Source organism: Filicampus tigris, chromosome 8 (assembly GCF_054856515.1).
Source record: "Filicampus tigris isolate MCC_2025a chromosome 8, RoL_Ftig_1.0, whole genome shotgun sequence".
In the NCBI taxonomy this organism is placed as follows: domain Eukaryota; kingdom Metazoa; phylum Chordata; class Actinopteri; order Syngnathiformes; family Syngnathidae; genus Filicampus; species Filicampus tigris.
Genome location: NC_141224.1, coordinates 21407711 through 21479799, shown reverse-complemented (window position 1 = coordinate 21479799; position 72089 = coordinate 21407711). Strand labels below are relative to the sequence as shown.

The 72089-nt window shown below is 40.9% G+C and overlaps 3 protein-coding genes across 5 annotated transcripts; 1 reads left to right on the top strand and 2 right to left on the bottom strand.

Moving 5' to 3' along the window:
* Nucleotides 1–10254: 10254 nt before the first annotated feature.
* tent5aa (terminal nucleotidyltransferase 5Aa) lies at nucleotides 10255–12635 on the bottom strand. The gene is made up of 2 exons (XM_086038326.1): nucleotides 11499–12635; nucleotides 10255–11129 (listed from the first exon to the last, which is right to left on the bottom strand). The coding sequence occupies exons 1-2, from the start codon at nucleotides 11922–11924 to the stop codon at nucleotides 10350–10352; spliced, it is 1206 nt and encodes a 401-aa protein (XP_085894452.1). The 5' UTR covers nucleotides 11925–12635; the 3' UTR covers nucleotides 10255–10349.
* An 11681-nt stretch (nucleotides 12636–24316) lies between these two features.
* On the bottom strand, nucleotides 24317–60409 carry ibtk (inhibitor of Bruton agammaglobulinemia tyrosine kinase). 3 transcript variants are annotated; one of them, XM_086038138.1, is made up of 29 exons: nucleotides 60230–60409; nucleotides 58688–59599; nucleotides 58451–58547; nucleotides 58154–58278; nucleotides 56924–57034; nucleotides 56102–56272; nucleotides 55852–55969; nucleotides 55390–55570; nucleotides 54982–55105; nucleotides 54225–54402; nucleotides 53860–54013; nucleotides 52572–52956; nucleotides 52191–52441; nucleotides 52014–52100; nucleotides 51816–51898; nucleotides 50160–50197; nucleotides 49940–50036; nucleotides 49743–49844; nucleotides 40201–40318; nucleotides 39558–39618; nucleotides 37611–37738; nucleotides 34329–34441; nucleotides 34105–34250; nucleotides 33907–34013; nucleotides 32389–32487; nucleotides 32115–32273; nucleotides 31304–31498; nucleotides 26949–27081; nucleotides 24317–25220 (listed from the first exon to the last, which is right to left on the bottom strand). In XM_086038138.1, the coding sequence occupies exons 2-29, from the start codon at nucleotides 59009–59011 to the stop codon at nucleotides 25095–25097; spliced, it is 4011 nt and encodes a 1336-aa protein (XP_085894264.1). In that variant the 5' UTR covers nucleotides 59012–59599; nucleotides 60230–60409; the 3' UTR covers nucleotides 24317–25094. The 3 variants fall into 3 exon arrangements, 2 of the variants coding, with proteins under 2 accessions (XP_085894264.1, XP_085894265.1); XM_086038139.1 differs by having other exon boundaries at nucleotides 34105–34247; XR_015087840.1 differs by lacking the exons at nucleotides 24317–25220; nucleotides 26949–27081; nucleotides 31304–31498 and adding an exon at nucleotides 33201–33251 and having other exon boundaries at nucleotides 32228–32273.
* A 1067-nt stretch (nucleotides 60410–61476) lies between these two features.
* On the top strand, nucleotides 61477–63570 carry tpbg (trophoblast glycoprotein). Its single transcript, XM_086038270.1, has one exon. The coding sequence runs from the start codon at nucleotides 61881–61883 to the stop codon at nucleotides 63009–63011; it is 1131 nt and encodes a 376-aa protein (XP_085894396.1). The 5' UTR covers nucleotides 61477–61880; the 3' UTR covers nucleotides 63012–63570.
* Nucleotides 63571–72089: the final 8519 nt, after the last annotated feature.

Here is a 72089-nt window from a genome sequence, read left to right as displayed (position 1 = left end):
ATAATAATTTTGGGGTGAAGAACAAGTCAAATTGATTGACAAGTACGTTAAATGGATTAATAATACATAAAAGTAATAAATTGACGAATAATAGATAAAGAATACACACACAGCCTTATATTCATATTCAAGTTCAAACATATATGCACAATTTTTACTGTACAGGCAGTCGATATACTACACTTTTACTATAAATATAGTACAACAAATGTAAAAAAAAGTTTAGATTATTTTTCTCTTTTATGAAGAGTAAGTGGACAAATATGTGAAAATGTTCTGCTGAACTGATTAAAGGTGAGCTCATTTTGAGCCTCCACTATGTCTTGATCAGTGTTTTGCTCTGCAGTAGTCAAAGACATTTCTGCCAAGGCAGAAAGCTCATTGCCCTTGGCAACACAGAGTGGAAATTCGAGAATTCTGATTGGATGACAATACAACCTTCTAAATTATACATTAGTAAATATATTATATTATAAATATGAATTAATTGCAAATATCACTACTTTATCTTGTGGATCGATACTTAAGATTGAGGACTCTGGATCGGAATATCAATAATTTGTTATCGATACGCCCATCCCTAGTTGAAGGCAGTCGGGTCGGCCGTCCCTGACGATGAGGTATCCCTTATTTATTTTTCTGGGAGTTTGCAACCCTATGTACGACTTACATAAAATAAAGCCTCTAAACCCATTGACCCTAATCTCTGAGATAAGATCACCTTCCATCCTCACCCTTCCCGCTCCTTCGCCACACTCCCGCCTCTGGTGCGTATTCACTTTCTAGTCTGCCTACTTCTTTCACCTTTCACCTCATCCTGCCCCCTCAAATAGTTCGGCTCTTTTAAGCACCTTATTTTTTTATCAAAAAATGATAAAATCAGAGAGGGTGTTCTTTTTCAGGAATCCAAAACTCAATGAGACAAGAGTAAGAAAGAGCTGACCTCATCCACTTTTGCCGCACTGACACCTGCTGTCAGCCTCTTTCTTGTTTCTGTGCCCCCTTTTGTGTCGACGTACACGTCAACCTTTAGTTCAACTCATATTACCCTCCACAAGCACAAAACCTTCCTAGTTGAGCTCACTCATATTTTTATCTACTGCTTAACATGATTTAACCAACAAATGTAAACGCTAACTAAAACATGAGCATCAAATTGAAGCTATCATAATTGTATTTCCTCAAAACTTTTCGCATTGCTTGGCTTAATCTAAGGAATTATTTCAATATTTCAATAGGATTGATTGACTGTTACAGACTAACTATGTGTTTAATTATAACAGCCATTGAATTTGACACGAGATCCACTCAAACTGTATTTTAAGTCCAAGCGCAAAGTGTAGTCTAACTGTGCGCATGGGTGGAGTTTTCTTTCTTTTGGCATTTTCGTACACTTTTCACAGGTAGAATTGGGCATAGGGAGCATTTGCGCTGTTGTGGGATGGAAGAAGCCAACTCCCAGCCATCAGAAGCGGCTCCCCTTATTCCCATTAAAATCAGGGCGGTGGAAGTGCACATTGCGGAAGGAAAAATTGACTCGCTGGGGTCCGTGTCCAAAGTGCATTGTACCGGTAAACTCCAACATCTCCCTTTGCAGATGATGTAATTGGCCACGCATATGATGTGGGCAAATGGAGACCACCTCGCACGCCCCACTCCTCCACACCACACATAGTTGTGCCGCACGGTCAGTGAGGTACTATTAAAACATTTTTAAAATGATAATGAAAATAATTTGCACAATGATTTGATTTGTAGAATAATTCTGCGCTCCACCTGGGGACTCCATCGTTCTGCTGGGGGACTTCAATGCTCACGTGGGCAATGACAGTGAGACCTGGAGAGGTGTGATAGTGAGGAACGTCCCACCCCGATCTGAACCCGAGCGGTGTTCGGTTACTGGACTTCTGTGCTCATCACAGATTGTCCATAACGAACACCATGTTCAAACATAAGAGTGTCCATATGTGCACTTGGCACCAGGATACCCAAGGCCGCAGTTCGATGATCAACTTTGTAGTCGTATCATCGGATTTACGGCCGCATGTTTTGGACACTCGGGTGAAGAGAGGGGCGGAGCTGTCAACTGATCAACATCTGGTGGTGAGTTGGCTCCGATGGTGGGGGAAGATGCCAGTTCGACCTGGCAGACCCCAACGTATTGTGAGGGTTTGCTGGGAACGTCTGGCAGAATCCCCTGTCAGAAGGAATTTCAAGTCCCACCTCCGGCAAAACTTTTCCCACCTCCGGCAAAACTTTTCCCACCTCCGGCAAAACCTTTCCCACGTCCCAGAGAGGCAGGGGACATCCAGTCCGAGTGGACCTTGTTTCGTGCCTCCATTGTTGAGGCGGCCAATCGGAGCTGTGGCTGCAAGGTGCCTGTCGTGGCGGCAAAATTGCATTACACTACCTGCGCTATCATTTATACCTGCATTTTACAAGTCTACAATCGCCTTTCGTCACTAAATTGCGAGTTGCGCCAGCGGTGTGCAGCTGCGTCAGCTCGAACGACCGACACATAGTGCGTCTGCCAAATTCACAAACACACTAAACTACGCTTGCCTCGACAGGAATATGACGACACTCACATTTTTATGCCGAGCGCACTCTAATTTCTGTAACCAAACGGCCAGATGTGCCAGGGGCACGGCGGTTTGTTCCACCGGAACACCTAGACAAGACTAAGAGACAAGACTTGCTCTGGCACCAAAATGAAGATGCGCCCATTTTTGCGCCAAGCGCATGGGCGCCTGCCTATGATAATAGGGCCCCAGCTCTTTTTTTGACATCTGCTTGCAATCGAGTGCTCGCTGGTGGTGGGTAGAAAGCCAAAACAGCAACTTTATTTCAAAACCAAGAGTTGAAAGTTGTCAGAGAACGTCACAGAACATATTTCATATTGCACACATTTTTGAATGACAGCCTTATCAGAATCGAATCATGTTGCAATTTCCAAAACATGAAGGATTATAATCACAATTTAAACTCTACACTGTGAATTACATACTGAAACAGGGCAAACATTGCGTACACCTGCACGATCTAATGAATCAGCATTTAATTAAATATCATCTCCCATAGGACTGGCATTTCTAAGTTTGGATTTGATTAACCTATTATACTCCAACCTAATCTTGATCATTATGAATATGCATGGTTCCGCACAACAAATCCCCAAAAGTCTGCCACTGCAGCCCCCCCTCTAGCTCTGCCAGTGATCTCACAGTCCCGTAATGTTAACAGTTTTCTGCCAGGTGTTTCAAATGTGGCCACTGAAATGCTGTTTGACTAGCGGGAACATGGCTATCCTTTTTCAAAGGAGAAAAATCTTAGCCCTTATCCCAATCTTACTCCAAATGAGTCTAGCATGAATGTGTCGGTCTGATGCGCTAATGTGTTGTTGTTTTTTTTTCATTTCTGTTATCAAGCATAATAGTCTGATGAAGGGTCTGATGGTCTGTGAGCTGTCACTGACATTCATTCTAACTTAATATCTCTATAATAGCTGTTAATAGATTGTAAATGTCATCCTACTGGAATGTGTTTACATGTTTGCTATCATACTGTCTGCGCTTTCTTATCACTCTCCCTCAGCAAGAAAATCCCAATTACTGAGACTAGACACTACACTTAAAAATCCCCATCGGCGAGCGGAACTTTGCCGGTCCAAACCCAGCTGTCAGTATGGTGAAGCCGTGCTCCAAATTCTAGTGTCTCCATAAAAACTTTGATCTGGAAAATATTTTTCACTCCAGTTGGGAGGAAAAACAACGAGAAAACCCAAGAAGAAGGTCACTCTCCAACCCCTACAGTGGAAAAGACATCAGAGAATAGCCCAGCTCTCAGACAATCAGGAAGGACAAACTGGAGGATAAATGAAAAAAAAATCTAAGCTATGCAGCTATCCTGTTTACTCAAAGGTAAAAGAGATAATTATACAGGGATTCACTCTGTGGTCTGTTTTAGCTCTCATCCTCCTCCTGCCAGCTCTTAGATGCACGTCAGTGTGGTCTTTCACAACTCAGACAACTGGAAAGTTAAAATCACAGATCCTTCAAATTAGAAGGGATTTATTGTTTGATGCTCCATCTCAAATTAAGGAGTTTGGATTCAGGCCCTTTGGGGCTGCTGTTTCTACATAAAGCCGACTTTAGATTTAACCACAAATGAGAAGGAGTCCTAATGTCAGAATGTTATGATGTGCTTGAAAGCATAATTGGAAGACAAAAAAATTCAATGCTAATAAAAACTGCTCCTTGCTCGTCTGTGGTGAAGTTTTTATGTACTGTTTAATATGACATACTTTTCTAATTACAGTTGCAATCCATTTAAGATTTCAAGGGAAATCCCCATTTTGGCGTTCACAGTCGTTACCATCATAGACAGGTAGGTAGGTGTACGGAATATCATAGCCTATAATAAAGGGAAAAAGAGAGACCATCTTGAAAATGTGAGAGCTATCGTATGTCACGCAGTGTGACACATGATGTTGCTGGACTAACACCAAGGATGCTTTTTCTCAGAAAATGTTATATCCAAGACATAATCACATGCATTTTAAGGTTGTTAGCAAAGACCTGGCGTCTTTAGCAAGCGAAACCAAAATAAGTGCTGGACCTTTTCTTTGCAATTTGAAAGTTGCATTTTCTTAGTAGTAGTAGTATAACATTATTTTTTTTTTATTTTGATTTTTTTTTTTTTTTGCTTTTTGCATCGCTAATGGACAAATTAAGACTCAAACATCAACACATAGAGCAGCCTTCACCAACGTTAAAGTGGTGTTAAAGGTGATCCAAGCAGGTGTAATGTTTCGACTTCCTGCCACCAAATTGTCACTCCACGAGATGCATCTACAAGACGCGCCTTTTACTGTGCCAGCTTGCCCATCTTGGCGGGCACTGGTCTGCTAAATTGGAAAACAAGCCACACGATCTTTGTACTGATACAAACATCAGGATCCGACAACTTTTGTGTTTACGAAATTAGAGCAGCTTTGAATGCTTTGAAGGACATACACTGGACCCAAGGGCGTGGCGTCCATCGGGAATTTCGTGAATTTCCCGAACAGCCGGTGGATCATTCCTCTCTTACTCTTGCTGAAGCTTGTTTCCAGAGCTTGGCGTCCAGTCTATCTGACGTACCGGTCTGTTTATCCGTCACTGACGGACGCCCGTTTTGCTGATGGTTGACGAACGACAGGATTTTTTTTTTAAATAGATGGATTAAGCATAAACGGAAATCCCTTTATTTAGTCTGTCATCCATCTGCAGTCCATCATTAGTCTATTTTACGCGGCGAGTCTTCGATGGCCATGGCGAGCGCTGGGAGGAAAATATTGAGTTGTTGTTTGGGGGACAGATTTGAGTGAGGGACCATTTTGTCAAAGCAAGCAGGCAGGCTTCCAAAGCGCAGTGGGTCACTGTTTCTGTTAAAATATCGTCCAGCGAGGGGTCAGTGCGAGTGAATGTTTAGTCAGACTCGCCGATGGACGCCCGTTTAAAAATAGCGGCGGACCGGCCTATAAACGGGTACCATTTTTTTCACCCGGAAAAAAAGGCGAATGACGGACGACGGAAGGGTATACCCACACTGCAGACGGATGGCGAATAACGGACGCTCCATTTTTAGTAAAATGCCCTGCTCTGCTTGTTTGTACACATTCCCCTTCATCTAGGACAAATTGTTATGTGACGTGTGAATGTCAGTTTGTTTCAATTGGACAACTATTAGCCACTTAGACTCTGGTCCATATGGGCTTTCGACCTGATTGTCAATGCACTGCTGATGATCTATGACGGGGGATGCTATTAAAAGAGGCAATTTGATGAGCAGGCAGGCATAGTCATTGCAAAAGAGCATGGAAGTCTTTTTTCTGTGGATGTAAATCCACTCACATTCAGCTTCAGATCTGTCTGGCAGTAGACGGCTACTTCTGGAAGAGTTTCTGCTTGGGCCTGCTGGGCCCAACAGGCCCTCGCAACAGGGAACCAATCGAAAAAGCTGCTGAATGGCAGAGTCAGTGAAAAGAGACACTTTTACTCCTTGTTTTTGGTGAACAAAGCTTGGATGCTTTTAGAGTTGGTTTCTTCCTGAATTCCATGCACACCACAGCTATCTTTCAGCCATATGAAAACATAAATATATGCTTGGCTCCACTGGCAAGTGGCCTATCTCTCCCCTCACATGTGACCTAGTAAAAACCTTTCAAAGGTTAGTAGGCAAGTACAGATTTATTGCAGTGGGACAAAAATACATCGTTATAGCCTTATTAGAATTGTTTTAGTCTTAAAACGTCTTCACACAAATTGTACTAGTTTTATTTTGTCCCACCCTAAAACAAACTCAATTTTCCAAATGAGAAAGAGAATCGAGCGCACAGATACACGCAGCTTGAACCTCAGACCTGCGTGGGATCATTTTGGAAGGAAATGTGTGTTGTTGTTGTTTTATTCATGCGCATGTTATTTTAAAGAATTTAGGGAATTATGCGCCATACTTTCAGATTCACTTGAATTGTAGTGTGCTTCTATAAATGCTAAATAAATAAAAAATGCAAGTAGAATCTTTAGTAGCTTTCTATCCTTTCCTTTCCTTACACCACCAATTTGGGATGGAATACTGAGGATATATTTAATGTACCGGTAATAGTATTAAAGAAGCAAGTAATGGATTGTTAGAATATTGCATATTTGTGATTTTCTTTTTTTTTAAGGGGTGGGTAGGCTGTCAACTAGGGAACAACTAATAAAAATCAAGATTTCATTACAAATTCAAAACTCTCAGATGACACTATGAGAAGAAATTGAGAAGTTATGGTAGTGCTTTTAATGGGGGAGGAGGGGTGTATTATTCTACCTTTACATTTTCAAAGGATCTATAGCCCTGACCTTATCAAACACTTTTGAGAGTAAAGGAGCCAAACTAAATCAGCTATACATTTAGAGCATTGTCTTACAGAACCTATTGTAAATCCACTTGAACTCCAAATTTGGGCTTTCTACAATATTTTATTTGTTTTTATGTTTCTTCTGTATTCAGTCTATTCTGTCATCATCAACTCTTTCTGTAATGTTATTTTACAACCTAACCGAAACTGAACACAAATGAAAAATATGCAGAAATGTTATAAAGCCAATTGTACCATTTGTTGAGTATTGTGACATTCTGATTCAAGTACAAAGTATTCAAAAAATGTACAACCTGGCAGTGGAAAACGTCCACCATCAATTCAACATATAACGAAATGCCGGGAATAAAGAGATTTATCAAATGATACAAATAATTGTCAGATGATATTTCAGATACATCTGCATTACTGTATAAATGTATATGGGACTCTAATGGAGATGCAAAAGAATAGTGCCTCTATTGTACAGGCCTGTCCAGCTCTTTAAGATTGATGGTACAATATCCCATAGATTTGTTTGGTGAATTCCTAAAGAAATTCCACATCTATGCAATAGGGTCAACCAGTGAGTGCAGTAGCACAAGATGGAGCGTGGTGGCTGCTAAAAGGAACCTTTTGAGACACTTCAGAAAAAAAATTCATCTCCATGACGACTTGCTTTCAAACACCGCTCAGTGCAATTGTAATTTTTAAAACACAAATCTGCTTCAAAATATGATCGATTACAGCAATCTTCATTTTTATGTTATTACGGAAAATGAGGTTGACACATTTGACTTTGTTCAGTGAAAACCACGTGATTTTCTAAGTTAATGGGTTTAAAGGGGCAAAGTCTGGACATGAGGCATCAGTTTGATTTTCATATATTTTATTGATGAAAACATCGTTGAACTTGGACCCATTGGACACACAACATAACATAGCAAAAAGCTATTGAGACCATATAAATCCAATCACAGATTTAAAAGCGCCGCAACTCTGATACATTTATATATAAAATACACGTACAAGACAAGGATCTTTAGCTTTGTTTTCCATGTGTGTTCTGTTTTCCATGTGTGTTCCATGTGTGACATTTACAAAACAGACCACAGAGTGAATCCCTGTATAAGACTGCATCATGATGAACATGTCTGAGCCAACGCATACAGGACATTGCAATAATCCACAATCTCTAACTCATAGGCACAATCACGACTGGACAGGCAAACTGGAGCTAGCAAGTTAGTCAGCTGGCAACACATCACTGAGTAAAAAAGGCAATACAATGCCTGGACAATCCAAAGTTTTAGCATCAAAAGACAATCACTGACAAGAAAAAAGAAATGCTAAATTGTGTTCGACAGGATGACAAATATCTTGATTCATGGCAGTTTGGCTTGACTCCCGATTCACTTCTTATCCATAACAGCAGGAAAGGCTGCACTATAAGTGAATTGGCAACGCTGGAGCATGTATTCATATATGTACAAAGTTGTTTTATAATGCGGCAGAATGAAGCATTCGCAATATTAAATAAGCAGCAACACTACAACTGTATCACTTTTTAACTCAAACGTCGGTTGAATCTGCCGTAATGTCCTCTGTTTCTATGTTTTGTTTAAAAAACAAAAAAAACAAAGGTAAAAGTAGCGCAATACTTTTGGTCTCCCGAATAATAATAATAATGATAAAAAGAATAAGCGACACCGTCATTAAATTGTGATGATGTTGTCATTAAACAGTGAAGCATGGTAGCTGTTGAGATAAACCCCATCACCAGCTGCACCCATCTCTCCAGACTGATTCCCTCCTGCTACATTTCCTTCTCCCTCAAGTTTTCAAGTCTGCCATTATTTTTTTTGGCCATCTAAAACAACACACAATCTATTGCTACACATCCATTCTCTAGACGCAAACCAATGGCTTTAATGAATGCGCATGCTACCACAGCGGCTCACCAAAGTATTGGGCAGCACATTTTTTTGGAGGCCTCAAGAGCGCATCTGCAGAGGCAGACTTAGCTGGAGTGCTTGAGCAGCAGCTGAGGAATTCCCTGTTAGGGTGCTACAGCAAATAGTGTCTCATCATCTGAGGTGTCACGGCAAATATTCTTCAAGCGGGAGCTCTGTCTGACTCTCTGACGGCAGCCTTTGCTCTCTTTCCGTTGCTTTGTAGCACCGCCAAGGAGTCTGTTGTCATTGCTGTTGGTTTATTTTAGCTTAAGAACTACACAAAACACTACCCAAGCTATGTCAGACAGAACGTACTCCATGATACATATAGGGATGCTTATCCACTTTCTATTGATTACAACAATACTGTCATAAATGGAATTAGTGCACACCCTGAACATATAGGATGGCTTATGTGCATATTAGCATATGCTATCAAAGTGGCTATTGACCTCTGACCTGCGTGAACTCTGACTGCACGCGTAGTTTTCCCCAGGTGATAAAAGATCCCTTTTCCTACAAAACATATAGATAACCTTTAGTTAAGGTTTTCTGGTGATAACACTGCTCTTGCCAAGTGCTCTCATTAATGACAATACCAGCATTCAAATGGGATGTGTGATAAATGACCAGGTGGTTCTTAATTCTAATACTGTAAATCTCATCTACGCGCAACATTTTGCTGCTTCTTTCATGCAAAGCACCAGTAATGCTCTTTTCTTGCAATCACCAGTCTATGCACAATCTGTCTCACACATTCGTAAGCTTTCCTGATACTGTAAAAAAGTTAATTCAGACAATAAATGACCTGCTTTTTCTTGGGTTTTTTTCCTGCCTACTGAAAGGCGATAGGCACTTAAACACACATGTTCACATATGCAAAAAGACAGAGCTTTTTGTTAATTCCCCATGACAAAAACAGGGTTTTAATGTAAGAAACAATCACAAATCTTTGGTCTGTAACAACCATATTTATACCCAAATGAAAACAAGATGCTGGTTGAATAACCAAAGTCATTCAAATAGCAGCTTCCCCACCGCAGCTGACATACAGCACAATATAGTGTGCTCTTATAGAGTGCCCTGGAGATGTTTTTTCAAATTTTTGCTCTTCTGAGAACAGGGGTGGGATGGCGGGGAGGAGGGTGCTCACCCGTAAGAGCTGGGCTAGAGTTGCTGTCAACTCAATGGGCGCTGATGCAGATTACGCTGCTCACTTCTTGACTGAGCGACTGGTCTGCCGATTGCATTTGCGGAAGTCCCGCTTTCAATATTTTAGAAAGGCGGGGTTGCTGTTTCAAGAAACGTGACATTCACATTGGCTGAAAGTCAACTGTTTTCTTATCTATCATTCATACTCAATGTATGAACAAAACACAAGCTTTGATGCAAAACATAAAAAAAAAAAAAAAAAAAAAAAAAAAAAAAAAGACTCCCCTTGCTGTGGTGGCAACAGTGCTCCTGTTCAAACAAAGCAACCTTGGCCTCCTTCTCCACTCTGGGCTGGCTCAGTTACAGGGCAGCCAGGTGGAGTAGGCAGGCTGCTGGCAGGCAAACACCGGCTGTACCTGTGCTACGTAGTAGTTACTGAAGTTACCGTCTGCCACATAAGGAGCGGGTTGGTAGTAACAGGTGACGTTGGCCACGTTGGGAATGACGTTCTGCTCGGCCAGAACACGCACCGCCAGCATGGCTATGAGCCCTAAGGTTTGGCGCCTCTCGTGTCCCATGAGGCACACCGTGCTCTCGTTCACCACGCCGTGAAGCGTCATCAGGTAGTCGTACTTGCGGTCCTCCAGGCCCACAAAGTGGTTTTGAAGGTAGGACTCCAGCTTACGCCGCTGCTCGCTGATGTCTGGGAAGTCAATGAAGAAGCGGGAGCACATGTAACGCTGCAGGGACTTCATCTCAGACTCGGACGCGGCCTGGAAGCCCCTCACCAACAGGTGACAGTACTTGAGCAGGCCGCCCCCCCGGATCTCCTCCGGGTTGCGGGTGCAGATGATCTTGTGGCGTAGGTGATCCAGGGCCTCGCCGAAGTCGCCGTACACACTCTCGCCCATAATGGTAGGGTGGAAAGTCGCGGTCATAGCGTTCTTGGAGCACTCGTAGAAGAGCAGCAGGGAGTCCAGCTTGATCTGGAAAGAGTCCACGCTGAACTCAAACTGCCGCCGAAGAGAGTCCACGAACTTCAGCTCCACATTCTTGCCCCGGTTGTTGGAAAGGGAGATGAGGCTCCAGCGGTCTGAGTCGTTACACACCTTCACCATCTTCTGCACGTAGGCTTCCTGCGGGAGGCAAAACGTTACAAAAACATGATAACGAACGATGCCTGGAATATTGAAATAATCCGTTTTCAATTAGTTTTGCCACTGTAGAAATGTTGTCATTAAAATGTCTGTTCTGAACCTGATTACTACCAAAGATTGTGCTGGGATATGAGATCTACTGTAGTTGGCTGAGCTCAGGTTACCTTCCAAATTGGTTTAACTCAATCCTCTTGGGCATCTCTTACTATTGCCAAGCTAATCTAATTGCACATTAAGTGTGAGCACAATGACCGTTAAACCAAATTGACACAAATGCAATTAAATGTCGCCACACCTGAACTAAACAAATGTACAGTAATTCCAAAGGGATTGTTTGTGTCGTCCTACCTTTAACGTTAATGGGGTAATCCTCTCTTTATTCACACAGTCGGGTAAAAAGTCCAGGAGACAGTCCAGAACAATGTCCTTCACTATCTGGAAGTCCCTTTCACCTTTCATATCTGCGCAAAATATGAGATCGAGGTCCTTGAAACCGAGTCCGCTGTCTTCGTGCAGTATGTGGCTGGCTGCAGAGCCGTTTAACCGAACGTCCCGGACGTGGATTTGTTTCTCCTCCATCCTGCTGCGTACCACTTTGACGATCTGTCGTGGCTGCATCTCCAGCGTGGGGAAGTTGCCCCGTCCGTGGATCGGGATGGTCTCCGTCAGAATGGCGTCCAGACGCTGCACTTGCTCCCAGCTCAGCACACTGACGCTGCCGCCTTCTGTGTCAGAAAGACGACTGCCGGCAGAGCTACTGTCGCTCTCAGACATGCTGATGCTGAAAAAGGTCCGAATTATCGAATTGAAAATCAAGTGTCAAAATTGGAGCAAATGCGTAATTACGCTCGGATTCAGTTACGTAGAGTAACTTCAACGTCATGTAAATCGAATCTCAGCATGTCAAATAATAAGAAGAATAAGAATAATAAAAGTAGTTCGACTTGATGGAACGACAAAAAAGAAAACAAAAAGAGCAGATAATTGCGACTTAACGCAACAAGTGAGTTTCGAAATCCCAAAGGCACAGCTGCTGACTTGGTTGCGCTGAGGAGGAAGTGCAGCCAGTCAAGAAGACAAACGCGTGGAAAATGGAAAGCCCTATAACTTTGTGCTTCACAACGGTTCACTCCAGCGCTGCTGTGACTGTGTCCGGGACGTGCACGCATCACAGTCTTTGAAGGTGCTGCATGATCCAGGAGGTGGCTGCTTTTCCGGCTCCATCGCTCAAAGGCACGCCTATGATTTGATGAATTTGCATGAATAAGTGGCTCCTCGATTCACGCTTTGGCACAGTCCTCCTCTGACAATCAACCCCAGCTCGCAAGAAGCTTTTGGGCGTCTTTACACTTTTAAAATTTCTTCTCCCACTTCCAAGAAATATTGCTGTTTAAAAGCAACACGTGCGCGTACCAAGTCCAACTTGCTTTCCTCGAGTCTTAATGCCATATATTATCCCACTGGTGGGGAAGTTAACTGTTACCTGCCCTCTTTTCATGCTGGATCTCTGTGGAAGAGGAAGGATGCCCCACCCCCCACAGCAAGTCTGCAGCACATCACAAACACTGACACACATTACAAAACGGTAACCGTCTTCCCAAAAAAAAAAAAAACATAATTCAAATCTAACAATATACGCCTGAGATCACTTACGTGTTGCCGCAATTGCATTTGGACACATATATGGGTGGGGGAAAATACTATATTTCAAATATAGACATATAGCTGCACATCACATGGGGTTGAACGAAACATATCCACAAATGTTGCCATATCGCCGCCTATAGGTTGTGTTGGGTCTTAACACAAAACTGTATTTGAATACTGTACCCAAAAGTGACTGTGAACAACTGACTACAGACAGATAGACAGATAGATAGATAGATAGATAGATAGATAGATAGATAGATAGATAGATAGATAGATAGATAGATAGATAGATAGTGCCTGTGTAAGGGTCGTGAACCAGCTCTGTCAGGGCAGGGCAACTCTATTTGGCAGCATAAAGCTCTGCGTCACTAAACACCCACTCAGATCTCTAAAGCCTGATTATCCCATTTACTTAACTTCAGTGCCATACAGAAGCTGCTGTGTTACTCTACCCGCTAGGACGACACTCACATCATCCTGCTATGTTCTTTGCTAATACTGAAATAAGGTGTCGGGTTCAATCCTAGGTCTGAACCTTACTATATGGTGTAGGATTCATTGAAGTGGAAGTCAACCCCAAAAATGATTTGCAAAAATATGTCCTATGCGCCTCCACTAGTGTAAACATGGCATTCTGATTAATATTGCGTTTGTGGAATATGAGGTAAGCAACACAATCCACCCGTTTTTAGCCATCTCAGGGGGCGGCCATTTTGTCATTTCTGTCGACTGAAAATTACATCTCAGTTGTTCAGAGCTCAGGTAACGACCAATCACGGCTCACCTATTTTCTGAAGCTGAGCCAAAGATGGCAACTCGAATAAACAAAGTGTTGCATGTCATTTACCGAGGCCGAGTGATTGAGAAAAGAGGGCAAATTACCTGAAAGGTAGGTTACGTGACATAAATTGCTTCACAGGAAGACGGAATGACATTGTAATTTACATTTCAACAAGTTGATTTTAAGATGATTAAAAAACAGAGTACTGGATGTAATTTCTGCCATTGTTGACATGATCATTGGCTAATTAATGGACTTTCTGATGCTCAGATTAGTCTAACAGAATGCTGTTTTGACGCTGGAATGAACTGTGCTGCAGAGCTGATGTTAGCATGCAGGCTAGTCATTCTGTTTTCTAAATTACTCAAAGTCAAGACAAACAAACATTTACCTGTGAGAAAACGTCTTCTCAAAACCTGATGATTGAGGTTTGGATCCCGGTCGATCCCTTTAGAATTGGATCCTTTGCCAACCAGGCGATCGTCTCTGTACAACTATTTAAAGCATCCACATGATTATTTTTTCTCATCTACAAGTACACTGAATTCATTTATTTGGAGGAAATGAAAATAAAATATATAATTTTTTGACATACAGTATGGCTCTGTCTATGGTGGTGCAACCCCAAACTGTGGTCAATTCAGGTCAGCAGTAGTCACTCACTTTTCTGCCATGCAGAAGTATGCTGGCGCCTATTGTTTCCAAACATTACAAAACGGACTATTTGATGTTTTTTTTTCTTTTTGCTTTTTTTGTCTTTTTTTTCAAATTACCTATTATGTTTTCCTCCTTTACATTCATCACGTGCATGAGACAGAAATCACAAAAGTTTGAAATTGCATCCCCCGACTGGAAATGTACATGGAACTATTAATCATCTACAATAGTCAGAGAGCAAGAGTCAATGTCTTTCGCATGTGTGGACAGATGATTGCTAGGAATTGGACTTGTTCCCTTGATTTCATGACAGCAGCCCACTAAACGGTAAAATTTTAGTCATCAAAAACGAATACATCATATGTCATACACATAAAACACATTTTGATGAATACAGTACATCCTATGTTGGAACCCACGGAAATATATGAATGGAATTATGTCACTCACTAAAATGGTTGAAAGTATGAAAAGGATCTACTGGGATGAGTTAACATCTTTCCCTGTCATGGGTGGATTGTGGCCAAAAACACAGATTATTTGATGATTGGCCTTCAATTGTATACCAGTGAATCGTCACGCGCACACATTAGGACACAAACCAATGACCTCTGATGACACGATAAGTAATTTGACAATATGCTTAACATTGGCTTGGAGATTGACTGGTGACCGGAATCATTGTACTCATTCTTGCAGTTTACCTGCCACTGGCTACGTTTACATGGACACATTTATTCGGATTAAAAGCCTGATTGGAATAAAAATGCTTCGGTACACCCCCCAATCGGAATATTCTGATCAAATCAAGCCCATTCCGATCAAGCTTTTATTCCGAACGAGAGCGGTGGTTTATGACGATTGGGCATGAAAACACTTGGGCATGAAAACACTTATTCCAAAATTTCTGAACAAACCGTATTTATTGCACATGTCTGTGACATCTGTATATTTGTTTGTTATTACTGGAAGCTAGTAGAAGCAGAGACATGGCAGGCACAAGACAAGTGTTAACTCAACGTAACAGCACAAACAGGAAAATATGCGAAATAACGCTAACTTTTAAATTTGAAATTAGGCCTCTTCTTCTTCTACTATTTTCGGTATATTTGGTCAATCTGTGAATGACAAAATAATTAGTTCTGATCGAAAGTGTGAACATGCAAGTCCTCAATCAGATCAATATTTTTAGTGTCCATGAAAACAGTGCATCCGATCATAAATTTAATCCAATCATTGATTGGATTAATGTAGTTTTGTCCATGTAAACATAACGGATGTCAAACACAGACTCCAGCAAGTCTATTTATGTTTCCGCCATGTCAAGCATGGCGTACTTGGGCGTACTGAACTCCGACCGCACTGATTTTTATGCAAATGAGTGTTACCGCCACGGATGGCTGGGAAAAAACCTGATCCATCCCACGATGGTGTAAATGCACTCAGTTATACCTGTGCAAAGTCTAGCCAAATACCAAAAGAAATAAAACTCCACCCATGCACGCAGTTAGACTGCGCTTTGTGCTAGACTTGCCTTGGGAATGAAAATAAGGCCCATGCTGTCCTGATGTGACGGAGCTCAACATACACTGCAGCCTGGACTTGGAGTTGTTGTTTTTGAACTGGAAGTCATTCTATTGACCACCCGAGTTCTCCTTCTTCATACTTACCAGTACAAGCTAACACAAATGCTACGCTATACAAATGCTAGCCGACCAAGTAAACTAAAGTGAACAAAAGCACCCAAATTCAGTCATCCTAGGTGACTTTGACAGAGCAAAACCTAACCATGAACTTCCTAAATATAAGCAGAACACTGATTGTCCCACCAGGGAAGGCAACATTCTGGATCACTGCTATACAATGCTGAAAGACTGACAGCGCTCTACGCAGTTTTGTGTTTGCCTGATCACTATTTAATCCATTTAATTCCAACACAAAGGAACACACTGAAATGGTTGATACCTGCGGTGAAAACAGTGAAGAAGTGGATCAATGAAGCAAAGTTGGAACTACAAGGACTGTTTGGACTGTCCTTCAAACGTCAGCTTGCAGCTTGGACAAATATACGGGCACTATAACATCCTGCATTAGTTTTTGTGAGGATGTGTGTACCGAAAAAAACGTTCCGCTCATTCACCAACAACAAGCCGTGGTTCACTGCCAGATTCCAGCAAGTTCGGAAGCTAAGGAGGAAGCTTTTTGAAGCGGGGATAGAGCACTGTGCAAATGGGCCCGAAACCACCTGACAAAGGAAATTAATATCGCAAGAGAAGGTATGCATTTACTGCTAATGACTGTGCGTCAGTGTGGAAATGCCTGCAATCAGTCACAAACTACAGGACCCCCCCCCCCCCCCCAGTTGAGAACAATAACAGATTGGCTGACAATTTGAATATGTACTACTGCAGATTTGAAAAAGATACTTTCATAACCCGACCCCAGCCTCACCACCAACGACCTCAATCACACCGTTGACTCCCTCCTCCACCTGGCCAATTCACAAACTGGAGGTGGATGGCTCTTCAAGCAACAAAAGAAGGCGTCAAGGCCGGATGGAGTGTCTCCCTCCTTCCTGAAAGTATGTGCTGATCAGCTTGCCCTAGTCTTCACACAGCTCTTCAACAGATCTTTGGAGCTTTGAAGTCCCACCCTGCTTCAAACACTCCACCCGTATCCCAATCCCCAAGAAACCTGCAATATGAGGCATGACGTTACAGCTCCTTGTATACTTGTGTCCTCTTAATTTTCAGTCCTTTTAGTGTCCTACTTCTTCTTAGCCAACCTCTTTACTTATATGCTTTCCTGCACTTTCTGGTGCCACCACTTTTACAACCAGAAGAAAGTGCAAGTACTCTCCTGCCTGTTTCTCTGATCACCTTGGCTGAAGTGGTTCAGTCTTCTGGAAGCTCCTTCTGCTCACCGACACTCTGTCTCACCTTTTCTTGAAAAGCTCTCCCCTCTTTCTTTCTTCTTCCTGAGAAAATGTAAAGTCTCATTGTACATTCTTACCTGGCCATACTAACCACAACAGTATGAGTATGACACAGGTGCTCCTTGTCCTGTTGTACGAATAATTGATAATGAGACAATGCTCAGCAGTAAGCCAAATCTAAAATTGACTCGGATCTACTGGTGGTGATTTGACTCAAAGTGAATATCTACTAACTGCATGTCATATTTGATCAAAAACACATACTTTACAGAAATGGCTGTCCAGTGTCCAGGGCCCCACTAAAGGTGACAACCTCATGATAAAAAATGACTGACTGCATGACTAGAAAACAAAGATCCACTCATTTATGTCGCCTCCTGTGCCTTTTCAATCTCTCTTCACAGAGATAACTGGAATTCCAGAAGATAGTTAGTTGGCCTTAGTTTTCCGTGTGCGGCAGACAACAGTTTTAGCTGTGGTTGTGTACCAGACGCATGACTGACAATAATGTAATTTCCTTCCTGCTTTTCAATCAAAATGCTTCAGACATAGTCGTTAAAGAATATCTGCAGAATCGCTCCTGTCAAGGAAATGTTGAGTGGGGCTGTGTGAGGGTCTCGAGAGAGGCGAAGCAGCAGTAATCAGTCCAACAAAGAGGATCCGTTAATTCAGTTGTGTTTGATCCCAGAGGGATAGTGTGTGCTGTGTTTGGTTCCATGTTCTTCTTGCAGATTAAAGCTAAAGGTTACAAAGTAGATTCTGTTTCACAAGGGAGATAGGGAGGACCATCTCGCTTAATCTGCTTTATTAAAGGGCCTTTGTAAACTCCTGTTCCAACCTGCAGGTCCGTTGGCAGCGAAGACGTTACATTCTGGTGAGGCACTTAAGGGACTACTAAATTTTACAGACATGCTGTAAATTTGGTACTTCAGTTTGGAATCTGCTGTCCATGCACACTCACTGAATTCAGCTACCTGGAAATCTTTTTTTTTTTTAAATACATAAATAGTTTTTACTTTGCGCTTTAAAAAAAAAATTAAAGATTTAATGAACAAACAGGTAAACATGATGTTCCTGACCGGTCACCTATCCAAGTATTAACTGGATCCAGCACTCTAAAAACAGTTGGGTTATTTCATTAACCCAATTTTTGGATTGTTTATGTTGGGTCGAAATTCTGGGTTATTTCTTATAAATTAACCCAATTGTTGATTCAAATTAACTATATATTGGGTTGTATACCAGTAATGTTTTATGTTGGGTCAAAAATCAACCTTACAGGCCCATACACAGGTGCCAGATGTGCATTTTAATGAAGTATGACTGCCGACCATGACAGCCACCGACATATCGTTCATATGTCTACACACGCAGCATCGTGGTCAAGTCAACGACACTTTTGACATTTTGATTTCTTCATTTATCACACTGTTTTGGTAAGTACTTCACACGCTGTAATCTTTTGAAATGAGTTGCCTTGTAACTGAGTGTGTGTGTTGGACAGGAGGAGTGCGGGAATCGTTAAAAAAAAAAAAAAAAAAAGGCATTAGTCTGCCGCCATTGTAGGATGTGAAACTCCACAAGAACTGTGGGTTTTCCAAATAATGTTCCATATTATTGTATTATATTATTATTATATTATATATATGGAGATTGAAAACTGTTGAGCGCTACTCTCCTCAAGAGGTCAATATATATCAACACACTTTTCAAGATCGACCCACAACTCATCACAGGCCGTGGGAAAGTGTGAGACAGTTGTCTGGTGATGACCGCATATATACCGCATGGCATATACATATCACTGAGTAGGCTGTGATGAAATTTGGCTGCCTTGCGACCAAGTTACACACATGAGAGCTGATTAGTGGGCCTGGCTAAAATCCACTTCCGCCTGCCTTTGCTTAATCAAGCCCTTTTTTTCAAATGTGTCACCACCCGCCCTCAGCCCCAAAAGTGGGCGTCCCAAAAGTGGGCGTCTGGCTGGGCTGGACAGACTGCCAATCTCTGACCAAATTTACATGTGTCAATGTCAAGAGTGATGTGCCTGAAGGTAAATACACATTTTGCAAAACTTTCACTACTTATTAATACATTTTTGGGAAAGCGGCAGTATCCTTAGCATCCATCCATCCATCCATTATCTGTACCGCTTCTCCTCACAAGGGTCGCAGGGCGTGCTGGAGCCTATCCCAGCTGTCTTTGGGCAGTAGGCGGGGGACACCCTGAACTGGTTGCCAGCCAATCGCAGGGCACACAGAGACAAACATCCGCACTCACAATCACACCTAGGGCCAATCTAGAGTATCCAATCAACTTACCATGCATCTTTTTGGAATGTGGGAGGAAACCGGAGTGCCCGGAGAAAACCCACGCAGGCACGGGAAGAACATGCAAACTCCACACAGGGAGGCCGGAGCCGGGATCGAACCCACGACCTCTGAACTGTGAGGCGGACGTGCTAACCAGTCGACCACCGTGCCGCCGTATCCTTAGCATTATAAATAAGATTAATAAATAAGTAAGTAAATAAATAACAGTGGAATAACCCGATTATTTGCATTGTTTTGACCCAATTTCTTGTGTTCATTTAACCCTAAATTTTGGGTCAAAATGGAATAACCCAATTTGTTGCGTTGATTTAACCCTAAAAATTGGGTCAAAACTGGACAACCAAAAATTGGGTCAAAACTGGATAACCCAATTTTTGGGTTCAAATTGACCCAAGTCTGGATGGGTCCTTTTTTAACACAGCAATTGGGTCAAATTTAACTCAAAAATAGTTATTTTGGACTGTTTTTAGAGCGTACAATATCAGGAAACATACAGTAGATTCATATATACTTTTAACAATACACATTACTATCTTAACAGTTTTTAAAAAATGAATATAAACACAGGACAAAGACAAAAAAATAAGGCAAAGCAGACTAAACAGGGAGCAATCTAAACAAGGAGAGTGCAAATGATCAGGACACACAATGCAACAAAAATATGACAAATGAATAGATGCGAAGACAAACAAAATAAAGACAAAACAATAAGACATACAAAAGAAACCCATAATAATAATAATGAGGCCTTATTCACTGCCCCACACACACACACGCACGCACACACTATATTCCTGGTGCTGCATTCAGCGTACAGCGAGCTGAAAAAAGAGAAAAGAAAAAGAAAACAATACTTAATTCGCAAAATAAATGAATAAAGTCTATTATACCAAATACATCAAATTAACTAGACAGTAAGGTCATGTTGGGCTAAATACAGGGCCTCAAATATTTGCTTCCAAACAAAATCAATATTTTTTGTTTGTTGTTGTATGCTGATATAGTTCTCTCAATATTTAATTTTTATATACAAAATATTTCATTATAAAGATTTCCATTTACTTATTCCTGGAGTATCTGTGTTTTGTCAATATTGTAAAAATAGCTTCTTTTTAACTAATGAAGAAAATATCAGTTGCCACCCCATTGATTATTTCATTTGATAATCAATGGTGTAGGCCTAAATACAAATCTCCGCTTACTGATGTGTGAGAGCCATCTCTCGATATCAGTATTTCTTTCACAGTACCAAAAAGAGTGACTAAGGGAGTCTTCTGCCGCACTTTAAACTTGTGGGAGGGGAACATCAATCACATTTATGATTTTGTCTATAATAAATTAATTGTCATTAATACTGACAGAGTTGAAGATTTTCATTGGTTGCGTCTGTGTATGTAAGCTGTAAACATTCCTTCCATCTTGTTTTGGCATCAAAACTCTTCATGTCTCTATCCCAGCCATCATATATTTTACTTAATAGGTCACTATTACTTTTGGCATTGATAAAGGAATAATAAAGGAGACTTACACATTTCTTTTTCTTCTTGCTCTGTTCCAAAAGGCTCTTTATTGCCAGAACCTCATTCTCAATATCACAATTCTCTTTGATCCATTTTTTCACATTTTTATATTGAAATATATCAGAATCTTTGAATTTAAATACATCTTTGAGTGTGTCAAATGAGGATACTTTATCTGAATTCTATACTATCTGACAATGTCTTGCCATTCATTCAAGTGTTCCTCACAAATGTAGTACCCTGAATTTTAACAGAAGGATTATTCCAAATCTTGGCAGGATCACCCATGGCAAACAGGTGGTAGGTGAGGGACCAGCCCAAGCACGGCTCAAAAGAGCCCAATGACATAAATGGATCCAGTTTTCCCTTGCCCGGCGCGGGTCACCGGGACCCCCCCTGGAGCCAGTCCTAGAGGTGGGGCTCGTTGGCGAGCGCCTGGTGGCCGGGGCTCCATCCATGGTGCCCGGCCGATGTCGGCTCGAAAAGGGCATGTTCCACCAGCGGGCCCCAAGGACGACGCGGGACACCCTGAAGAGACCATTTCTCCCGGTTAGCCTGGGAACGCCTTGGGATCCCTCCGGAAGAGCTTGAAGATGTGGCTAGGGAGAGCGTAGTCTGGGCTTCCCTGCTGAAGCTGCTGCCGCCGCGATCCGACCTTGGATAAGCGGCAGATAATGGATGGATGGATGGATAATGTGGCTGATATAAAACGGAGTTGCCATCTGATAAAATTCCATATCGGTAAGATTAAACCCCCCTTCTTGTTTGGGTGGGGCAATAGATTTCTTTTTATTTATTTATTTTTTGAAGCTCAAATGAAAGAAGAAATTATTGAACTTATTCCCTTGAAAAGGATTTTGATGGTATAGCTGTATACACTGAAAAAAATCTTAGAAAGCCACATCATCTTTATCAGCTTCATTCTGCCAATTGAATTTAAGGTCACTTTTAAGACGTGTCTAAAGTCATTCTTCAATATTACAAAACTATTGATACATTCAAAATATAAATACTTTTTGGTTGCAATATAACAACCACAATATTTTATTTTACAGCTTTGTATCTTATATTGTTTATATTTATACAATTTTTTCCAACTTTGACCAATAGCCAAGATTTCAGTTTCCCTGACGTTTATTTTATAAGATGACATTTTTTGAAAACTGACTTGTTAATCACGCTATTGGCCACAAATCATCAGCAAATAATCTTAGCTTATGTTCATTTTTACCTATGCTGATTCCCAGAAATGGGCATTCCATTAGTACTGACGGAAGGTCCGTCAGTCCATCACTGCAAATGACGGGAAACCTCCAGAAACTGAGAGTACAAGCGCCGATGGAAGCGGGTTTTTATCCGTCACCGGAATCGTCACTTACCGGGTCATTAGTGACGGACTACCATTTCACTAACAGCTGATGGAAAACACTTGCGTGTGAATATACCATGAGGTTCAATGTTCTCCCTAATTTTCCATGCGGCTGAGCATTCACACAAACTCCCTGAGCCTTCCTTGGACCACGGTGAGCAACATCAGATCTTCACACGGTGGCTCAACCAGTATCACACCGGTCCAAAACCTGAGATCATATTAAGTTTTGATTTACAAATAATTTATGTTACAAAAAAATTCAAACCACATATCCATCAAAATAGAGTGTCATTGAATCGAGAATTGTAACACAGATAAAATGAGCCCAAATTTGTAAGAATTGAGGATTTTTATGCCACATTTGTCGTGAATCAGCCCAAATGTACTTAAATTGTCCAGAAATAAAGTCAATTCTGTAATAATGGTCATTTTTAATATGCATTCAATATTTGCTATTTCATGATGTTTTACAGGCGTAACACTTAGCCTATACTGCACTTGTCACCATGGAAACCACTGAAATAAACAAAATCACAACTCAACGGTAGTCATAATTAAGAGATGTGTCTGTGTGTGAATAGCCAACCCCACAAAAAAATTGAAAAGTAACTACCTACCTGTATCTGTCATTGTAAGAAAAACTACTGTCACTTTAAATGAACAGCTAATCCATGCTAACAATTAAATAAGATACATATTGTATACATATTTAAGATACAAAATAAGAATAAAAGTACGAGAGGAGTATTACGATTTTCGATTGTCTTCTGGCACAGTTTTTTTTGTAATCTTCCATATGTAATGGGTTCTTTTTTTGGCCCAGGCAACATGCAAGTGTCCCAAGTTCAGCCGTGTAGCTTCTGTAAAATCCTGGCAACAGATGCATGATTTTATTGAGTTAAACTGAAATTTCCATTTACTCATTTCCATTGCATTCTGGATTGTGTCACCTCAGCATGAATACTATTTAACTTTGATAAGTCCATGGAGTCGGACAGGATGAATGGGGATTCTCAGTTGACTCATTAGAGCATGCATGCACGCATTAGGCATCCCTCCCCTTGGCACTATTCAGCAGGGGGGAGGTTATTGCATTGAATGTCTGGAACATCGCCCTTCGTCCATAAATAATAGAGAAGTTATGCTAACAGTTTGCAGGACGCCCTCGCAACTTTTCCATCTGGCTGGCTGGAAAGATGGCCAGGGTCTGTCCTCCCCCATCTCCCGACTGACAGATTGCATGCACTGTCCTCAAATCAACCGTTTTAAATAAACCGGCACACCCTGAAACAATAAAAGGCTAGTTACCTTTGACGGCTATTTCCAGGGTGGAGTGTGATTGGATTTCTTTTACTGGGACTAACAGCTGAAATAACCCTTAATTATCATTTACCTTTTTTGGAGAAAGGGGGGGGAAAAAAAAAAAAAAAAAAAAAAAAAAGCATATTCAGCATTGATGGTGACTGGGCAGTTCATGATTTGTCAAACTGTTTTCTTTGACATTTACCTTTGAGGTGGATACTTGTCATTCCCCCGTCTATCAATTTGATTCCACTAGTGGTGTGACGAAAGAAATACTCCAGGTAAATACACACTAATGAGTAATTAATATTACTCTCACAAGCAGTCTCTCCCTGACTTCTGATGTGATGTTTTACCTGTAATTACACTTAATAAAAGCGTAAATTACGCAAGCTGTGTTCGGCTCAGGGTCATCACAGTCAATTAGAGGCCGAGATGTGCAAATTGTTCGTGGCTCATGCAGGGCAGCCAGCATGTCAGGAGGCAATCATTTTAGTAAGGCAGAGATTCTACACCAAAAAGGATAAAAGCTAGAAAATAATTAAGGACGTGAAAGACATCACAGTTTTTGCTCAGCCTGCTGCTATATAATTACACTCACATTTTGACTACGTCATTGCACAGGTAAGACTTTATTGCATGCCGTTTTTTATCAATAAGTCTCTTTAATACAAAGAGAACCCAATCACACAAACTTAATATAACTGAGGTACCTACGTTGCCCATACTGGCTGAAGAAAAAAAAAAAGAAGACAAATCAGGACAGAAAATAAATGTAACTCGGAACTGTTACACCTTATTTAGTTTGGTAACAGCAGAGCACCTACTACTCCACAAAATCAACCCTGCAAAATATGGATTATGTCACTCAAACACACCAAACCATGGATTGGAAGAGTGACAGAATTTTGATTCACTCCACTTTTGTATCAACTGATGACATCATAACAGCTTTGCAAATCAATCAGCTGAAAAAGCAGTCAATGCTGCCATTTTCTAGTTCTAGTTGTCACTCCAAACTTTCGCAACATTATGGAGAACTTCCATCTAATCAAACACACATTCTGCACTGTGCGCCCTGTGTGTGCCGCCATCATTGCAATTTGGTTTCTTTGGCAACATCACATTACAATAACAAATGGGAAGCATTAACATTAGCCATGTGAGCAACTCATAAAAAAAAAAAAAAAAAAAGTCCATGCTCCGACACCTCAGAGGGACTACATTTTCTTCATATGGACGACAACATTCACCCTGTGACACACATTAACAACACAATGCAGCGAATGAGGACAACTCGATGGAGCGATCAGCAGCACAGAGTTCTAATCTATGAGCACACGAAGCCAGCACACTGCCAACAATCCTCTCAATTCACTGTTATGTTGTGGCAATTAGTGTTTGTTCCATATTGGAGCTGCTATGGGACCCGAGGAGGCCCTCTCCACCAAGATGAGCTCATCAGGGTTGTCGTAGGCCTTGTAATGGAACAGAAGATCTTGGATAGCCCGCTCTTCAATCTACACGGAGAAGAAACGAAAGTCAGGGAAAGGAGACATATTTGAGGAAACTGTGGGCAGCAGAACCACACTCCCTCTGAGAGTGAAAAGAAAAACTGCTGACACGAAAAGATGAATGATGGTACACGTTTTTGATAATGGCAAACAGAAAGCCATGGTGCATGGGGGCTTTAGGAAGGTGATGAAAGAAGGCTGGCAATAGAATAACATAGACAACTTTTTTCCCAACCAATTGTGGTCAGAAAATGGTCTGCCACAAAGGGAGAGGGAGTCGATGTACACTGAACCCCACTACATCACATCTCATTGTTCCTGCTCCGGCAATATTGCTGAATTTTAAGACGTGTTCTTTTTATGAGTTTATATTAGGGTTGTCCCGATCACGTTTTTTCAGGTCCGATTACGAGTCTTTTGATTTTGAGATCTGTGATCTGCCGATACCCCGATCCGAGTCCCGATCAGATACGTCGGCAATGCATTGAGGAAAAAAAAGTGTGCATCCGATTTTTCTGAATATAGAAATATACATACATCAATGTGTATGTTATGTGTTGTTATATAAATTTATATTTTATGGACCATTCCACCAAATCAGTGCCCCTTTCTTTTTGTAATACTCAAAATAAATTCAAAGTTTGATATTTTTTGCCTCTTTTTTTTTTTTTAAGCACAACATTTTGGGATACACATATTGAACACCTCAATGTGCAATGTGAATTTGCCTCTGATTTTGTTTAATTTAAGTGAGAGCATGAGAACAGGTTAGGGCTGCCCGATTAAGCGATTTTGAACCGAAACCGAATTTTCTGGATAAAACTATGTTAAAAACGTTCAAATCGGCACGTTAGATTTTATTTTTGGTGTATCTAAGCCACCGTAGTTTCCTCTGCATTCCCGCTTCCTCCCACGAGCGCGCGGACCGATAACAAAAACATCCATGGCTTAGTTAAATGATTTGGCAAATGGTTGGCAAAATGACTTGCTGACAGACTGTTTGGTTTACAGACTTGACTGTCTACCTTCTCTCATGTTGATGATTTCGTTTCAGATGGTATCTGCACTTTCTTCTTTCATTATTGGTTTAATTAAGAACAGATCTGAAATTTTTTGTCTAAGTAAAATGCAATTAATCCCAATGGACTGTTCTGTGTGTATTAAGTTAAATTGACTGGCATTTTGAGTTCAAAGAAAGAAAAATTAAGTTTAAATAAAAGACATTCAAAATACTTCATTTTTCATTGTTTTTTATTTTACAAAGAAATCGTAATCGTAAAATCGGGTTTGAGAGAAAATAATCAGGATTTTCTTATTAGACAAAATCGAACAGCCCTACTTTCAACTACTTTTTTGTTAGGCAAAATTGAACTGCCCTAGAACAGGTACTGACAAACTTGTAAAAAAGTGTGTTTTAATAAGTCGATTTATTTAAAGCATGGGTGTGGTGTAAAACTACTGTGAAAAATCTATATCTATATCGCAGATTTTCCCCTATCGTGGGTCTGAAATGTATCCCCCGTGATAAACGGGGGTTCACTGCGCGGTATTGATGATGAAAACCATAGAGCCATTAAGGGGAAAAGGGATTTTAGGAAAGAAGGCTGTCTAGAATAACATAAGGAACCTTTTTTCCAACCGTGCTCAGGGAGACGATGTCTGCTGTGTGTCATGGCACGTGTATATCTGTGTCAGTCAAAGAAAGCACTACCACACACAGGCAAGCCGCACTACCTGGATGAGCGCCAGCGGTTTCTCTCGGCTACGGATTAGCGCCGCTTCCTGCTGCCGCTCCTCCTCCACGATGGAGGCGAAGGTCACCAGGGAGGGGAGGGGCGGGCTTCCGGCTGCTGCCATCACCCAGGGCCTGAGGGGAGAGACGGGTGAGGTGGGAGGAAAAAGAGGACGCATGAGGTGCTGTACTGTCTCCGTGGGAGGGCAAACGGTTACGTGAACATCTACTGATGAGCTTCTGTGTGAATGGCCGCCTCTGTGCCTGTCTTGAATACAACCATTAGAGTATGTCACTGCGTAACCAGTCTGGATCACCATCTGCATGGCGTGGACCTCAATTGCAACAGTATTAAAACAAGATTGTTGTGCTTTAAATTATGATCTCAAACTTGGACGCTCGAGACAGCAGTCATTTTACCTCACTCAACTTGAGACACTGCACCCAAAAACTGTTTCATAAACCAGCAAGTCTATTTTAGTTGACAGCTCAGTTGTCTGCTTTGTTACATTGTTAGGCATTTTCTTGGCATTTCAAGTCTAATAAAAATTCTGACATGAGAAAATACAGTGTACCCCGTCTATGTGCAGGGAACTGAGCCCTACAGCGAAGACCAAAAATCTGCAAGTCATTGATGCACAGCCCCTAAAAAGTTTTGCAATTGCCTATGGATGTCGCAACATGGCGGCAAGGCACTACATATGTCCAAATTAAAATCCTCTACTCACTTCAACACACTTGCTTTACAACATGCCATTCAAAGTAGTGCTGTTATTGCTTTGGCCTGGACACAAAAACAGCAAAAATGTATGTTTTGCTGCACGTAATGAAGGATAAGTTTGGAAAAAAAAAAAAAAAGGCAACTAAGTGGATTTGCAAATGGCAAACTTTTAACATGAGGTTCCACTATAGTGTACAGTGGAACCCCGCTATTTACAGGGAATAAAGACGAGGCTAGTGTGCGAATAGCGAAAATCTGTGTATAATTGCTGTCTATTGAAATGCAAATTCTTTAAAAACTATTGACAAATGTGTTTTGCCCAAAAAGTGGGTTAGGGAAAAAAACAAAACATTTTTTTATTTTATTTTTAGGAATTTTTATTTTTTATTTTTTTATTTAATTTTTTATTTTATTTTTAAGAAAAAAAAATCCTTGAATATGCGAATCTGCGTATCCAAACTGCGAGTATGAAGGCCATAATGCCATAATGATGCTGGACTTCTTTTAAGTCTTTCACTGCCAGACATTTTCGGACACTCTTTTACCCTAATGTTTGCAAAAAATATAAATTAATTACAGGAACTGAATGGCTGAACTGTGAAAAGACAAGTAAATTCATCAATGGCAGTGAATGAGTTGAAGTGGAAATCAAACCCAAATGTTCTATGCAGCCCCACTAGTTGAAACACGGTATTCTGACTAATAGTGCATTTGTGGAATATGAGTTAAGCAGTAAAATCCACCCGTTTTTGTTTTTGTCACAATGGGAACCATTTTGCCATTGACTGAAAATGACATCACAGTTGCTCATGTAATGACCAATCACGGCTCAGATTCAGAAAACAGGTGTGTCGTGATTGTTAACTGAGCCCTGAGAAACTGTGACGTCATCTTCAGTCGATAGAAAGTGACAAAATGGCTGCCTCCAAGATGATTAAAAACAGGTGGATTTTGCTGCTTAATTCATATTCCACAATGACAATATTATAGAAAGCATAAACTAAGCCATGTATGATGAAACATACTGTAGATGACCTGAGCTAAAGTACATTTTACTTTTTTTTTAATCCTCACTATATTATTATGTGAAAAGCCATGTGGAGACTGCAGAAAGTAAGTTGGATACAAAAAAACAGAGTGGAGGGCGTTAGGATTCTTAGGTCAGTAACACATCAAGGAATGAGTTTTCCAGAAGACGAGGCTGGTACGATTGTTGCTGCTGTATCTTGACTCTTCAGCTAAATACCAAGAGGAACCTGATACCTGCTCCCTTTTCTGTATGATCTAATGTGACACGAGGGCTGCCCTTATCAAGTCCTGTTAGCATCACTGGCTTCACGCGAGACTTGTGCAGCTGTTTAACATCTGGAGGACTCCGAAAATCTGCTGCAGGGTAAACATACAGCAGAAGTATGATAGCAGAGATGCAACTTTCCGTACTAGCAGGAACTAAGGAAAAAACATTTACTTCAGATTTCCACCCTACAGGGTCACGGGCTTTCGCAAATATTAAATATGACACCCATCTTAATAAAAAGTCTGCATGTGGGCAAAGGTGGTATGCATTTTTCTACATGAGTGTTGTTGTTTTTTTTTTTTAAGTCAGGGTGACTCAGTGTCTAAGGTCAGGGCAACCTTGCTGATCCTCATTTTGAGCTGGTCATCCCACTTCCACCAGAGTCCTTATTCGTCAGCATTTTCTTCAGTGTTATATTGCCATACTCAACAAAATGCACGGAATTTGATAGAACATACTGAGGCAGTACTTCAATACGCTAATGTTATTCATTATCGTTCATAGTTATGAGAAAACATATTTTCAGTCATGTTAGTGAAGTTGACTTTAATTGATCATTTGATCCACACAAGTTGTGGTTGGTCCCCTAAATTCATTAGTGGTGGTTTTTGTCCCTCAGAGTATAGCACATGTTTTACGTTCGTTAGAGCAGACCTGAGCAAAGTACAGACCACAGACCACAAACCACATCCGGCCCATCTATGGTCTGACTGGCCCACGCAGTGTTCATGATGCCAAAATAAAAAATAAAATACGCAGTGGATTTTATTAAATACTTTTATTTTGATTGGCTAATGTGTAGGCAGTACCAGTGAGTAAGAGCAACGGCTTGTCGTCAATGCTGCCGACTTTCACAAACATCTGTAGCAAATATTTTTTTTTTAAAAAAGCGCCAATGCCAACAGTGGTCCTCGTGTTAGAAATCTTATTTTTTTCATGCATAGTGGAGAAAAAGACTTCCATGAGGATTTACCATGACAATAATTTAGGATTCCACAAGGAAAGGAATGGCTGAAATGAATTAGTGTTGGTGCTCATACTGTCAGTCTGCTTTAAATATTTGGAAAAAAATAATACCTGCTGTATGCAAGTTTTTTGTGAATGCTGATTAAATAGTGATACATTGAGGTAATTTTAATGACTGCTTATAACTTTGTTTTTCAGTTTTACTTCCCAATTATGAAAACATGCAAAGTACATCCACAAGTAGCAGTTTATCAAAACAATACAATTTAAGTTTCACTGACACTTGTCCCCCTTGGACAATTGCCCAGTAGCTCATTGTGTGGTGGATACATAACGCTTCAACTACTCAGTGATGATAGACTGTATTCAAAATGTTCCACAGTTATGGTGGGGGTAATAAATATGTGAGAAAATAGCTGGAAAGTCATACCATTTCAATTACCAATCAATACCCCTGTAAACCTCTGCTGGTCCTTGTATCTCTAGTGCCCGCTACACTAACAGTAACTTCCAGAAGACTGTATATTGTACTTTCAAACGAACTATTACTAGAAAGACCAACACACGACCAGAGTGCCTTTATTCTACCAGATGCGGTGGAAGGTCTGTCTTCAACAAAACGACCCCAAAAAAAACAGCCTTAGCCGCAAGTATAGTTTTGCTAATTTTGATATTGTGACAACAACAACAATGTACAGTAGTTAAGACTTGTTTTACCACATTCTCCATGGTCATTGCAGCCTCTCTAACAGGCACTCTAAATGAAGCAGCTGAAACTCACTACAGAAATTACAGTACATTCAACAGAAACAAGGATTTCTGTGGGCTCGATTTTATTATCTGTAGATTGTGTGTAATCTCCTGCATAATGGCCACTCAAACGTGCCTTATAAGATACTCCACACTACATAAAGAGTTAAAAATTATACAATATATACCAGAGCTGGGCAGTCAGTCCCTGGACCGGACCGGTTTCATCCGGCCCACTAATCGGCCCTCATGCGTGTGACGTGCTCGCGAGGCGGCCAAATTTCATCTCAAATGAATGTCCAAGCATATGATTTTATTGGGGAACCTGTAGTTTAGACTAGTGTTTCCCAAATTTCATTGAGCCAAGGCACATATTTTGAGATGAGAAAAAAATGTTACCAAAAAAGACGATATACTGTATGTTCAAATAATGTTCAGTAAATTTGCTGGCGGAAGACCAATTAAGTGAAACAGGATCATTTCCCATGGTACACCCAATGACCTCTTGTGCTTGGTGCAGTGGTTGGGAATTACTGGTTTAGACATGTACAGGGTGAAGCTGTGTTTTGTGACAACAGTGCCTCCCAGTGATAGCAGAACACACTACATGTCGTTAAACTTACCCAGGTTTCTCCAGCTCATTCCCGGCAGATTTGAACGTCACCCTCTTATTAACAGGTGTAACACTGACAGGGAACGCTTGAGCACTTGGGCTCCTGTGAATTCCAGGCTGCCCCGCTTTGATGAGTATGTTCTCCTCCTCCTCGAGCAGCGCCCGGAATGAGCAAGGTGAGGGCTGGGATTGGAGTGCTGTTGCCCTGATGAAAGAAATGGATGTAGGAGAAACATGAAACACATAGAGATGCTGCAGCTTTACTTATGTTGAATGATAGACCAATTGAACATGAGTAAAAAAAATAAATAATAATAATGTTTTTAGCAATGAATAGGGCTAATGAAGTGAACCATCTCTGTTCATGGAGACCAGGGTAAGTAACTGACACCCAGTTTTATAATCGCATACATGTCACAAGATGGTGGCGAAACAAACATTTTGTCTAAGTGAAGCTCCTCAATTCATTTCAAATAGTTTCTTGGCATCAAGATGCCACAAGACGGTGGCAAAGCAATACTTTTTTTTGCTTTGGCCTGAGCACAAAAACAAAAGAGTTTTTCAGTGAATAAAGGCGGGAAGATGAAAAATGCCTGTGAATATTTGAATTTGCAAATGCCAAAACGGCAACTATATGAGGGTTGAGTGTATAATAAATAAAAAGCAACAAAAATGCGTTTCATATTTTAAATCTCAATTGCACTGGACATTAAGTTATTTTCTGACACCTCTACTTGGGCTTCTGTTCCTGGAGCACATCGTGACCCTGAACAGAACAAGCTGTACTGAAAATGGATGGACGGATCCTGGAGTATACTCACCAGGTCTTCCCACTACTGTTCTTGGACGGCGTGACTGTGGGGGTGGGTTTGGATACCGTGGATTCCACACCGGTCTCTTTATTGGCCAAGGCCAACATCTTCCTTTGCTTTTGGGACAATTTCATAGGACCAGGAGAATATTTGCAGAGGGTACCGACACTGAAGGCAAGCAGAAAAATATGTAGAGTAGGTGGGGATACCAAAAACGTGTGTGCTGTAAATAGTCAGTAAACAGCAGCTGCAGTCAACATGAATATGTGGTCTGATATTTTACCTTGCAAGGTTTTTAGGAGATGCTTTGACGGTCTGCACAGAGTTGGCTTCCATGTCCATGATGGCTCTAAGATCCAAGACTGGAGGTGGATGGGAAGGTCTACAAATTGGAATAACAGTCACACTACAGGACTAGAATTACATTTATTAACTGTGGCAGAAAAACAGAGAAAAAAGAAAAAAGGGTACACTTCAATTGACTTTCTTCTAGTGTTGTCACAATACCAACATTTTGACTTCAATATTATACCTGCATGAAGTACCTCGATACCGGTACCTCAACAAAAATCTAAAATCAGCAAAATTAAAACTGACAAAAGAACTTCAAATTAGCTTTATTATTTTTTAATTCAAAATATTAGGACATGCATCTGTTTGTGTGCTACCGCCACCGATGGTATGGAGTGGTATTATATTACTCACACATGCGCAGAAGGTACTTCATGATCAGCGTCACTGTCTGTCGTTGCGATGTATTTTTGTCATTATTCGCAGCGCGACGTGCCGACACTCGGCCCAATGCCACAGGGGGTCGATCACAGTTAGGCCACGTCAGATTGGTTTATCTAGGTCTTAAGGCCCGGGGCCTCACTTATCAAAGAGTGCGTAGGATTCTAAAAGTGTACGGACGCACAAAACCAGAAAAAGGCATACAAAAAAAAAAATCTGATCTATCAGACTGCATACACACATACTATTGTAAGACATTTTTCCTTAATAAGTCATTTAACTTGGTAATCCGCACGTGCACCCCACCCCAATTCTATCCATATATGGCCAATGCAAGGCAGAAAATTAATGAGCCAAGCTTACCCTATACGATGGAGCATTGAGGGTCTGCTTCCTGACTACTTGAGGAAGGCACTGTACCCAAACAACAAATGTAACACTTTTTAAGTTTATGTGCCTTTATATACCTGTATGTGTGTGATCTAGTTCTTTGTGTCATGCGACACAAAACAGTGACTTTGATTTTCTGTTGGAGGGATTATTATGAGTATATTAGGGCTGTGCAATTAATCGAAATTCAATTACAATTACTTTGATTATTACACTCCACAATTACAAAACTGGCATAATCGTAAAAAACGACTAATATTCATTTATATCCAACACACTGTCACTGTTTGTTTACACAAGGAAATCATACCCTAATTTATACATTTGCGCCTTTGAAAAAAAAAATTATATATATATATATATATATATATATATATATATATATATATATATATATATATATAAAATCTTGGTGAAATTACTTCTATTCAAGACTGTGTCGTGTATTTAATAAGCGAGCTGATCATTGTTGTTTCAGTTTAATATCACGCTTCGATCATTATTTCATTATAAAATATGTTGCCCTCATTAGCTCTAATTATCTTTTACCTTGTTTTGGAATGTGTGAGTTGGGCGGGGGGCACATCTGTAGAGATGTTCAAGGTGGCATGTGGCTTAAAAAGCTTTGCTAAGACCGCATCTGGCATGAACTGTCAAGATTCAGTCATATCCATCTTACCTGTGAAGGATCTTTGGGATATCTTTTGGACCAGAGCTAGGGTGAGGTGGGAGGGCATCCCTTGTATTTGGTGGGGTCTTCGTTCTCTGACACAAGATCCTCTCCTCCTGTGAATGAAACAAATTATTTTCCTGTTTTTTTATTTGTTTTTTTAAATAACGTGTGACCACGATGGTAGTCGCAGAATCCAACACTAACCACAGTTCTATCATGAAAGACTGGTGACTGCATATCTCTGGGGCTACCCATCCCCATGCAGCTACCCTCCGAGTCTGATGTGAGCAGCTCCTGCAGTGACTCTGTGGAAGTGCCTTTTCGTGTCTTCACTAGGCATGGGGAAACTGCTGAGAGCGATACAGTAAGTGCAAATCAGTGAAAAGTGTAATTATCAAGCTTGCATGTGAGTGTGTGTGCAAGCATACCTGCAGCAGGGGGGCTTTGAATAATATCAGACAAAGTATAGCCTCCTGAGCTGTCAGAGCGTCGCCTTGGTTTCTTCTTAGCCTTCATCTTAGCTTTCCTTAACAGTACTTCCCTGTGGATGGAGGGTTTTGATTGATTATCAGCATACATTTAAATTATATTTATTCTTAAGCGTATACATTGTTTTTCTTCAGTGTTTTTTGTAATGTCATGATACCAACATTGTGACTCTGATACTATACCTGCATATAAAACCTCAACACCTATATTAAAATTTAACAAAAACTTCTTAAAGGGGACACTTGGATGAGCTTAACATTGGCACTTATATAATAGGTTTGCATGTAAAAATAACATCAGTACTAAAATGCCCACCTTAAAAGACTCTGTTGTGATTTAAAGGCTTTTTTTGTGATTAGGTTTACGACAAATTTCCCTGCCCCTTTTTAGGGCGTGGCTTGTGTTATGTTTTCGGTCTCAGCGGTCTACGTCACGGGAGAGTGGCAAGTGTGGTAATATTGCTCACTTTGTCAGTTCTGTTGTCTAGAACGGAGACCGATCGCCACCAAAATGCAAATGCACATTACTACTCTTGTCCACTTCAACCTGTGAAAGTATAAGAGTGTTCTGCACAATAGTTTGGATTTATTGACATAAAACGTGGTCATTTTATGATCACCTCCACAAAATCAAAAATACCATGGCGATCGCTTCTCCACTTACACAAGCTGAAGCGGACAAGAGCATGCGCACACGAACCCCGACTGGTTTATGTTTCGCTTGGAGCCGCCAGCTTCGGTCTGAGTGAAGTGGCGTGAAACTGAGGTAAGACCTCATCGAACAAGCGTCACAGTTCATCAAACAAAGAGTTCCAGCGAGGAGGCTGACTGCACAGCCGAGTGCGGCGCATTGGAACGTACCGTTTCGGCTGTTACGTTCCACGGTGTGTTGTTGGTCGAAAAACTGTGGCCATTCCTCATCCAAATAAATGTGCACGTCCACTCATTCCCATTTCAGTCTCTGTAAATATCCTGACTCGTGTTAAATGCCTCGCTCGCCATAACCATGATCAGCAACTGTCCACGTAAATTTTGGTGCCAATTGATCATGTTTTTTTGACGTTATGAGCAATGAAAGTACAATGATTTCCAATGGAGAGTTTGTAATCGGTTCCTCCAGGGCCTCCGACCGGACAAGGATAGAACGGTAGGGGGTGCGGCCATTCTCGTCATTAACAAGAGGCGTTATTCATGGAGTCACTTATTTCCTAATTTCTCCCAAATGTATTGATAAAATAGAAAATGACAACTCTTTCCGTTTTCCAGATCCAAAAATATATAAATTGAACTTGTTAGTGAAAACATGGCCATCCCAGCCCCACCGTCCCTTTAAGTAAAACACAGTGTCTTGCTTGTTATTGTCCCTGTGTTCTCCTTAGTTTGATGAGCTGTTTTAGTTAATTTGATCATAATTGCAGACAATGGTTATGAAGGCGTCGGAATGACTGTGGGTATTAGTCCTGTCAGTTCACCACCTAATTCCACGGTTTGAAATTTGTAACAAGTAACGCGTTTATTCCGTGTGCAATGGTGTGCTGTACATGTCTCTCTGAGGGGCACGGATTTTGTGTGGGCACCTGCATGCCGAAAGCAGGACTGCATTGGGGTTTGCCTTTACAGTGGGATTTGATATGCTGTGACTGCGGATGGTTGGTTCACCAGATTGAAGTTGCTGTTAGGGCCCAATAAAGTCTACATTTTCTATTCCTGGTGTCTTTGTGCTTTGTGTGCGCCATCCCTGACTCTGGACCGGACCGCTTAAAGGTGGTGGCAGCGTAGGGTTGGGCAATTATTTTGATTGAGATTGAAATCACAATTAATAAAAACGATTTTTCATTGATTTCAAAGCTTCGTATTACAGTAATGTTAAATATATTATCCATAATATATTATCCATAAAATATATTATCCATCCATCCATTCTCTAATACTACACAATTACAACATAATATGAATAGAGCCAGAAAATAAATAAATTGGTTAAATATTATTACATTAAAACAAAAATAAATACCGGCTGTTCCTACCTATTGGCCTCTTAGGGGCAGTGTTGTGCTATGCTTGCATGGAGAACTCACATTAAGCTACCGGTAAGAGTAGAACTAAATTGCGTTTAAGATTTATTAATACAACTCATTTTTCACAGATTAGGAATAATATATGCCTTTGAGTACTGGTAGTTATATTACCAGTCTTTACATGTTCCTACAGCATTTTTGTGTGAATATTCATTATTTGAAGGAATATCGCTCCTGGTGTTATTAATGCGATATTGATGCCAGGGTGACGGAGGTTATGCTTAGTCCGACTATTTTTATAAATTTCCCGTTTATCGCCTACAAAATGGGTGTCTGTCATAGGCCCTGATAGACCAAACCGACGTCGGAGGTCGGGAAGCGTCGTGGCGTCTGAATGTCTGTTTGGTGTAGTTGCCACCGTCGTAGTGTCGTAACCCGCCTGTAAGCGTCTTGGGGGCGTTTACGTATGTTGAATCGGCGTCGCCAATCGTGACATTTGGTCACTCTGATTGGCTGTTAGCTAGCAAATCAGCGCTCGGAGCACCAACGGGAAGTGACAAATGCGGAAAAACAGCGAGCACGCCTCCGCTGCCTTAATCTTCTTACAAGTACAAAAGTGAGGGTTGACAATGTAAGTATTTCACAATACTGTGTCAAAAACATGATGGTTTACTTTGCGTGGGAGTTCATCATGAGCGAAGTATATAGCTGAATGCAATGTTTACGTTTTTATAATCCGCCTCCGGCCAACAGCTTTCCGGTTGGATTTTTCTAACCATGAGAAATGGTGACTACCGCCGCCGATGGTATGGAAGGGTATTACATCTTATGCATGCGCAGAAGATACTTTAAAATGGTCAGCGTTTCTGTCGTTGCAGTGTATTCCTCCAGTGTGACGTGCCGATAGTCAGCCAGCCGCCACAGGGGGTAAGCGTCTGTCACTGTTGGCCAGCGTCTTTTTGGTCTATCTAGGGCTAGACCTTATGTAGGCGGATGGGTCCGTCACATAGGCGGTATCCGCAGCTCTGTTCAACATTAAAGTAGGTGTTCCCAAATCTGCTAAAAATCACCAGGAAAAAGCCTCATACTACTACTGAGACTTTTTGGGGCGGGAACCTTTACCGCAGACATAATTTTTAAGTTCAAAACTATAAAATAAGTTCCAATGTTTGGGCCATTACAGCGGCCCTTTAAACATGTTTACCTGCTGGACTGGTCCAATTCAGATTCTAGTTTGCGGCTGAAGGCAAAGTCAAAATCCTCATCTTCGTACATACTGAGATCTGGGGCATCAGGATACGGAGTGAAAACTCTCCTTTGCATTGCTGGGATCTGAAATTAAACATAAAAACAAAAATTCTAACTGTCATAATGCACCGTCAGCTGAAAACACTTAATTTCCTGAAATCACAAATGGCACCTGACATTGTTGTTTGACTTTCAGCTAAAAGTCCCTATTAGTCAGGGGTCGCTACAACAAGTTACTCGCATGATGTGTCTGGCAGTTTTTATGCTGGATGCCCTCCCTGACGCAACCCACCCATGACAGTGGCTGGGGAAAAAAATGACACCTGACATTAGTGATTGTAAATGCCCAACAAAGGTGAATAATTTTTCAGCATAACAGATAGGTAACAGAATAAACTGTTCTCAAGGTATGATTTCAAAAATGATTTAGAAGCCGTTATTTTCAAGGTTAAAAGTTGTATAATGTTGCTTTAACATACAGTTTTTACCATTTTTCCATGTTTAATGTTGCTCTACTACATCTGTTCATTACTCACACATCCTTGAGTGTCTGAACTTCAACTTGATGAAAAACAAGAACACACCAATGACAGAGACACATCAGTCTCTACTTCAAATAAAAAAAAAAAACATTCAAAAATTGGTACATATCTTTCTATAACAATAGATGAGAAATATTTCTGACTCAAGTTACTAAGAATAAAATTTCCTAGGAATGGGCAAGTACCGATAAGTACCGGTATCAGCATCAGGCCAATACCCGGCCTTATTTCAAGGTATCGGTGCTCGCCGTTGTGGCTGTTTTACGATCAGGAACTAAAGGCCAATTGAGATAAAATTTCTGGAAGTATATGTATATTTATCAGATTTTGGTTAATTTTTGGTATAAATTGAGCGGGATGTTACTATTTTACACAGAATTTAAAGTCACGGTTTGTTAAAAATAAAATTAAATAAAAACAATACAACATATAAACAAACAAATGTGACAGTTAAATATGACACACATTCACCGATTGTGAAGAATCAACCCCAAGCTGGACACAATCGGGAAGTGGAACTGTATTTAAAGAATATTTTAAATTGTTTTTACCAAAAAAAAGAACAACTGAAAAGTAGGACATGTGATTCATTTAGGTCAACATTGGATCGCTCAGAAATCATCAGGGAACCTCTCAAGTAACTTGGCTGCACTGAAAGAAAAGGTGGAAAATAATTTTGCACATCATGCTTTTCAGTTTTTTATTTGTTGAAAAAAAGTTGGAAACCTGAAATGTGGCAAAAGGTCAGAAAGTTATTCTTGTAAGTTACGTACATCATTACGTGGGTGCCATCAAGTGTTGAGTTAAAAGGTGACAATCTGTTGCCAAAACTCTGGTTAAATGATGGGTCTTGCTAAATGTTACTTGAAGTGCTCTTGTATTCAGTTAAATTATTTGCACTTGACTCTTCCTTAAAAAGTTGTAAAAACCACGTTTTGATTGGGACTTTTTCTGGCCACTGGATTGCTTATTTGTTTCATTTTACTCATTTAACGTCAATTTATTTCTTAAAAATATAAATTTTATGAACAACTGGAAAAAAGATATAGAAAATTGACATTAATTTCATGCAATTTTAAGGAAAAATGCCATGTTGGGTGGGATATACAGGTCTTTCTTTAAAATGATTGTCATTGGGTTTTATGGGGGCGAGGGGGGATTTTATGTATTAAAAGTTCTGTTGGGATCAGTACTTGGTATTGATCTAGTTCTAACAGTGACTACTCAAGAGTTGAGTACTTGTACTGGCATAGATCTGAAAAACATCCCTAAAAATTTCTTAGAACAAATCTACAACTAATCAATACAAAAACATTAAGCAGCAGTAGGAAAGTTTGTACGGCAGATGTTAGATGACTGACCATCCTCTTGTAGGCTGCAGAAAGCTTCAGAAGCACTTCATCACTAAGACAATCCAGTGCTCTAAAGGTAAAGGTAGAAAATAATGCATCATAAGAAGCAGACAGACACATATAATTCATCCATTTTCTGAACCGTATATCTCAAGTACTAAAAATAATTATCCAGCATTTAATCAATACCTACTGTATCTACTCAACAATATACAGTATATCATCTCACTGGCGTCGGGCAGACTTCTCAGATCTCTATAACCATCACTTTCCAGGAAACCAAAAGAATGGCATGCTTATTGAGCCATTAACAAATGTGTCTCTTCACAGTCCAGCCATTCAGTCCCATGAAAGTCTTTATATATTTTTTCAAAGGTTAGGGTAAAAGAGGGTCTGAAAATGTCTGTCAGTTAACGAGTTAACATTGCATAGTCAAGTTTGCTTTTTCAAAACTATAGGCTGGTCAATTATTTGTAAAAAATTGAAAAAAAAATTACACATGTGGGGACCGACCAATAGGTTAGTGAAAAAAAATGTGCAATTTTCCAAATTTGCACAGAGGTTTCAACCCGACGCTAGCACTACCTCAAATGAATTGACAGCTTAAGTAGACATTTCAAGCCAACGCATAATTATTAATCCTGGTTCTCACTTGGACTCCAGTAGCACAGCCATGTTCAGCACAATGAACTGGAAGCAGGAGAGTTTAAGTTGCTCTGCGTTGTACATGGTGGCAAACTCCAGCAGCTCTGCTGCATTTTTCAGAGTTACTGGAAAGAGTAAATTAGCTTAATTAGCCACTTATGGAAGGATGCTAAATAGTTACACAGTCAGGTGAAAGAATATCAGTTTTTATTCACTTTTCAACCTTTATGTATGATGCATTTCTCAAGGAAAAAATAAATAAAAGGAGAACTCAAGGCAACTCTTATCTTTGGACAAATATGTTCTATGCAACCCCACTAGTCGTGACCAAACCCAGAAAACAGGTGAGCCGTGATGTTCGTAGTACGAGTCCGAGGACACATTGATGTCAATTTCAGTTGAAAGCAGAGGACGATGCAGGATCAAAATGGCAGCACTCTGAGAATGATGAAGGGATGAATTACTGGTACTATGCCTTTTTTTCCCACAAACACAACATTAACCAGAATATAAGACTAGTGATTAGGGATGTTCCCATCAGGTTTTATGACACCTATACCGATACCGATCATGCATGAGTGAGATCAGCCGATACTGATACCTATTCTGATCACATGGAATATCTGTATATCTTTCCATTTATTTATGATGACTGTATGAGCCATTTCTGTTATGTGGATTCATTTTGGTATATTCAACCTCCCACCACTCGGGGGAGCAGTGGAGTCAATATGCCACTTCCACGGATCTATATAATTAAGGCAGTAACGAGACCCAGCTGTTGCGAGTGTGGCCTTCCACATCGCAACAAACGGTTTTGGACCGTGGTGTAGTGGGATCGTGGTAGTGTGGAAATAGGTGGACTCTTATGTAGTTTCAATATTGGAAAACAGGAAAAGGCAAAGGCGGACGTTTGGTCCCGTCGCAACACAATAGGAAGAAAATAAATGGTTTTGTGGACATTTGGTCACCAACCACGAGTCAAGCCAAGCCGTCAGCAACCACCGTGGCAATTTTGATTGGCAAAAGGGTCACAACATTAAGTCCAAAACCACCTACAATAAAATCGAAGCGCTTTGGCTTCAAAGTGAAGACTGCGCGGGTGGAGAACAGCACGGGTCGAACGGCTTTCCTGTGGCTTTGAGGACAACGTTGGATGCTGCTGCTGTTTGCTTTTTGGACATCATCTGGCTGAATAGTTTTGTTCCTCGTTTGGAAGCGGAGTGGCGGCTTGTCAATCGAGGAACCGGAAAGTCAAGACGCCTATATGCCGGCCAACGCTGAGATATGTTAATTGACTGGACTGAGTGGAGTGTATTTGTAACTTGCAATATAAAAAGACTGAGCGTGTGCACAACTTGCTGAAGGTTGCGGACGCGCATTCGACTGACTTAAAAAACAAATTATCTACATAATCATGAGTCGGAAAGAGGACATTGCCGAAGCTGAACTCTTAACTGGGAGAGAGAAGCAAGTCTATTCAGGAGGCGAAGAGGGATCTCCCTCTGTAAAAGTGTAAAAGCGGTCTGTTAAAATGACAGAAAAAGCTTTTTGGGCAAAAATAGAAAGCCTGCAAAAGGAAAGAAAAAGCAAGTTGCAAAGGGCAGCAAGTCTCAAGGAGACAATTGTTAATTTGATGGGTGTTAAAGGTTTTGTTAAAGAAGTAAAAAATACATTTGATACATATACTAAACTATGTGATGAAGCTGCTGCACACCATGAATCTTTATTGAAATTTATGCCACCAGATGAGTGTGAAAAGCATGAAATGTGGTTTCAGGTGAAAACGTTCTCTATCGATGAATTTGTCTCTGAGGTGAATAAATGGTTGGGTTGCAATGAAAGTTGCTGTCAAAATGAAGATATGGACGATAATCCTAAAAAGAAGCATCAAATTCATGAGAACGAGAGGCCCCAGATTGAGGAAATTCTAGTGGAGCCACATGAAAGCATTTCCAACGTCATTTCCAACACTTCTTCAAAGCACAGCAGGTCATCCATAACATCTTTACGGCGTCAAATGGAGGTAGAACAAGCTGCCATCATGGCACGTGCTGCTGCACTTAAGAAAAAGCGTGCTTTGGAAGAACAAGCAGAGGAAATAAGAAGGAAACAGGAGGAACTGGAAATGGAAACACAACTAGCAGCCTCTGCTGCAATACTGATTGCGTTAAATGACTCCCCATTTAACAGTGTTACAAGTAAACAAAGGAAATGTTCAGATGGAATGTCATCCTACATGGTCAAGTCCAAAATTCATGCGGCAATATTTAACCCAGCGCCAAAGATGGGACCAACAGCCCGAACACAGGCACATCAACCAAACATAAATTCCAGTGCTCAAGCAGGACCACTTTCTCAAACAATGGCGGTCTCAACAGGCTGCAGGCACAGCAAACCTCTGCGACACAGGAACATCAATCAAATATCAATATATATAAATCACAGTGCTCAAACTGCTCCATCTTCTCAAAGCAATGATCTCTATAGGTTGTTACACAAACAAAATGAAGTAACAGCACTTTTGGCGCAAACGCAAAGTTTTCAACTACTACCACAGAGAGAAGTGCCAAGTTTTAATGGAGACTAGAGCTGTCCCGACTAGTCGGCATAGTCGACGTGGCCGATGACGTAAATACGTCGGGACGCACAACAAACCGTCGATGTCAAGCGTCTGACGTAAAATACGTCGGCACGTACGTACACTCGAGTGTCGATGACGCAAATGCGTCAACACGTGCATTGCGTCAGTTGTAAACAAAGTGTGCACAGTAGAAATGGCGGAGGCGACAGATACCGCCAAAAAAGCGGACAAAAACGTCCAAAATATGGACATACTTCAAAGAAAAGTCGAGCGGGTTGGGTTGGTCGTCTGCACCCTCTGTACCACAGCTGGCGTACCACGGGAGCACATCAGCCATGAACGAACATTAAGCAACGTCACTCAGGAGTACTACTGGGAGAAAGCAGAAAGCTGGAGTATCCTAAGTCCAGCTAACTAACTAATATTCCCCGGTTTTACTGAAATTGCTGTTGTGTCCGACGAATTAACGTGCATCGTTAAGTTTGATTTCTCGAAGCAGCGGGTGGCAGTCAAAGTTACGCCGTGTTGTGTTTCAACTTTGTGCATTATGTAGCTAACGTTCACGGAGCTATTTCACTCTAGTGAAATTGTGTTGGTGCTTGTAGGTAATGTTATATTGGTTCCGCTGCTCTATGTACCTATAAATAGTAACACACGACATCAGTTATCGGCTCCGGAAAACTCTCTGTGCACTGGGCGCAGCACAGCATGCATATCGTATATTTAGGATGATGTCCTGCCCCCGCTGCTATATAATTAAAAAAAAAAAAAAAAAACCTAGAGGAAACACTGGCCTGCTAACCATAGTCCGTTACTGTACTAATATATAATGTGTGCTTTTTCATTGTTATAATACTTAAGTATGCACTGCTTCATCTGTTTCAGGTTTAAGCAAACTGATTTTATTCAGTTTTGAGTCATTTATTTTTGTTAGTTCTTTTACTTGGGCTGTTCACACATGCACGCAGACATTGTTTTATCGTTATGTAAAGATAAATACCTCATTCATGTTCACACATCATGATGCCTTCCTAAAAGAGATGTCACTGTTCATTCAATTTCAAAAGTTTTTTTTTTTTTTTACTTTAATAAACAAATAACTTAAATAAGCTTTCATAAGTGTTTTTTGGAATTAATAAATCGTCAAGTCAAAAATAATCGCTAGATTAGTCTAAAAATTAATTGTTAGACTAATCGACTAATCGTAAAAATAGCCGATAGATTAACCTGGAGAAAAATAATAGTTTGGGACAGCCCTAATGACGACCCTCTGCAAGCAAGAGCTTTCTGTTTGTTCTATTTGGAGCAATACACTGGAGGGCAGCCTAAAGAACTGGTTCCTAGCTGCCAACAGCTACCACCGGACAGTAGCCAAAGACCTTCTTATCAAACATTTTGGAAATGAAATGAAAATCACAGCTGCCTATATGGATAAAATAATAGAATGGCCTACTGTGAAGGCAGATGACAAAAAAGGGCTACAGGCCTATGCATTGTGCTTGACTGAGTGCTGCAATGCAATGCAAGAACTGCAATATTTGGATGAACTCAATATGCCAGCAAACATGAAAACAATAACACAGAAACTTCCTTATATGTTCAGAGAATGTTGGAGGGAAAAGGCTTGCAACATTTATGAAACCCAAGGTCATAGGCCAGGTTTTAAGGACATTGTAAGCTTTATTGAGCATCAAGTCAAGATTATTTCGGATCCAATCTGTGGTGATATTCAAGACACTCAAGTTGGCACAAAAGGAAGCAACAAAACACAAGCAAGCAAAACACACTTGCAGCAAAGGTCTTTATCCAAGAGAAAAACTTTTGCAACTGCTGTTTTTATGTCTAAGGAGCAAACTGTGAGTTCAAACAGTAAATATGTACACATGACGACACCCACTGGATCAATGTTCACAATTGAAAAATAAGCTCCATAGACAGAAGTTAGATTTTCTCAAAGAGAATGGAGTGTGCTTTGGTTGACTGCGCACAGGGCACATGAGCAAGGGCTGCAGTAATCTCATATCTTGCAAGGTATGCAACCAGTCACCCCAGTGTTCTCCATATTGAGAAAAAGGAAATTCGGTCAAAGGAACAGCCACAGGGATCACCAGTGAGTGGCATGTTGTTTCGACATGTGGTCATACAGGGGTCGGGGGCACTAATGGTATTCTGTCGATCTTACCTGTCAACGTCAAATGTGCAAAAGGAAACACAGTGGTCCAAACGTACGCATTTTTGGATACAGGGAGCACTGACACTTTTTGCTCCGAAAGTTTAAAAGAAAAACTAAATATTAAAAGGTAAAAGAACAAATATTAACATATGTACTATGAGCCACAACACAACTGTACCAAGTTTCATGATTGAGGGCTTGGAAATTTCTGGTCTGACCAATAACCAGTATCATCGGCTAATCAGCCCATTCACACAGAAAGAAATGCCGGTGTCGGTGGACAACTTAATTAGTGAGGAAGAGCTGACCAAATGGGCTTATCTCAAAGATGTGCGTATTCCTCGCATCAACGCCAATGTTGAATTGTTGATTGGCACAAACGCCTCAAAGGTAATGGAATCATGGGAGGTGATCAACAGTCGGGGTGAGGGACCGTATGCCGTCAGAACTCTTCTTGGCTGGGTGATTAATGGGCCTCTGCAAGGAAACTGTGCAACACAGTGTGAAAATGGCCACCCTGCTGCACTTGTTAATAGGATCAGCATTGACCGACTCCAACAATTGTTGGTAAACCAATACAATCAGGATTTCAATGAAACCTTTGCCAATGACAAGGAGGAGATGTCAATGGAAAATTCTGTGCAATTTAAAGATGCTCATTATAGGACAAAACTGCCTTTTAAGGAAGAAAATATAAAAATGCCAAATAACGTTTCTGTTGCCAAACGTCTTAGGTCACTCAAAGGCAGACTTCAGAAGGCTGAAAAGTTTCATAAGGAATATTCAACTTTCCTGTCTGATGTCATTGGAAAGGGTTATGCAGAAAGGGTTACAGCGGAGCAGTTGGAACGTGCTGAAGGGAACATTTGGTATCTCCCTCAACATGGTGTGTATCATCCTCAGAAGGGTAACCTGCGAGTGGTGTTTGACTGTGGGGCAGAATTTAAAGGTACATTGCTAAATAGTCAGCTCCTACAAGGCCCAAATCTGACCTGCACGTTGTTAGGGGGTCTGACAAGGTTCAGACAGGAACCCTTAGCTATCATGGCTGATGTGCAATCAATGTTTCATCAGGTGAAAGTGGATCCACAACATTTTGATTTTTTTGAGATTCTTGTGGTGGCCAGAAGGAAACTTGAAGCAGGACTTTGTACAATACTGCATGACTATTCATCTGTTTGGAGCAGTGTCCTCTCCTAGTTGTGCATGTTATGCATTAAGAAAAATTGCAGAGGATAAAGCCCACACCTTTCCAGCAGAAGTGACTGACACAGTGAAAATATTTTTTTATGTGGATGATCTACTGAAAAATCTACCAACCGAAGAAGAGGCCATGGTCATGGTTCAAAACCTCAAAGCTATCTGCCAGTCCGGAGGTTTCAACCTGGCTCAGCAACAGCCGTGAAGTGTCATGTCATGTCATTTTCCAAACCGCTTATCCTATACAGGGTCGCGGGGAGTTGCTGGAGCCTATCCCAGCCGTCAACGGGCGAAGGCAGACTACACCCCGGACTGGTCGCCAGCCAGTCGCAGGGCCAGCCGTGAAGTGTTGTTTGTTATTTCTGAAGAGGATGGATCTAACAACATCAAGGAATTGGATTTGGACAGGGATAAACTGGATGTTGAACGGGCACTAGGGCTACAGTGGTGTATTGAGACTGATTCCTTCAAATTCAAATTCAACGTCAAAGACAAACCACACACAAGGCGTGGATTGTTATCCAAAATACATTCAGTTTACGATCCCTTTGGAGTATTAGCTCCATTCACCATCCCGCCAAAAATGATCTTGCAGGACTTGTCGGTTGAAGTGTGGTTGGGATGAGCCGATACCTCAATACCTTCTACAAAAATGGAGCAAGTGGTTGGAAGACCTTGAAGGTGGAAAACTTCAAGATCAACCGATGTCTCCAGCCTCAAGACTTTGGTCGGATAGCATCTGCTCAAATGCATCATTTTTCTGATGCCAGTGAAAGTGCATATGGCACTGTTACCTACATCAAGTGACAAAATGAAAAAATGTAGTCCATACTGCTTTTTTACTTGGCAAGGCCATAGTCGGTCCGCTAAAACAAGTGACTATATCTCTCTTAGAACTAACAGCAGCAGTTCTTGCTATTAAAGTGGATAAGATGTTACGTTCGGAGCTCCAGCTGCCTTTGAAGGAGTCACAGTTCTGGACGGATAGCACGTCGGTGCTAAAATATATAAAAAATGAGGACAAAAGGTTGCAAATTGAATAGCAATAATTAGAGAATCCTCAGACATCTCTCAATGGAGATACGTCCCTAGCGCACAGAACCCAGCAGACTATGCCCTCTAGGGGCCTGAAAATTGAAGACTTGATTAAAGGAAAATGGATTGACTGTCCAAACTTTCTGTGGAAAGCAGAAAGTGAAAGGCCGATGTACCCTGTGGACACGGAGATTGTCGATGACCTGCAAGTCAAAAGGAATTGCATAATAAATGCAACCGTCATCGAGAATGTTGAAAACGCAACCAAAAAATGTATCACTCACTTTTCCAGTTGGAAAAGGTTAAAAGTGGCAGTAGGTTGGCTTCTCAAGCTCAAGAGGATTTTGATGATTTTAAATCAGAACAGGAAGCATCTTATTTCTGAAAGCCTGTCTCAATTGACAGATCAGAATATAAAAATGCAAGAGTTAAAAGCCACATTTCGAGACCAAAGACTATCTGTAGATGACTTGTTAGAAGCTGAACTGTCCATTATTCGCTTCAGCCAGAAGGAAAGATTTGATGATGAGATTGCTGCACACACATCTGGGTCTAAAGTGAAAAAGGCGAGTACGATCTACGAACTCGACCCGATTTATGAAGGAGGTGTTCTGAGAGTTGGAGGACGATTAAATAAATCTTCCATGCCTGAGGAAACAAAACACCCATTCCTTTTAGCCAAGGACCAACACATCTCAACACTCATACTCCGACATGTTCATGAACAGCTAGGCCATGACGGCAAGAATTATGTACTCTCCAAACTGAGGAGAAGATTTTGGATCACAAACGCTGATTCCGCAGCCAGGAAAATAATAGGAAAATGCTACGTCTGCAGACTTTTGAAAGGAAAGGTGGGTGAGCAAAAGATGGCTGACCTTCCTGCCGAAAGAATCATTTCAAATCTCCCACCATTTACACATGTTGGTGTGGATTATTTTGGTCCAATAGATGTGAAGCGAGGACATTCAAAGAGCCATGGCACAGGAAGGAATCAGATGGATTTTTAACCCTCCTGCCGCATCCCATCATGGTGGCATTTGGGAACACATCATACGTATGATCAGAAAAGTTCTTGGTACTGTGCTTCGACAGCAACGTTTGGACGATGAAGGATTTCACACGGCGTTATGCGAAGCGGAGGCCATACTCAACGATCGTCCTATAACAAAAATTGTCCGATGATCCCAATGACCTTGAGCCGTTAACACCAAACCACATTCTGTTATTGAAAGGGAAGCCAGTGTTGCCCCCTGGACTTTTCGAGAAGAAGGATGTGTATCTAAGACGAAGAAGGAAACAAAGTCAGTATTTAGCTGATCTTTTCTGGAAGAGGTGGACTCATGAGTACTTACCTTTACTACAAGAAAGACAAAAATGGAATAGAGAAAAAAGAAACTTGTTTAATTTCTCCAAATTTGTCCAATGGTTTTGGACCGTGGTGTAGTGGGATCGTGGTGGTGTGGAAATAGGTGGACTCTTATGTAGTTTCAATATTGGAAAACAGGAAAAGGCAAAAGCGGAAGTTTGGTCCCATCGCAACACAATAGGAAGAAAAGAAATGGTTTTGTGGACATTTGGTCATTTAACCACGATCCAACCACTAGTCAAGCCAAGCCAAGCCATCAGCAACCACCGTGGCAATTTTGATTAGCAAAAGGGTCACAACAGTGACTGCTACTATGCAATATTATCTGAAAAGAAAAAAAAAAAAACAGCCATATTATTGCCCTAATTTTGACTAAAATCCTATATATTTTCAAACGCATGAAGAAATACAAAACCGTTGCTGGCATAATACAACAATTACTCAGTCACAAAGATAACTGAAAAACTTAAATTTATCAGCTTTTAATAACAGTTTTTAACAAACCAAAAATAATCATCAGTCTCAAAAGACTTAATTATGCAAAAAGTCAAATAAATAACATGCCATCTAAACATTGCATGGTTAACAATATAATCAAAGTAGAAAAAATAGTCACATGCAGGCTTCACTCGAATAAATTATTCTGCTCGCAGCGGAGGCGCGGCTGCGAAGGGAGCCTTTCTGGCGGCGCGTTTCAATTGGAGTCAATGTAGCTCGCGCGGGCGGTTGCTTGCAGGGCGGCGCGAGTGATGCTTTTGGACGGAGGGACGTCGTCGCGTGTTAAACAAATCAACTTTTTTGCCATTTTGTCTCGCGGCAGCCAAGCATGAGCTGCGAGCGATCGGATGTTTTGATTGGCAATAAAAGGCTTTTGATCGAATATTCCGATCACGTAATTTTTCACGAAAATCGGCCGATCATGCTCGGTGCCCGATCGATCGGAGCATCCCTACTAGTGATGGCACATATACAATACAATGCAAAGAAAAGTTTTGCCTCGAGTTCCCCAGCTTCAACTACAATAACTTGTCATTCATTGGCTTATTCTCCACTGCACAGCAATATCAAAATGTTTTGTAACATTTCTATTATTCAAGTTGATCATTATGTAAAGAATAGGGCAGGGAAGATGGGTTACAGTACATTTTATCAAGAGGAATAATTAAACAAAATAATAACGTTACATACAATTCTCTGTGATGACAACCTCGCACATTTCCTTTAATCGTGTGATCAGCAGCTGATCAGCTACAACAAGCACGTTGCAGACGAACGCCACATTCATAGACTCTAGAGTGAAAAGTAGGACAACAGCAGAGTTGTTTCAAATGTATTCATAGCCCAGGTAAATACAAACCTTTCAAGCATGGGATGTGAGAAGTTACCTTTAATGGTGGGGCAATCATCTGTGTAAATATACTCAAGAATGGCAAGCAGAATGTCGGAGCTGGTGGGCATCTGAAGGGCAGTACAAGCTGTAGCCTGAGGGGGGCAACAAAGCATCAGCCCTTGAACGAATGTCAACAATATGCCAAGATATTGTATAGTCAATGGGTTAGCCCCACTGACAAAATGGTTAGGAAAAAAATAATCAGCACAACACACCTCAATCCATGGATTGCTAAGCATACTGTGGAAGTATTCTGCAGAAATTGACAGAAACATAAAACACATTTAAAGGGCAAATTAAAATTGACTTTCTAAATGCTTGTATACAAACCTAGTGCATGCCCAAGCTACCCATAGAACGAGAAATTAAACAAGTACATTTTAGCTGTCTATTTAAAAAATGCTTCTGCAGGCTGGCCTTTTCCTAATTTACACAAATCACACCCCCTAGGAAGTTTCTCAACAAAAACTAATCATGTCAAAGCCAAATGGTAAGCAGAGCCGCAGTGTTTGCACAAATCAGCAGCATGATGATCATAGTGAGTGAAAATGTCTGTCCTTGAGACTGCCTCAGACTCTGGGCTGCTTGTGAACAGGCAGCCACCCGCCTAATCACAGCATCGTAGCTCCGCCCCAGCTGCCATGGTAATGAAGGTTTGGCCTCATGGAGCCGAAAGTGGATAAACAGCATGAGACAGAGCCGCCATCCAAAAGCCAAATAATTATATAAAAATGGGTTCTTTATTGTCATATAATATACATATATTTGTATTTAATTATACTGATTATATTATATGTACATTTAATTGACATTTTGCTGTATATTTTGTGCACACACAAAACCCAATCACATGCACAGAGGTATACAGGGAGGGACGTCAGAGTGAGACGGAGGCGCAAACTGTGTGAATGTCTTGAGCTGGGTGAGGTGTGGACAGTGCCTTGCTCAAGGGCTCCTTGACAATAGCCAGGAGGTAGACTAGCATTTCTCTGAAAATGTATGATCATTTTTACCACTTTATTCCAAAGCCCAAGTCCTTCCAGATGAGCTACTGCCGCACCAGAAATCGGTCTCTAGGCCTTTTTTTCCCCCTTATTTTGTACTGAAAGTTGCCTCCATGTTCACAGAAAAGATTTCTGAAATTTACCTTTATGAACCATAAGAGAAATCTATAGAATTTGGTTTGATCCAAACAGTCTATAATTTTACACCACGTTCCAAATTATGCAGTTTTTTTTTTTAACTATACATGGTCTATAAAAATGGCACTTAGCCTAATTTTTAAGTCATCAACTGTGACAGAAATCTTAAATCTCCCATAGATGACAGTTTTCTTGTTGTTTTTTTTTTAAAAGTGTAAGTCAACCCTAGCATAGTTTTTTTCAAGAATATGTTCCCAGCAGGCCCACTTTGCATATTGTTGAAATGAATAGTGGGGTTTTTAAAATGATGATTGAAAAATCAAAACATTCAACACATGGTCCCTTTTAAGCGGCAAAATCCACCCGGTTTTAGCTATCTCAGGGGGCAAATGCAATATTAATCAGAATGCCTTGTTTCAACAGGTGGGCCTGTATAGAAAATATTCTTGAAAAAAATTGTTTCGGTTGATTTCCTCTTTAACAAAAAATGTTTTTTTTTATTTTTGGAAAAAAATATCAGTGGGAGGTTTGTCTAAAAACATGCAAATAACGTTTGTAATGTAACTGTTGACGACTTGAAAATTATGCTTAGTCCATTTGCTTACACGCTTTAAAAAAACCTACTTGCATAATTTGGAACGTGGTCAAGACTACATATTACCAGTTGAACACAAAATCCACATACAAATACAAACCTTTTTTGAGTGTACTTTAATTGATTATTCATACCTTGTCTTGCACAGAGGACACTTTTATGGCAAGGAAACTCTTTGCCATCTTCTGATTTCAGCGTAATGTCACATAGGTAGGAACTGTAAGCCAGAAGCAGAAAGGAGGGATGTTATTTTATTTATTTTTTTTTACACTCAGTGATTCATCGAAACGGCACTCTGGATAGCACATATACAGTAGTTTTAGAACACATACCATTTCTTCTGGTAGAATTTAAGTTTGTTGCCAGTTTTCTTGTGTATAACATTGATTTTTCCACCATCATATTTGACACCATCCAGTCTGTAGATTAAAAATATAAAGAATTAAATAAGAAATAAGTATTAAAGAAAGAAATAAGATGTCATGTAGTGTTCAGAACATAAAACTCACCGTGCAGAGAGGCTGCTCAGGCCGAGCTTCTTTGCTACTCCCTGTAAGATTTTCACTGGGTTTACCCCACTTTCATGGGCAGCTTTGTCACCTTTACTTTTCCCCTTCTTGCCAGATTTGGAGCCTTTGCTTGTGGCCTTGTTACAATCTCCTTTGGCAGCAAGGGGAAGGGAGCGATACACTTCTAGTGCTGAGCGACCTCTAAGGCCCAAGACCTGCAGGTTGCTGATAAGCCTCTCCTCCTCTGAATCCTGCCCAAGACAAAAAGAGAGCAGTTACAGGAAATTTCTACAGTACATGAGACGCTGACCTGGTCTGAAAAATGATTTCTGGCAAACTACAGGGAACAAAAATAACTACGGTATGAATTATTTTTCACACCTGGCTTTGTTCCATCAGAGATCCATGGTGTCTAGGTCGAGCCCCGTGCACCAGTAGCTCACAGTTATCTGTGTAGATGAAGTGCAGGGCGTACTCCAGCATGTCCGGTGGAATGTTTTCTAAAACGAACAAGTCGCAGCCCACAGCGTCTTCACTCTTCCTCACTTCTTTATCGAGCTCCTCATCAATTCCACAACGCTCAGCCATAAACTGTTTCCGGAAAAACTCAGACCTCATGGACAGGATGTATTTGTGGGCTGCAAAGGTGCGATTGCCGGCTTGAAGTGTTACGTCATGGATGCTGTCCATTTCATCTGCTTCCTCCAGAAGTTTCTGGAAGTGTGTGGCAAAGGAGGATGGAGAAATGCTGGGAATCTCAAATAAACTGGAACAAAGGAAAACACCATTTTTAAAAGTCTTTCTATTTAACTTTTTTTTTTTCAAAATAAATAGTAGTTTTGGACACAAAGTAGTGGGAAGCATCCATGATATAATACTGAACCCAGAAATCCAGAACCTTCACACTACACACTCTCCATGTGAAAGGCTTGTTGTGCAGCAGGAAATATAGACAAGATTACAGCACCCCGGTGGCCAGTGTGCCCATATTTGGAAGTGCTGACGTAGCAGCCTATCAAAAATAAAGACGCAGAATTTTGCAGGTGGTTTAGTCGAATAATAGACCGCACCTCGTCAAAATGAGGAGCAGAAAAAAACTTGTTTACATGGAGATGGGTCAGTTTAGTAAATGCTCCACACCTCTTCTACTGACAGAACTGTAGCCTTTTTGATGATGTGTAGGCAAATATTAGTGACCTATGCTATGTAGACACCGAACGCACAGTAGACTTTTGCATCAAATATATACCTGTATATTCAGGAAAAGGGCGGGGGTTGAATTGGGGAAAGAAAATCCAGGAAAAAACAACATATGAAAAACTAGGGGGAAAAAAAATTTGGGAATATGAATCCCCTCATGCTGATCTGTGAATAATGCAGGAGTCAACTGTATTATAAAAATATTTTGTTCACATTAAAAATTGCATTCGTGTCAGACATCAGGTTAGGAGGTGTGTGGTCCCATGTGGACCCCCCAGTACCACTGATGAAAAATTGTTGCCCCCTCTAGCATTTAACTCATTTGATGGTCGAAAATGGCTGGAAAATGGTTCCTCCATTGAAGAACTTCATCTGGAATTGAATGAGTTAAGTTGCGCTAGCATCACTGCTTTCCAATAGAGTCCAGGAATGATCGCCTGGACAGTTATACAATACAATGATGCCGTACCTTGTTCTGGGATCAACTTGAAGCAATCCAAAATTTCGACCGCTGGAGTCCATGGTGATACTGACAGCTCTGTGAACGTAGGGGAGCTTTTCCAAACGAATTCGCTCAAACACTGTGCCAACATTTGAATGTCCACAAACCTCCACACTCATCTCTGATGTAAGAATACATGCATAAAAATTATTTGAATATGCACAACACATTTTTACACATAATTTTAAAAATTAACAAGTCAATATATCATTTTCACTGTAGTAAGGGTAGGGTAATCAATAAATATGTACCGTAGCTTGATAGAATGCTAATTTAACAACTTTACAATATGCACTTGATGTAAGTGTATTTTTGTATTTGACTCAACTTACCTCTTTTCTCGCCATACTTTTTATATTCTCCGGCCCACATGCCACTGAATCCCTCCCCCTCCTGAGTCACAAACATCATGCCATTTTTGCTGAGAGCAATGTCGGACATGAAAACCTGGCGCCCATACGCCCACCGGCACTGTCTCATCGAGCTACCTGAGGAGCGCCAGCAGAACACCTGACAGAGATGGAAAAACACAGAAGTTACTCAAAAATCTTAGTCATCATTTCCATCTATAGGCCTCCATCGAGACAAGGCTGGATGGAATTGTATAACTTTCTGCTATGCACCAATGGGTTAGATAACAGTAGAGACAGCAAACCTATGGTAAAAATTGTAAACAGCCTTAATACATTAACACTACACGTTTACGTTCAAAAACTGATTCTGGCCTACTGTATCACATCAAATGCAATGAACATGAGTGTCTGCTGATTTTTCTGCAGCCAATATGCCAAGTAGGTGGTAGCATTGTACTATGTACATTTTCCTGGGTCAATGGGTGTCATGTGAAGACGCATCCATAGTTGTTGAACAGGTGAAACATTTCTTTTTCTTTACAAAACGAGACATACATAGCACTCAAAATCAACTCCTCATCTGGTCTTTGACTTAAATTTCCTTTACTTGACTTCCTCACAACTGAGGTCACATGGTTGTAAAAAGACACACACATGGTTTAGCAAGAAATGCTGTCATTGTCATTTCAGTTGAAAAAAGAAAGCAATTTCTTCTTTTACTTCTCTCTGCACTTACTCGACCAGCTTCATCCAAAGCCAAGATGGACAACTTTTCTCCCCCGCACTCATTTAGAATCTGGGGATTCACACGATGGTCGAGGTTTCCACCACTGACAAGGACTTTCTTGATATTGAGCTGCCTGAACGGGACCAAGACCAGACAATCATCATGGCCTCAAACACAACCAGAAACTGCCAACTTGTGATAAGCAGGTGGTTTAATAAGTATGCATGCCGTCAGACCAGACAGTCCAAACTAGTTACAGTTGTAATTAACAGGGATTTGATACAGTATGCCAAAGAGCATGTATGTACAGTTTTAATAACTACCGGTATCCTCCGTCAGCAGCCAAATGAACCACTAATGATGACCGATTGTGTAAGATATTTCACTTTTGCAGAGATGGGTGTTTTTTTTTGTTACCTTGAAGCCATTTTTTTACACTGGTAGTCAGCCAACAGGTAGACATCTCCTTTCTCGGTCACAATCACAGTAGCGCCACCACTTGCGGCAGCCATCGCTATGGTGACATCCTTGTGGTGTAGAGCAGACACCTGCCGTGGGGCTGTTACACATTTCTCCCCATTGGGGTCCAATAGGTAGCCTGAAAACCAAACCATACACTGGGCCTTAATACACCAATTGTTGTTGCTGTTTTTTTGTATTATTATTATTATTATTATGTAAATAGAAAGGGTCTTAGCAGGATATACAGTACACAGGATCCTAATGAGTATATAACATTTACCTGTGACAAGGTAATACACTCCACAATTGATAAAAAATTGCAAAGTTTTATCCTTCAATCTAACACAGTAAGGAGATGGATGATCTTTAACCGCTATAATATGTCACCTAACTACACCAGTTATTTTCACATCTTACCAAGCTGCCCTCCATTGAGTCCCATTGTATAAACTGCCTCCCTCGTCCACAGCACTGTGTGAAACCTGCCTGCTGCAACTCCAATTATAGTCCTCCCTTTTAATGTCTTGGAAAACACCTACATATAAAAAAATGAGACAAAACTAAATAAGACAAAGGCATTTGTCGACTCATGCATTCATAATTACTGAATGTGAATAGATGACATCATTTAAGCAAGGCTCAACATATTCTAATATACCATATTCACCTGTTTAGGGACATGTGCTGAAGCTGGTGGAGGAGCCAAACCGAGCTGGTGAAAAGTGTTTAGCCCAAATGTGTAAACGTAGCCTTCTTCAGTCAGCACCACTGTGTGGTCTTTTGCTGCTGCCACCTGAGAACAGTGGTGGGACATCAGACCCTCCACCATTCGGGGAACCTGAAGTAAAAGTGAGAAAATGGTGAAGCAGAATTTGTGCAAACTGGAGTAAATGCTGCTTAGATATTTTGTACGCAGCTAGGACAGGCACTATGAATTGATTTCTTTTTTTTTTTTTTTAATAGGAATTTTGTCGATTATGTGGAATTGGAGTAATGAAGCAAGTAAGGATAGCAAACTGAGAAGCACTCAGGAAAGTGTGTTATTCAAGACAACTAGTGTGGTGCCAATTCAGCCTGCAAAACAAGTACGGTTCCACGTGTACACTAATGCATCCATATCCATGCACTTTCTATGGCGCTTGTCCTCATTAGGGTCACGGGTGAGCAGGAGCCTATCGCAGCTGACTTTGTGAAAGGGGCTGGGTACCCCTTGGATTAGTTATCCAGCAATCCCTGGGCACATAATTGACTGACAATAAGAGACCAAGTTTTGATGTAAAACAATCTTAGGTTTTTCATACAAATATTTACTCATTAAGACTTTCACTATTATGTTGGTAGGTTCGCGATAAGACTATGGCATATTTTGACTCACGTACAGATTTGTTAGACTGCTGTCATAGGAATACAGGAGAACTCCGTCATAAAACAAGGACAGCCTTCCTTTTGATTCGAGCTTTTAATCAAAATTCTGCCAAATAAGTCTCACCAGGTAAGTCTGTTCATCTCCATGGCCAAGCCGCCCTCCTTGTCCATGTCCGCACGTGAACACCTGACCTTTTTGAGACAGAAAAACTGAATGGAACTTGCATAGCACCACCTAAAAGAGTGATAAAGAAAAACCATTAACTATTTGAATGTACCATGTTTCAAGGCTCAAAATAAAATGACGTAACCCTAATAATAAATGACACTTTTATAGCAGACAGGACATCCATAAATGCGTTACAGGAAAGACAAATACAACTCATATCTCAAACTGCTGTTTGCACTAAGAATTGTTCCAATTTGACCTCATGATAGATGTTGCCATCTCTATCCACGTCCATCAGCCAAGGCCTCTTGTAGTGATAGTAAAATACTACACCAATAAAAAGGCTGGTGGACAAGTGGAAAAGCAAACATCATTACTAATACATGGCTCCCCTCAAACATTCAATAGACCACAGGGATGTTTTGCCAAGTATGACATTGATGTGGACATTCACACACATCATGGCTGTTCATTTAATTAAAACATGTCAATGTGGAATTAATATTTAACATCTGGCACCTGTTGCATTGGACTAAGGAGACAAGGGAAATAATATGCGATGCCACAGAGTCATTGCGTGATCATGAAATTAGATCCACGTGCACCGCAATGGGATTCATGAAATGACCCAGCATGACAAGTACAGCAGGCAGTTCAGGAAAAATATTCAACACAGGCATCCTGTGCTAAACAGTAGCCCAGAAGGTTGTCTCTCACCAAGTGCACATAAGAGCCACCTTGTGACAAATAATGCCGGAAATTGTCACAGCCTGGTAGTTACCCATGCAAACAAGCTTAAATGACAAATGAACATTTAAAAAGGGCCCACGTAATACCCTCTGCTGACATGGCTGTACTTCATTTATAAATGCAATAATAAAAGAATGTTGCAAGTGGTCACTACACCAATGAAACAAACATTCTTGCATGAGATCATTTACTTCCTCTGTTCTCCAGAGACAAGAGTTGCATAACACGGGAATCAGGAGACAAGAGTGTTTTGCTGGGGTACCCAGGTGGTGTCCTCATTGGACCAACTGATAATGCCATGTTTTTATGCAATACATACAGCCCCGTAGTGTGTTTTGAATTGAAGCAGGATACTTTGACAGAAATTTAGAAAACATTTACTTAATGTGAAATGTTTGGTGTCGGGATGCAAGAGGCTAAAAACACAAAGCCTACCTGCTTAATATAGACTCCAGTCCTGGCAAAGACATCCACTAGCTCAGGGTGCTGTCGACTCTCTTGATTACCATGACCAAGGCTGAAATTTGTATTATTTCCCCATGTATAAACTTCAGTCGGGTCTGCAATGCGTTTAAAAGAAAACACACAGACATTTATACAAAGAGGCAAACCAATATTTAGTATATATAGTTTCAAGCCTGTTTCAGTGATTTCATGAAAGTTATATTGGATTTTTTTTTTTTTTTTTTTTTTTTAAATCACAGTGTGGTAAACATGAAACATTAAATTTACCAGCATTCTTAAACACAACATAAGGTGGTCGGTCCTTCGTCAACAGGTCCAGGGCAGAAAGACCCTCCCTATCATGAGTGGAGAGGACTCCGCCATGCTAGACATAAAAAGCATAACACTCCCATTAATAAACTTATTGAAGCTTAATTTTAAGAGGTCATATTAACAAGCTTTGTCAGTAGCCAGTTCATCGACGACCAACTTGATAGAACTCAACTTTGCCATCTAAACATGTACCTTGACCAGAGGAAGGAGACAGTGGATCTGTCCATAGAAGACGCTGCGGTGCAGAGCGGTCCAGCCTGATTCTTTATCCTTCACTGTCAAATCAGCATTCTTATTTTCCAGCAGCCACTCCAATAAGGCCTTCTTTCCCAGCGAGGCAGCCAGGTGCAATGCTGTGCGACCAAATTCATCCCGCAAAGTTGCTGCATTGTGGCAGTGTGATGCTAAGAAAGCTCGTAACTGTCCCTCTGAGCCACTAGTTATTGCTGCTACTACCTCATTTGCATGCTGCAATGAGCGGCATTTTGGGGTGCAGTCCGACAATTCCAAACTCATCCTGGGCTACCTAAAATCCACAAAATGAGGCCTGCTGTCTTCTGACAGTTTACCCTAAATCACAAACCAAATCTAAGACAAACCAATGCGCAGGAGAAAATACACACGCACACTTCAGCAGTGACAAGCTCTAATGAAACAAGGCTTCCCTCAGTAGGTGAAAAAAGTGCATTAAGTCTAAACATCAAAAAACAAAAAGCTTGAGATGGTCGTGCTGTGGAGTGCTAGAATTGTGCTTGTGTTGAGGTTCCACTGCACCCTAGCAACCCCAGAGACTGTGAGGCTTGCTCAGTCTACCATCTCAAGAAAATGCTGACCACAAGTCAAGGTGCTTGCCTCAAATGCCATCACTAAATCAACAACATCAACCTGTGTTTTATCGCATGTACAAAAATCATACCATTAAATATTACAAAAAAATAATTTGTTCTCTATGAGCTCTTTAGATAATTTACAAAAGGCAACACATTCAGTAAATCCTTCAATCTTAACACCCTGCAGTCCAACCATCAACTTGAGGGGAAAGCCTTCCCTTTCCCCTCAAAATTCACACTCTGCTTTTCAAAACTCCATAATTGAAGCATAAACCTGTAAAGAAAAGTTGAAAAACAAAGATGTTTATTAGAATAAAAAGAGCGTATAGTACAAATTAAAAGTTGATTGAAAATGATGTTTTTGTTCAGGAAACATTTACATACATGAAGCAATTTTTTCTTTTCAAAGTTGAAAATGCAAAATCCTTTCGAAGTGCATTTAGGACTGAAAATGCATGAACATTATGTTTGATGACATATGGTGACTGGTATGCTATGTAACAAGCGAGCTAAATTGGCATTGTAGCCGAATGGTTAATTTCAAGTGTAGGCCGCATCATTTTGTCAAATGGTGGAATTAGTCAATTTCGTCATTTGATATAACTTCTAAGCTAAAGCAATGCCTCAGTTGACTGCAACCCACACCGGTTCCCAACTTGATGTTAGCAAGCTTGGTGGCTCTGCTAGGCGTAGGCTCCGAAGCGAGACAACGAAAATTACATGAGCATTTTTGTTTTAGTGTTGTAAAAAACTGAAAATGATGACAGGATAAAATCAATCTAAAAGTCATGTTACATTGGAATAGACGTTAGTTCGGATTAGACAGAAGCAGGAGGTAGGTTGAATGACACATCATCGCATAGCCGATATGTAATGCCAAGTGTAATTAAAACAATAACATTACCTTCCGTTAGATGAACGATGAATAGAAGATGGCAAAAGATGTAACATTAACTGGGTATATCCACTGTTCCATTACTACAAATAGGTTTCTCAACACAGTGACGTAAATTTAACTACTGTATGTCCTCGCCTTTCCGGGTTAGATAACGCATAATGAACAACGAGACTTTTGATTGGTCAAGGGTGTTCATTCGGATCTTCTATTGGTTCTCTTCTACTTCTTTTTATATGGAAGCGCTCTGTGAAGTAATAGGTAGTGTAATTCCAAACAGCATCTGATGTTTTCTGTTTGGATTGATTGCATAATATCCAACGACTATTAACAATATTTATAGTAGGAAAATATATGTAAACGAAGAAAAATACAATAAACTAACTTGAAACCAATGTGTGTATTATTGTATCACTGGTTTTGCACCGTTATAAAATCGCATTGATCATTTAGTCAGAATAATACAGCATTGCCTTTTGTTCTATTTAATGAAATGTACTTAGCCATTAATCTCACCAACATAAACCCTGGCAGTACTGTGGATAATGATAACAGTGGGTATGTTCCTGATGTTCTTTAGCAATGTATTTTGAACTGTAACATGATTATAAAAACCAACATGCATTTGTTTAAGAGAAACTCAGCCTGTACTGTACGTGCACATTTTCATCCATCCATCCATCCATGCATTATCTATACCACTCTATCCTCACAAGCGGGCACATTTTCATTGGCACAAAATGAACAAAATAATGATGAGGGGACACAGTCAGCTAAAAACAGTATTTATTAATTTTCCAAAAGAATGCAATTCAATATTGTTTTGGTTTCCAAAACAATGGTTTCAAATGAAGGCTACCTTTTTGCACTCCGATTTCACTGACATTAGATTGTTTTTAAATGCATCACTACATTGTCACTAATTGTGTTGTACCTGAACTTCCTCAGAGGTCTAAAAAGTCATTGGGCCGCCACCCAGTCGCTACATAATTCTTTAAAGGTAATTTAAAATGAGGTCTAAAAAGTCATTGGGCCGCCACCCAGTCGCTACATAATTCTTTAAAGGTAATTTAAAATGTACAAACGCAAATTATCACAAATTGCGATTTGGCAGAATTCCGCGGAATTCCGGGTGTGAACAGTATTTCCGACTTCTGTGAAGCTCCACGAATTCCACCGCACAACCACCCCTCTGAGAGGCGTATAATGGTATGGTCCACTCTGTCACAGCTCTGAGTGGTGCTGCTGTGTTTGGATTCTCCCTTCTTGGTTTCTCACCAGGTTACCGAGCGGCAGACTCCAATTTACAGTCTGAAAGCACGGAATATTAAATAGCACTTACCGGAGACAAGGTGCATTGTCGTTTTCGTTACGGTTCAAATTATTTTAACTGAGTTTGACTTTTAAATACCTTGCGTGTTCTCTTAATAGCCTGTACGTTCACGTTGAGGTTTGGACAATAAACGCAGCGAAGAAGTTTGTGTACATCGCCACCTTTCTTCCTCCAGGAAATGAAGACCTCAGTGAAGATGGTTTGGGGGTAGATTCATGGCGTTCGAGTTTGAATTGGAACGGATCAAGGTGGGGAAAAACTTCACTCGGAGGTGACTGTTCCGGACTGACATTGCGCACAGTGTGCATAACAGATGGTAAAGGGAAGATGCGCCTGTTGAGCACATCGTGCCGGTGTCAAAGCGAAGGAATCCGAATGAATGCATTAACGTCAGGTGTGATGCAGTTACTTTGGCTTCTTGCTATCATACTGTCCTGTAAAGGCTGCCCGGAAAAATGCTCATGTTCCTTGCAAACAGTAAAATGCCAAAACCAGGATTTGGAGGCAATCCCACATTTCATACCTGTCAATTCTAAATTACTTCTGATCACGGGAAACAACATTTCGAGTATCAACGAGGACTCTTTTCCTAGCCGCCTGGAATTATTAACAGATCTTGATCTCAGTGACAATGAGATGGTGGCTGTGGAGGAAATGGTGTTTCATAACTTACCAAACCTAGAGTGGCTGGATATGAGCAACAATAAAATCCAAACTTTCAGTGAAAAGGCTTTTCCTGATGACAACAAATTGCAGGTGTTGAACCTCAGTAGGTCTTTTCACAATCATTCCTCTGTGAACGGGCTCCTGAATATCCTAGAGAATGGAAAATTCCTCCAGCTGACAGTCTTGGACCTGTCTGACAATGAGCTTGTGTTCTTGCCAGATGATTTATTCACAGGTTTATCCAACCTGGTCAACCTCAGCTTGCAGAACAGCTCCATCATCTCCATCCCTGATGGGATACTAAAGGTGCCGCGACTGCAAGACCTTGACCTGAGGCACAACAGTCTCAGGAATATTCCTTCCACCACCTTGATTGAGTTCAACCTCAACTCAGACCTTCTTATTCGCTTAGAAGGGAATCCATGGCGTTGTGACTGTTTTGTTGAGGACTTGTTGGTGTGGCTGAAGAACTCCACTCAGGTCACGGACATGAAGAATCTGACCTGTGCAGACCCTGAGCGTCTGAGGCGCCGGCCACTCTTGCAGGTGGAGCTGAAGTGTTCAGGCAACATGGAAGGCGTACTCGAGACTTCGTATGTTTTCCTGGGTTTGGTGCTGGCACTGATTGGTGTCATTTTCCTGTTGGTGCTCTATCTGAACCGCAAAGGCATTAAGCGCTGGATGTACAACATCCGGGATGCTTGTAGGGACCACATGGAGGGATATCATTACAGGTATGAAATAAACTCTGATCCACGTTTGGCCAATCTGAGCATCAATTCAGATGTGTGAGCGAGGATTGAGTTGTTGTCCAGGACCCCCAGTGAAACGACAATATGACTTAATATCACTTAAAGTTGCATGAGTCTTCCTGCCCCCTCCGTTGTGGCTCCTAATGAACCCTTCTACCACCTCACTTGTTCAACTACAGCTGCATGTTCTGTATCTTGCAGCTCTGCTCTGATATAGACTAGTGATCTTTTTCCTTATGTGTGTGACTGTTGCATGGACAATCAATCATGATGACTAGGTTGAAAAGACTGAAATACTCCATGTTTACTTCACCCGAAGGACAAACAAATAAACACACTGGCATTTATGAACAAAATGACAGAATAATCCATATTCTACTGATCATCACATCCTTCTCCTTATGTCTCTGCTGAAGAGAATAATATAAAGCTTGTCTGTGTTTTTTCTCTCTGTTTAATATGTGAACTTGTGATAAATAGTTGTACTTATTTGTATGATTATAGTGCACATTGCATAATTTTTTGATTTATTAGATGGATGTGATTCATTTTTTCTTGTGAATATGTTCAGCTAAATAAAATGCCTCTGAATTGCTTGTAAATCACATTGACTGAGGGACTTTTAATCATAAGAGCAGAAATTGGCAGACATGCGTTTGTAATTATACACACGTGCACCAGATGTGCATCAAGCACCCTTATTCCCCCGCCCCCAAAATACCACTCATGATAGCAGTTTTTATAATACATTGTACGATTTCACTTTTTGCGGTGGTCAACTGGTTAGCAACGCCTCACAGTTCAGAGGTCGTGGGTTGGATCCCGGCTCCGGCCTCCCTGTGTGGAGTTTGCATGTCATCCCCGTGCCTGCGTGGGTTTTCTCCGGGTACTCCGGTTTGCTTTCCATATTCCAAAAACATGCATGGTAAGTTGATTGGACTCTAAATTGTCCCTAGTGGTGATTGTGAGTGCGGATGTTTGTCTCTGTGTGCCGTGCGATTGGCTGGCAACCAATTCAGGGTGTCCCCCGCCTACTGCCCGAAGACAGCTGGGATAGGCTCCAGCATGCCCGCGACCCTTGAGAGGATCAGCGGTATAGATAATGGATGGATGGATTTCACATTGTATTTTGGTATTGATTTAACGTATCATTTATCATATAAAGCAGGGGTGTCAAAGTCATTTTTTGTCTGGGGCTATATCATACTTTGGGTGTCTCTCGGGGGGCCGTTATGCCTGTGAACCCATATAAATGTATGATCACCTTATAAGAGCACATGTACACAACAAATTGACGGATAGCTAGTTTTTGAATTAAAAGCCGGGAAGTAATTGTTTGTTCAATTACTTTTCAATTTATTTTATAGGGGAGGATTGGTAGCAAAACAAATAAAAATCTCATATCTCAGTGTTGTTTAAAGGGAAAACGATTTGCAAGAAACGTGAAGTTGACGCACATGATTTGTCACATTCGCGGGCCACATAAAATTAGGTTGCGGGCCGGATCTGCCCCCAGGTTCTTTAGTTTGACACCTGTGATATAGGGCATGCACTGTCGATAACCTTTACTCTGCTGGCAGCATTCTTCATCGGCACTCATGTAACTTGTTTGAGTTAAAATAGCTAATTTTATGATACAACTGTAAGTCTGTGCTGCAGCAGCATTAGGATTTAAACATATTTACACTGTACATATGCTATACTCTCATGGATGAGTCCTGCAAAAAAAAATTCCCTTCTCAGTATTTGCCTCGACTGTTTAGTAAGGCAGCCTTTACCGATCAAGAGCATTTTTTTTTTTACAAACTCTGAACTCCTTAAAGGGAAGACAACCCCCCAAAAATCTTTACCAAAATATGTTCTATGTCCCTCCACTAGTCAAAACACAGTATTCTGAGTAATAGTGTGTATGTAGAATTTGCCATCTCAGGTGGCGCCCATTTTGCCAGTTTTTGTCGACTGAAAATGACATCACAGTTACTCAGGGCTCAGGTAATGACTAAGCACGGGTCACCTATTCCTGAAGCTGAGCCATGATTGGTCGTTATCTGAGCGCTGAGCAACTGTGATGTCATTTTCAGTTGACGGCAAGCGGCAAAATGACCACCCCCTGACATGGACAAAAACGGGTGGATTTTACTGCTTAACTCATATTCCATCAACTCAATATTAATCAGAATGCTGTTTTTTGACTAGTGGAGCCGCATAGAACATATTGTAAAGAAAATGTTTGGGTTGACTTCTCCTTTAAAATAGGATTGGTCATCTTTTTCTGTCGCACAAACAAGGTCAGCAGAGCCATTAGTGAATAAATGTGTAATATTGACTACCTCGTGAGTATTTGACTCCATTTTCATGAACTAAATGATCTGGGCTGAAACAGGTGTTTTGTCATGAAGACTGATGAAACATTAGAATTATTCTTATACATTACCAATAGATTGCGTAAAGAATCAGGTTGATCCAATGATGGCTAAATTATCGAGAAACATATTCCACTACATACCTACTTCAGAAACATTACATGACTGCAAAGAAATCTACCAAAACACATTTCTGAACTGTATGCTAGAATCCTGCAATCGCTCCTGAAATGTAATTCAAATTCACAAGTTGTGCAGACAGGTTCCACACTCACCACGTTTCAGCTGTCCTTTGTCAATTAAATAAGCGCGTGATGAACTGAGTTTGTGAATTAGTTCACATACTGTATGTGCAGGAAGTTAAGTATAAAAAGGTTAAACAAAGGTAAAAAGAGGACATTGGGCCCAAACTAATCTATTCATAGGTCTACAGAAGGCGAGTGTGGCTGACTGCTATCTACTGTCCAATTTGCTTCCTGCTGTGAATTTGATCAAAATCCATGGCTCCACTGTAACCCCCCCACCAGCCCCCCTCAGCTCAAAAAAACAAAAAAGTTTGAGCTGTAGCCAGTGGACAGCTTTCAAACGCAGAGGCTTTTACCAACAAAGTCTCACATTCAGTTGCATGAATGTTATTATACTCCAGTGGTCGCCCAAGCCGCAAATACCAGAAAAGATCTAAACAATTTCATGGCACATGCAAATGAAGGCAAACTGCTCCCAAGATTCTAATGGGGCACCGAGGGGTATTATGGAAATGAGCTCAAGCAGCTCTATGCTTTAAAGGAACTAAATAAATGTGTTTTCCATCACTGTTTATTACATCACTTGAAATTTTTACTCCAGCCAGGTATGATTCAAATTGATCATTCTGAGACACTGCTTTTGAAGTGTCATTCTTATTCCTATAGCAGTCAAAATGAAAGAAAAAAAAACCTGATTGTTCTTGGCTTGTTGAGGATTGCCCACAGGTAATTAGTTTCCGTCCATCTAGCAACCGCTCTTGTGTAGCTTGTAACAAACCCGCAACACCATAGCTCCCGCAAAGATTCCCCTCATGCTTTCTGTCAGGCCTATATCACTGCTGCTGTTTACCAGCTCTGTACACTGTACATTTGTTATTGCACCTTAAGTTCAACACTTCCCTTCTTGTCAAACTCTCGGGAGGCATTTGTGCACAAACGGCAAGAGAGACTGCTGCATTTGTGAAAGGATTCGCAGTGGCGTGAAGGTGCTCTCCTCAATTGTCTCTGGCACTGACTGGTTGAACAGCTGTGACTTTAAAGGTTCATTTCATCCATCCCAAAGTTAAAGACTGTTATTCACAAGCACTTGTTTTCTCATTGTGGTCTTGCAATCGCTGCTGGTTCATTCTGAAAATGGATGGCCTCCCTTCGTTATCTGTTCCCCAAAGTGAGGCTTCTCTAGCACTGTGTCCCAGGGGCTACATACATACAGGTGATTACAATGTTTCCACAGAGACCAACAGTAAGTAATCGTCTGCATACACATTCATGTTAACCAGAGATTTTTGCCCAACCACACCTCAAGCAATGCTTGGCAGCACATTGTAATCACAGTGGAAACAAAGATCGAATGGTCTTGGGAGGTGGTAGAATAAAACAAATGAGCACTTTCTGTTCTGTAATCCCAGATGACACCTTCGCTGGTCCACTCAGTGGCCCTTTTGTGCTTGTTAGCAGTAGTCTCCGAACACTGTCAACATCTAAATAGCCAGCCATTGACTTATGATGTCAGCGCTTGTCCTGGGCAGCATCTCCGAGGACTCCCAGCTGTCAGGGCTGCTGCCTTGAGCTCATTTGCAGACAAGAGGAGAACTGATGCCTGTTACTGCCACTAAACATAGGTTGTGCCGGAAGCAGCAGCCCAAAGCAGTCAAGATGGCCATAGGAAATTTAACTGATTTGGTCTGCTCGCTGTTCAGAATCAGAATCATCTTTAATTGGCCAAGTATGTAAGAGTACACTAGGAATCTTTCTCCGGTAATTTGATCAACACTAATATTATAGGCAGCAACAAGCGACTATAACAAAAAGAACATTTAGGAGGTAACACAAAAGTACAGAGAGTTTTTAAGCATTAGTGCGGTAGTACCGTGAAACAAAATAAAGTGACCAGTAGTGCAGTAATTATGATACAATGACAGCTGTGCAGATGATCCAGAGAATTGTTACACAATTTAAAGTGGCCAGTAGTGCAGTAATTATGATACGGCGATTGTAAAAATGATGCAGAAAGTCATTGAGAACTTTTAAGTGTCCAGTCATGTGAAATAGTGATAAACAGCAGTTGTACAAATATGCAGAGAGAAAAATAGAGAGAAATGCTGCAATAATAAATACGGTAATACTGTCACACAGGGTTGTGCAAAATTGGCATACATTTGCAAAATGCCACCATGGAATTTTGAGTCAAATGTTTGATGTGCTTGCTATTGCAATGTCTGCTGGTTTTAGTGCGCATAGTGTGATAGCACCTGCCTTTGGGAATGAGCTGACAGGGGTGGTCACCAGGATGTGGAAGGTTTTTTCCTGCGCTTGTCTTAGGTCTTGCAGCGTACAAGTCCTCAAGCGTGGGTAGGAGGGAATCGATGATCTTGGCAGTCGTAAATGTCTGTTATAGTCGAATTTAGTCTTTCTTCGTGGCGGCAACAAACCAGACGGTAATGGATGAAGACAGGACTGATTCAATGACTGTTTGTATATAACTGCCTCAACAGCTCCTGTGGCAGGCCGTGCTTCTTCCGCAGTCGCAGGATCTACATTCTTGTGCTGGGGCTTTTACAGGCTTAAGTTGACGTTGGCCTCCGACTGAGAGACTGTAATTCCCAGGAACTTGAAGGTCTCGAGCCGCTCCACTTCCTGACAGGGCTGGACTGGCCATCTGGCTTACAGGGCAAACGCCAGTGTCTTTTGGGGCTGATGTAGTGCTATTTAATTATTATTTTGCTCCGTTTTACCTAAAGAGATTGGCCCACAATCTACAGGGAGAAGCTCATTAACCCATTTACAATATAGACAGCAAACGGAACCAATCAACATCAGTGGCAGAGCTACGTGGTAGCCAGGGGTGGTCAGGAGTCATGTCTGAATACAAATTTTATAAGAATCTGTCTTAAGAACATTTGATTCTTGCAGTCAATGTCAACCACATCTATCATTTTCACACCATAGTAATCAAACAACATGGCTGAGAAGTCATTGTTTATCAGACTACCCACAGTCATATTTTCATGAAATAAAATGCACACATTTCCAGAACCCTGCTCAATACATTTATAATACAAGCAGGAACACTCCTCGGTAAAAAGCAGTTTTTAGAATTGTGAAGAATTAAAGGATTTCTGTGTCATTGTGCATGAATGGATCATTAATTGAAGTACGCAGAACAGTGTCTGCTCTGATTAGAAAGTACATCATAAGCAAAGCAACAGAAATTAAAAGGTCATTATGTAGTAAATTTAACTCAGCCAACTGTTGCTTTTTTACTTAGACTTGATCCTGCTTGTATTACGGGGGTTGTGAGCATGTGTGGGTTTGTGCGCCAGTCTCAGTCAAAATGTCAGGGCCAGTCTAGCACTGCTTCCTGACAATATGCAGACTCGTCACTGTCATTGATGACTGCGTGGTGTCTTCAAACTTCAGGGGTTTGACAGCTGAGTGTTTTGAGGTGCAATTGTTTGTTCAGAGGGAGAAGAGCAGCGGAGAAGGGACGTACCCTTGGGGGCCCCCGATGCTGATAGTGAGGTTTGATGTTGTCCCCCCTAACCTCACCTGCTGTGTCCTGCCTGTCAGGAAGCTGTATGTAGATGCTCTGGCAGAGGGCAGGAGATGTGATGAGCTGGAGGAGTTAGCAGGAGAAGAGTTTAGGGATGATGTTGTTGAACGCAGTGCTGAATTCCACAAACAGGATCCTCGCATAAGTCCCTGCACCAACGAGGTGTTCCAGGATGAAGTGCAGCCCCATTTTGACTCCGTCATCAATTGCCATCCATCCATCCATTAATCCATCCATCCATCCATCCATCCATCCACTTAAAAAGAATAATTAATTATAATTATAATAATAAAATTATGATTGCTAATAATTAATTAAATAATTACCTATTAATTAATTAATTAATAATGATGATACTAATAATATGTATATATTATATAATAATATGTACATATAATGTGCAAAATAATATGTATATATGCTATAATAATATGTATTATTATTATTGTAAAAAATATAATAATAATAATAACAATAATAATAATAATAATAATAATAATTATTATTATTGTTATTATCCTCACTAGGGTTCCATTTGGGACAATAATGTGTATCTTAACTTAACTTAACTTATCTTATCTTATCTTATCTTATCTTAGTGGGCGTAGCTTGCCAAGCGAGGGTACATCCTTGAACTGGTCGCCAGCCAATCGCAGGTTATGAAACGTCACAATGGAAATAACCATTATTTATTTATCTATTGATTTATTATCTCTCTCTTTTTTTTTTTCACCCAGTCACTTGTAGTTGGACAGAGTTCAGCAGTATTTTTCATGCCCCATAGCAGAGCTGGGCAGTCCGTCCCTGGGCCGGACCGGTCGGACCCTCCGGCCCGGCCGGATGCCCATTTTTGGGGCGGAGGGGTGGGGGGGGGTTGACGCTTTTTAAAAAATGGTAGTCTGGCCCACTAATCAGCCCTCATGCGTTTGACGTGGTCGCGAGGCGGCCAAATTTCATCTCAGCCTACTCAGTGAAAGGCTTCTTTTTAGATTTCTCTCTACTTCCGCGTCGGCGCGAGCGACAACTGCCGCATTGATTCACGTGACTGACGCATTGTGCTGTTGGCGACAGGTCTGCGACACATGCCACGCACACACTTCCCTACTTCCGGATATATGCTGCAGCAAACCTTCTGTGTATAGTGGTGTGCTGGTATGCTTTTATTTTGAAGGCCGTGAGAAGGGGAAGTGTGCAAAATAAATAAGTAACTTGTTGACTGCTACTTCTGGCCATCTGCTGGACCCAAATAATTTTACAATATGACAAAACGAACCCCAGGGCTCGCAATTGAAGTAATCACACGCAGTTGGGTAAGTAGTAAAGTACTAGTGGCCCATTTTGCAGCGTGTCCACAGTGGGTTTGAATAGTAAATTAGCCAACTAATGATCCTTAAAAAGCCTCTGCCGTTCGCATCCCTCCCGCAGCGGGACTTTTTTGTTTTTGTTTAGGGGGGCGGAACAGGGCGGGGAGTGATGATTTTTATGAATAAGGGCGGGGGTCGCGGCCGGTAGGGTACCCAGGTCAAGGGTGGAGGGTCGCGGCCGGACCGGCGAAAAAGGGTCAAGTGCCCAGCTCTGCCCCATAGGAAAGTGGGGGGAAAGATGCATATGTCAGTCACGCCCACTATAAGTGCCCCTGGACGAAAGACCTGACGTGAACAGAAATCTGTTAATAAAGAAAAACATTCAAAAATATGTACTTCAAGAATGAAGGATCAAGTAAATGTATACACATGAACGCAATAGAATTGCTGATTTGTATTCAACATAAAATCCACAATTAAAGGAAGGAAAACAGGATCTAGTCTGGCACTGCCTCACACTGGACAGAAATGAAAGCTACACGGTAGAGTTGAAGAATTTGGACACAAATGTACTTTGTAGTGGAAAACTTTTCCAAGTCTTTCAATAACAGTATAGAATTTCATACCACATTAAACTGCTTGGAATGAAACTGACCAAATTTTATGGTCCAGAATAAGTAGGCAGCCAACCTGACATTCAAACCCATAATGACCTGGCACCCATAAAACCCACTTAACACACAACGCTGTGCCCTTCTGACAACCATGTTTGTTTAGCCACATTTAATATGCCAGTGCTCTTTACTTGTGTTCAGAGACAGACTGGCAGGTCATCAGATTGCCAGAGAGCCATAATTACATTCACGACACAGCATTGGTCTGCTGCTCCACAAACACCTGGCAAGTTGCCCCGGCGAATGACCTTTCCGTCTGAAAAAGGCAATCTAAGGCTGTTGTAAAACACAAACAAAAGACAAGGAATTACGATGCAAAGATTTTAAGTGCCAGTTTCCTGAACCAGCCTGATATGTCATTAATGCCTCTGAGGGCATATACTTTGTCTGATTTTGTAGGGCACTGCTGACCTCCACAACTTATCATCACCCCCTCAGCAGCCCACCTCTACGTGAGATGCCTCGTTTTCCCTAATGTGGATTTATGATGCTGTACATTAGATGCCTTGGAAGCAAGTCTCCCATTGAGCCATACTCGCCTTTAATGAAGACGGATCTGAGCTGACAGCGCCACAGCCTCTCCGAGGCTATAGCTCAGCCGTTCGCCACATGCGCTTGAGGGACGTACTCGAGGAAAAGCAACACAGCAAGAAACGTAGCATTGTGAATCAGGCTCAGTGAGATACTGTATATAGCATGTAAAGCATCAAACAACACACATCGAATGCCATTCATGTTTTAGGGATGGATGAGGTTTTAACTATTACTATTCACTATGTAACAAATGCTGAGTATAGCTGAGGATCTAAAATGTTACTAATTTACTGACATTTTGTGGGTGACCTTTACACTTGAAAATTAAGAGAAAATATGAAACAATTTCACTACGATGTGTTTTATATTTTATAGATTATTTTTATTAATAAACTTAAAAATACTATATGCAATTTCAAAGTAGTAATACAATTAATTCTAATAA

What these genes read in the sequence shown, in the direction of transcription:
- tpbg (XM_086038270.1), top strand. Translation starts at nt 61,881, where the DNA reads ATGCGCCTGTTGAGCACATCGTGCCGGTGTCAAAGCGAAGGAATCCGA.
- ibtk (XM_086038138.1), bottom strand. Translation starts at nt 59,011, where the DNA reads ATGAGTTTGGAATTGTCGGACTGCACCCCAAAATGCCGCTCATTGCAG. An exon ending in CTGCAGCCTACAAGAGGATG is followed by an intron (nt 37,739 to 39,557) that starts GTCAGTCATCTA and finishes GTTTAATTTCAG; the next exon opens with ATCCCAGCAATGCAAAGGAG. An exon ending in GAATTGGACCAGTCCAGCAG is followed by an intron (nt 34,442 to 37,610) that starts GTAAACATGTTT and finishes CTCCATCCACAG; the next exon opens with GGAAGTACTGTTAAGGAAAG.
- tent5aa (XM_086038326.1), bottom strand. Translation starts at nt 11,924, where the DNA reads ATGTCTGAGAGCGACAGTAGCTCTGCCGGCAGTCGTCTTTCTGACACA. An exon ending in TTACCCCATTAACGTTAAAG is followed by an intron (nt 11,130 to 11,498) that starts GTAGGACGACAC and finishes TGCCTCCCGCAG; the next exon opens with GAAGCCTACGTGCAGAAGAT.